The 72,089-nt window shown below is 40.8% G+C and overlaps 2 protein-coding genes and 1 long non-coding RNA gene across 3 annotated transcripts in view; 2 read left to right on the top strand and 1 right to left on the bottom strand.

Moving 5' to 3' along the window:
- Positions 1-17,136, bottom strand: part of nr3c2 (nuclear receptor subfamily 3, group C, member 2) — a 71,843-nt gene extending 54,707 nt beyond the window's left edge. Inside the window, exons 1-2 of the mRNA XM_042066866.1 lie at positions 16,722-17,136; positions 12,820-14,693 (exon numbers count right to left, since the gene is read on the bottom strand). Of these exons, the coding sequence (XP_041922800.1) occupies positions 12,820-14,663 (1,844 nt within the window). The 5' untranslated portion in view covers positions 14,664-14,693; positions 16,722-17,136. The remainder of the gene's footprint in view (positions 1-12,819; positions 14,694-16,721) is intronic.
- A 1,475-nt stretch (positions 17,137-18,611) lies between these two features.
- LOC121687644 (sterile alpha motif domain-containing protein 3-like) lies at positions 18,612-26,738 on the top strand. The gene is made up of 8 exons (XM_042066939.1): positions 18,612-18,673; positions 20,202-20,249; positions 21,176-21,270; positions 22,084-22,159; positions 22,795-23,852; positions 23,950-24,105; positions 24,426-24,512; positions 25,794-26,738. The coding sequence occupies exons 5-8, from the start codon at positions 22,803-22,805 to the stop codon at positions 26,070-26,072; spliced, it is 1,572 nt and encodes a 523-aa protein (XP_041922873.1). The 5' UTR covers positions 18,612-18,673; positions 20,202-20,249; positions 21,176-21,270; positions 22,084-22,159; positions 22,795-22,802; the 3' UTR covers positions 26,073-26,738.
- Positions 26,739-33,982: 7,244 nt separating this feature from the next.
- On the top strand, positions 33,983-56,042 carry LOC121688697. The gene is made up of 3 exons (XR_006024675.1): positions 33,983-33,994; positions 35,629-35,630; positions 55,900-56,042. It is a non-coding gene; the product is annotated as an uncharacterized LOC121688697 (long non-coding RNA).
- Positions 56,043-72,089: the final 16,047 nt, after the last annotated feature.

Genomic DNA, 72,089 nt, shown 5'->3' with positions numbered 1-72,089 from the left:
GATTACTCAGAATGCTGCCAGACCTAAATCTACATAGGAACCATCTTGCTAAAATGACTTGCAAAAATCCAAAATATCAAAAAGTATTCACTATGGTTAAGCAAGTTTGATGTAGATACAACTATTGTTAACACATATAATAATAAATGACTAGCTATTGCTTATCTGTGTCTTATTCATTTCATTTCTGCGTTCATTTTACTTCTGCAAGCAATGTATTCAAGAGGTGGACTATTTGTGCATGGATGTTGTCTGGCTCATGGCATGACCTTGAAGATGAAGAGATGTATAAGATTAACATTGTCTTGCTGGCCAACCACCAGACTAGCATAGACAGAGAGACTCCACAACCATGCTTACATTATGTCTCACAGCGTTACAGCCTCAGGGCAAGCACAACAAATACACACACACACACACACACACACACACACACACACACACACACTGCTCTACATACATTCAAACCGTCCCCCTTCAAGTCTTATTCAGGCGCTGAAGACGACAAGAGATCCAACTTGTGTATTTCTCCACTGTGTCTCTGTTGAGCATTTGTATTGCACCTAATCTCATTATGGTAGATTTAATCAAGACCATGCACAGATGGGAAAGAGAAATGTCTTTGCTATGATTTGCACACATAAGGCATAGATTACTGACTATACCATTCATTTCCTCTCTAAACCTCTTATCACTGCTATAAATAGGTGCAGAGTCTGTCTCCATCGCACAGAGAAGTCAACAAGATGTAGGGGACGATTTAAGTGGTGTGGAGCGCTTTTCTGGGTTTCTGTGGAGATGATGGATAGGAGAGCCTGGCCCCAAATCTCCCATCTCCCATCCCTCTGTCTCTTCTGTGACTCGCCTTCACTGCTCCTGCTTCCTCTCACTCACACGGCTTCTCTGGACTGTTTGTCTTCTCTTCTATTTCTCATTCCTGCCTAACTGACTTCCTGGCACACACACACACACACACACACACACACACACACGCACACACACACACACACATGGACACACACACACACGCACGCACGCACACACACACACACACACACACACACACACACACACACACACACACACACACCTGGACCTTGAATAACCTGGCTACCACTGTAAACCTGATCTGTGTAGCATGATGCTTGAGGACAAAAGATTGACAAATTAAATGACAAGATTGAAAAGAATCTTGATCTGGGCTGAAATACTGCTCCAAGGACAATGTTTGGCACCATAATTTACCTACTGCAACCAATAGTCTGGGAACTAAAGTAAGGGTCTTTGCCAAGTCTTTCTCATAAGTTCAAGTTTTGTGTCAAATGTAATTATCTATCAGCATTTTTGCCCAATGCCGCCTTTCTTGATGCAGTATGGTACCGTGTCTGAACTCTTTGAACTTGCTTGTGGGGCCAGCCTTGTTATGTTAGGCCTATGTATCCACATATTATAAAGCACAGGTCATGTAAAACATAGTCTCTCGTAGTATCAAAAGCAAATATTATTTTGAGGTCTGCACTGTTTCCCATTCTGACTCAACAGAAAAAAATGATGACCTTGTCACAGACCGAAGACCTTATAAACTCTATATGTAATACTACTTAATAATGGTCCATTTTCTTTTCTGTGTGTGCACTTAACCCCAGTCGAGTTGAATCTAGACATGCTTGTGAAAATGAACAGATCTGAGTAATACAAATCACTCCATTGTTCTCTGTGTGAACTGGCATTTGAAATGATTAGTACTGTATGTATCAGCAGCATTTTGTAAATGCATATGAATGATCTTTTTTTAGTGTTCACATGTTGTGTTCTGTGCAGAGGAAGAGTAGAAGTAGTGGTGGAGTCTTTCTTTATTTCTTTCTCTCTCTCTTTGTCTCTTTCTTTCTCTCTCTCTCTCTCTCTTCTTCTACTCTGGTCCGCTATAGGCTTGTGTGTACATTTCTCCATTCAGAGGTTAGCCGGGCAACAAGCTCACCCTCTCTGCTCATATCTGGTTTACCACATGTGAAATCTAAGCACCCACTGGATACAGGCAGTAATAAAATGATTACAGGGTAAACACCCTGTAATAAATGCCTGTCATCCGGTCCAACATAAAGGCCAATTACTCTAATGGGGCATCCACAAGGTCAGCCCACCGGCATCGTCTGGCCACTGCTCCTTCAGGGATCTGATTCAATCTCGCCATACGGCACTGACCTGCCCGTCACACTCACTCTCCACACCTCCCATTAATCACTGCTGCCCTCTAAACACACCACACCACACCACACCACAGCCAGCCAGCTTTTATCTATCTATTTCTGCACCTTACTACCTGACCTTCACCTGAGGCAGGACTCCTCGCCTCTGAGCTCTTCACAGACCAACACTGGGAGGGGATTGAATGTACAAAACAACAAAGCTACAGGTGTGTTTCAGCCAGCCCCTTATGAAACACACACTCATCAAGTGCCCATCCCCCAGCCCATCAACTGCCACGTCAGCCCGCATCCCCATCAAATCCCCTGGCTGCATATCTATAGAAAACCACCAACCAACCAAACCACAGGAAACTGTGGTGAATCACTGCTTTTGTGTAACCAACAGATGTTGGCTAGATACCACGATACAAAGCAGAAGCAGCCGAGAGAAAGGGGAGAGAGAGAGGGAGCACAAACTGGACTTTGTGCCCAAAGCCAACATGAGCTCTCAGGCTGAGAGTGAAGCTACAGTGAATGGCAAACAGAGAGTGGCCGCAGATCTGACTGCAATTTACCCAAACTCCTTTTGTTCCTTTTCCCATTTCCCCAAAAGTGGATTTGTGCATCTAGTGAAAATTAGAGATTGAAGCATCTGGCGAGTGAAAACTCAAGCCCGAGTCGAGTGAGAGGGAGAGTGGGCCCTAACATGCGCAGCATCTGTTGTGTCTAGAGAGCGATGCAGAGCAGAGGAGGGAAAGGAAGGCTTCCCAGGGGAGCCGTCCCATGTGATTTGAGGCTTGTCCTCATTTTTTCACACCATTTTTGTCCTGAGGGGATGATTTGCGACTGGGGCCTCAATATCTCTATACTCCTTTTCCCCTGGAGCAAAACATGACATCCAGGACACATCGGACGACTCAGCATGTTCTCTATCAGCCACTTTTTCCGTGCAGGCTTTGAAGGGCCATCCTCCTCCGGCCTGCTGAGTGACATCCTCGGAGGGATAATGTCATGATTGGTGGTTTGTTTAAGGCCGAGCCCTGGCTGGGATAAGACAGGCCAACCACAGTCATTAAAAGCATCGCCCTCAGGTGCAGCCCTGGCAGTGGACAAAAACAAGAGTTTGTCATTGGCCACAGCCTTTCCTCTCCACTGTCACTCTACGCTGGCTGGAGCAGCAAGCATCAGGCTGATGCCTATCTCCTCTCCTGCTTATCCACACTCAATCAGTAGTGTACAGCAATCAACAAGCCCACTGACACTGACAGTAAAATAGTCCTTTATCTGTTTCTTTTTTTCGTTTGATTTATTTCCTTGTGTTGGTCTCTTGCCCTCTCTGTTTTGCCTCAGTTCAAATGTTGCCCCTCACTTCCTGGCTCAGCTCCAAATGAATCACGTGGGGAAATCAGCATTCTCTCTCTCTCTTCTGCTTCCCTTTCCTTATCTTTTATGAAATAGGGGAGGGAAAATGCCATAAAGGCAGTAGAGTGTGTCTGATGTGACGACAGAAGGGACTACATCATGACTTATAACCCCAGATCCAGTCCACAAATACACACAGGGGAAAGATCCAGCCAGAACTGTACTTTCAGCTCTGTGTACTTTCTGAGATGTGTGCCTTTATACTAACTTCTAACATCTTTGCGAACAATAACATATTTTCTCTCACAATGACTACTTCCATTTCAATACTTCTAAAAGTGACGTGAGACATCATTCTAGAAAGGAGCTATTCTGGAAAATATATTCAGCGAGTAACATTCATTGTTTTACAATAACACAGCTTATGTGTATGGATACTGTAACCACAGTGCCACAAGTTGGCCTGTAGTTTGACTGGTTCACCTGGTATAACAGCCCTACCCCCAGTAATCTCCCCTCTTCTGCATGTTAAACTATCTTAAAAAGACATCACAGGTTATGCCTAAAATAGGCTTACGCTAGGATATGTAGCAACATGCAAAAGGGTTGACAACCTCCACTGTGCTGCCATGTCAGTGTGCTAGCTGGGGGGGGGGGGGTGGAGGTCCGTCTATCATGTGAAGGCTGACTTACATGACCCAGTCTGCATACACTGAATGAGGCTGGGTGGGCGTAGCAACAGGGTGTCAGGTTAGCGTTGCATGGGAGAGTGGCATCGCCTACAACAAGCATATCAGGGTGGGAGTATTAAACCCTTGTCTCTGCACCCACATTCAGGCTGGTACCACACACAAATACAAGCACACACACACACACACACACACACACACACATGTGCCTGAGTGCTCATCCATCTGTCTAATTGTTTGTTCTGCTGTCCTATCATCATACATATCTGTCTGGAACCAGTTTGACCAAATCATCAGTGTCAGTCGGGTCTAGTTTGTGAGATACACACGCAATACTTGGAACGCTGACAGAGCCACCTGAACTTTGAGCCCTGACACAGATTCCAGAAATATGGCAGCATATGCTGCTGGAATCTGAGCGTGTCGGTATGAAGGAAGAACGCGGAGCACGTCATCCGCCTCAACAACTGTGAAACAAACGCCTCGGCTGCGAAATGTTTCTCTGCACATGGGCCGCTGCGATAAGAAATACAGAGAAATGGAATTGTGCGCTGAAATAAAAGGGGAGAGGGGGCGCAAAATGTAGCAAGCAACTGTAACATCAATTAACCGTGCTAATGGGAAAAGTAGGATATGGTTCATTGCCATGGAAACAGTGCTTTCCAACCTTCAGTCAGAATGGCCCATTGAACATTAGAGTGCATGCGACCCAACAGTTAGCCTAGTGGTCAGCTGCCGAACCCCACACGGAAATGGGTCAAAGCACCCATTCAGAACCCACAGAGAGAACATGCTGTCACAAAACCTGGGACAACCTGCTTCACAACAGGCCAGCCTTGCGTCAAAGTGGAATGCACTATTTGGAGTTTTGTACTTTCTGGAGGGGCTGTATTTGTTAATTGAATGTTAACAGCCAAGTGGGAATTCATACCTGACCTCTAATGATGAATTCGCAGCAAGGCCTGTTGGAGCAGTTTGGCATGTGAAGAATTTATACTTGCTGTAAAAATTCTAAATTATCCCTCCAGATGCGAGCCTAAGTTGGGCCTGGAGCAAGGATTAAATGCTCATTTGTATCGCTTGGATTTATGCTGCAATGGTTATTATGTGTAACACATCCTCTATCTTGAAGCATAATAATTTTACTGGGCAAACCCTTTGCAAAGCCTTAGTGTTAAGTTTCCTTGCACCAATTTAAGTGCTACATTTGACATTGTCAAGTTTTTGCAGCCTGTTGACATTCCTAGCTGAAAGGCATCCATATTTCATATTTTAATATGGAATAATTCAAAATTCATAATTATTGCAAGAATGCATTGCGACATCTGCAAACTTTATGTTTAAAAAACCCCCACTGGATCTGCTACTGTCGTGTGACTAGTGGGGTCTCACTCACATGAGTGTGAATAGGCAACAATTTTTTCTAATTTGAGTGACTATGAGATTCCTATGGCGAATACATTCATTCTAAAATATTTGATTATGAAACAATTAATCAAATGTTAAGCTTATTAGCAGCATATAACACAAATGTTTACTTTAAGCGACTTTACTAGATGTGACTTTACTAGATGTGAATAGTGCTGCAATGATCCCAAATGATTGCTGAGCCCCATTCAGGTCAGGCTGAAGGCAATTAGCCATATCAATGGTGCAAACAGGTATTGACACAGGTTAGAAAAGCACTGCACATTTGAACATCTAGGTCAAGGGCTCACCACACCACTATCAAAGCCCTTTCTGTTCATCTTACATCTAGGAATCTCAACATTTTGTTTTTATGTCAGATTTGTAGATACATTGTAATACACAAATAAACATACAGAAATAAAGTACACCGTTCTCTCTACCGCTATATTTCTCTATCTCTCTCTCTCTCTTTCTTCCTCTGAGGCAGCACAATCGTTGCTATGCAACAACCCGTAACTAAAACTGACAACATGTGGTAGTAGGATTGAGCAATAAAATACCTTTTTAGCCAATCAGAGATTTGGAGTTACTGTGTGCATTCTACTGATTCCTTGGCTTTTTTTACAATCCTTTTACATGACACTTTCCATTTGATTTCATTCCCCAATCAAACTGATTATTCTTTTAGAGTTTGATGTGATCAAGCCTGTCAAGCACTACATTGTACACAATGGGATTTTACAGCAGCCATTTCCATGATTGAGTGAGTTGTACTCACACATCTGTGCATAAACATCTGCATGAGTATATTCATGTGCCCTGTCATCTTGCTGGACTGGCTGTTGGTGCATCCGTGTCTGTCCCTGCTCCTCTTGATTTATTCTTTTGACTTTCCTGTAGCCATTGTCACTCGAGTGGAGAATTCATTTTTATGGGTCCACCTCAAGTCTGCACAAAGGCAAGCATTGCCTTGTTTTCCCCACCGACAGCTCTAAAGAAAGAGCCTCTGTGTGCTTTCTAGGTCACATTCGATGCTGCACGCCGGCCATCTTTAAAGATTTATTGGACATATTCAAAAGTGCAGCACACATGTGTTAGAGACAGACAGAACGAAAGAGCTAGAGTGAGAGGGAGGGAGAGGAGGAGAGGAAAGAGAAACATGGGGGAGGAGAGCTGTTAGCGCTACATGAAATGCGGCTGGAAAGTTTGCCTGTCTTCCGGTTGTGTTTTTCCCCCTCGGTCTCCTGCACTTTAATTGAGCCAGCTGAGCTTGACCTACTTTGCCACCCAAGCGGAACAATTAACATTTTTTGAAGTGCTTTCATTAATGGCGTCCATTTCTGTCTGTGCTTTGTGATGATGTAGTATATACTGAAGTCCCCTTCATTGCCTAAAACTGTCTCATTCAGTACCACCACTTGAGCAACTTCCAATTAAACATGAATGATCATGTTATGTTATTGTTTGTTCAGCCATGCATGTTGAGCCAAAGCAAATGATGGCTCTGACATTCAGAGATAAGGATTTTTCCAGTTTTAAGAGGTAACTACATTTAGTACAAAAACATTATATTTTACGTCACAGTCCACTCTGTGCAACACATCCATATCCATGGTTACTATTACACACAGTTTACTAAGCATCATTCTTATCTTTTTTTCTCTTTCCCTCCTTCTCTCTCTGAATCATTTATATACAGAACATGTAGAAATGAAACAAGATTCCAGTCCTATATGCCATTGTAGCTATAGGAGGTGGTTATAGATATAACATATATCAGTTATAAGATTAAACCTTGTGTGATGCGCTCTGACTGGGGTACTGGCAGATGCATTGATTTTACCCGCCTTGTGGAAATTTGGCTTGGGATGTTGAAAACCTGTTTTAGGTAAAAGTTCAAATGAGGACATGCGTCTCTATCCCAGAAAACCCTGCGAACAGCAACCACATTTTTATTACTGTGCCAAGTTCTTTTTTTGTTTGTGTGTATGTGTGTGTGTGTGTGTGTGTGTGTGTGTGTGTGTGTGTGTGTGTGTGTGTGTGAGAGAGAGAGAGAGAGAGAGAGAGAGAGAGTGTGTGTGTGTGAAAGACAAAGCGAGACAGAAAGTGTGTGTGTGTGTCCATAGACAGACAGAGGAAGAAGTATAACGGGAGGGGAAAGAAAGAGAGAGCGAGTTGGGGGCAGGGAGGGATCAAGGATGAGAGAGAGAGAAGGAGAGAAAGTAAGAGAGAGAAGGAGAGAAAGTGAGAGAGAGAAGGAGAGAATTTGACACCTTGTTCTCTATGGCACTCTAACAACTGAGCCATTCCTCAAGTGTGTGAATCTGCAGTTACTGGAGTCTGCCCTCATTTTCAGAGACTGACTGTATTATTCTAGTTTGGAAATGACTTATATTTTCTCTATAATCTATCACTATAACTTTCACTATAAGCTATATATTATAGATTTTATATATATACTGTATGTATATTACAGATTTTCTATATGAATGCTATTTATGATATTCTCTCTCTCTCAGCTTCTCTTTGTGTTCCATCCATTCCATATCTACAGGCACAGGCAAGTATGACACATGGCAATGGCCCCACTACCCACAATGCAACAGAGCAGAGCAAGTGAGTGGGATTTAATTGGATATTAGTACTCTACCACATCTGAATTAATCAAATCAATGCTGCTCATTAATTCTACAAAAGAACATACAATTATGTTCTTATTAGTGCTCTCACAGGAATATGGCCTTTCATCTTTCCAAGGAACATTGGAAGTTGGAAAGGGTCCAGTGCAAGGAGTTCTTCTCTTGTCAAGACCAACAACACATGACATTTAAACTCCCCAGGTTCTTTATAGACATTACAGTATGTTTTTTTTTATATTCCTGTCGATTGAAGTAAACAAAGTGATATTTCTTTTGTAATATATTTCCATTCTAATGCTAAAATAAAGATTTGACTGTGACAATCCTGACCATTTCACAAAATGCATCAGGTCTGAAACAAACTAACATAATCATCTAACATGCATTCTATTTAATAATATACACTTTTTTCAGTATACAGCATCTGTATAACTTCCATGTGCCATCTTGAATTCTGGATAAAGGTCATGTTGTTTCAATAGATAGGTAGCACTCACACTTATTGGAGAAACTGGACAACAATGCACTCACAGCTAAACAAGATTTCAAATAAGCAAAACATAATAGAAAAGTGTAATCCAGCGCATAAAAGTAGGTCATTTTGTAATCGTTCCAGTTTTTCATCTTTATTCTGCAATCTCATTACTGTATATCCATAAGTGTGAACGAACACATAAACCTGAATTCCACCACTGTGTCAAAAGGAGATTTCCTCCAGCAGAGTTTCTTCCAACAGAGACTCAAAAATTATTACATTACATTACATTACATTACATTTAGCAGACACTTCTTGACCAAAGTGACTTACATATGTCAGCTATATTACAAGGGATCACATTGTCCCCGGAGCAACTTGGGGTTAAGTGCCTTGCTCAAGGGCACAACGGTGGAAGCTGGGAATTGAACCGACAACTTTCAGGCTACTGCACGCTAGCCCAGCTCCTTAACCACTACACTACCACCGCCCCCCAGATGATGTGTTTTACATGTTTACATGAAGTCCCCCTGGAGTGCACTTTTATTCAATGCAACTTTACAGTAAAGACACAGAGCACAAGAAAATATCCCCATTGGGTATGTCAATCTCAGGGCAGTAGACGACCATCCTAAATATACATCTTCTGTTTAAAGGCCCAACCATTTAGCTACACGATCAGTCAGAGCACAGGGACTTCCACCCTCTGTCTGCTTCATCTCTGTTCTCCATCCCCTCGTACACACAACTGTTTTGAAATCCAATCCATATCTTCCACATCCATACTCCTCCACTGAACACACATTCACATACAATTTCACATTTATACAGGTAGACAGAGACGAGGGGAAGAGAAGGGAAGAGAATTAAGAAAGAGATCAACTCACTCTGCTTATCAGTATAAGTTAATGTTGATATTTAGGGTGGGTACATACATACATAACTTTTCAAACATTTAAAATGGGATGGGACAATTAACAAACAAAAACAAGTAAAGGGGATAGTGATGAGCAAAGCAAGGGAACATGGATATAAGAGAAAACATGGAAGGACAGAAGGAAAGAGGACAGAGAGAAATAGATGGTCAGAAAGGGGCTGACAGAAAGAATGAAAGAGAGTGAGTGAGAGAGAGAGTGAGAGAGAGACAGAGACAGAGAGAGTGCTGCAGATAAGGTGTTGAGATGTAAGCCGTGTTGCTCGTGCATGGCACTGGGCCACCCTGACTCTGACCGTCATTCAGTGTGACACTCAGCTAAGCTGAATCTCATTAGTCCTGCTGTGGCACTCATCCAGTCAACATCAGCCCTACCCCAGACATATGGGTCGCCTTCAAGGTAACTGCCATATCATTCCCCATTCCCCCGTATGGCTCATTATCCCTCTTTTTCTTCTCTAGCACTCTCCTTCTCTCTTACTCCTTACATACACACACACACACACACACACACACACACATACTCACATTTCCACTACACCGGTTATTGATTTAAACCCTTGGTGAAGTCATGCAAGCATTAAAAGAAAACAATTGAATTTATTGCATGCAATACCCATGGGCTAATTATTTTATTGTTGGGCTTTGAACACAAATAAAATTGATTCCTTTTGATGGCAAGGCAGCATTTTTAGGTAGTGTGGGGGTGTAGCAAAAAAGAGCAAATAAATAAATAAAGGTGATAATAATAAAAAAAAGACGGGGTCAATTAGGGTAAAGTTGTAAGAGAAGTGATTTATAATACAGTAAAGATTTGAATGTATAAGCAGGAGAGATGTGCTGTACCTCTAGCCCATACACAAATTCAGGCCAGCCAGATAACATTAACATTTAAATATACTCTTTCCCATTGGGCTATTTAAATTTTGAATGTAAATAATTTACGCAACACCTCTTGGGAGCCAATGGAAAGGGACCACTAAATTATACACATATACGATGCAAGTATGATGTTGTGATTTTATAAAAAGCAATGCTATAGTTTTGATTATATGTATAGTCAAACTATCACAATTAAGGGTGTATCACAATACCATAATTATTATAATTAAAATGGGGCGGTCAAAATAACTGATTCATTTCGATTAATTAATTTGAGAAAAAATAACTGATTAAAAAAAATAGCGCAGATTAATCGATTCCGTATGACCTTTGACCCCAAGCCGTTCTAGTCAGTAACCATTAGACTGTAAAATGAAGGGGAGAGAAGAAAATGTGCTGCTTAGATCATTGATTGGAACATTTACTTTTAAAAAACGGCCTGATGGTGTTGATAAAAATAAAGTGTTGATTAAAATAAAGTCCTCTGCAATGTCTGCAGCAAGGAATTTGCATATCACCGGAGTTCGTCAACTCTAAAGTCGCACATCAACGCAAAGAAATTGTGTTAACATTGAGGGGAGTGTTAATTTATTTTCATTGTGTCCCCTAGGTTATATCTGTGGCCTGAAATGCCTTGTATGTGGAAAAAAAAAAAACTTCTTTCCGAAGCACTTTTGAATTTATTTCCTCAGCATATTAGGTCATTTCATAGATTAGTATGGCCATTATTTGAACCATGAAAATAATTATAAAAGAGTTTTTGAACTTTAATGTCACTTATGCTAATTATTCAATGATTCATTTGAATTTCAATATTTAAAATACTTTCACAGCAAAAATTATATATGCGATTAATTTAGATTAATTAATCACAGAGTATGTAATTAATTCGATTATTTTTTTTAATCGATTGACAGCCCTAAATTAAAACATAATAAAAAAAAGAATTTTATATATATATACATACATACATATATATATATATATATAATGAGTAGGAGAATATTGGTTATAGTATACAGCCCTGTAACTGCCCAATCTGAGACCTGAAACCTAAGCAAACATCAGGTTTATTCTTATCAGGTTTAGTTCATCAAAAGGGAATCTGGTTTATGGCTTTCTTGAAAACTTCCTGCACTAGCAGATACAAAAATAAAAAGTGATGCAACCAGGAAATGTACAGTCTGTTGTGCATTTATTTATGGCCCTCAGTGACTAGTTGCCATTTTTTAAGGCTACCACACAATGTTCAAAGCAAAACAGGCAGCAACAGGCAGGCAGCAAATAATCTGAATCCAGAGGTAATCCCAACAACCTACAACACTTGGTATATTATCTTTTCAGAAATTGTGAATAAACAACCATTTTCCCTTGTTGGTGATTGTTATGTAAGAGGCTCACATTCTTTCTCTGAAATACCCCAGTTATGGGCTACTTTATAGCCCCGTTGTTTAGTGTTTTCCTCTTGATTTTATTTCATTTTGTTGATTCTCATGCAACTAGGCCATTTCACTGGACTGGCTAGAAAACAACTGTGTCACAGTTAAACATTTTGCCAGCCAATTTTGCCAGCAACAAACAAAATGGAAATTCTGTTTTTGCCTAATGTTTCTTTTTGTTTCACAGTTCCACCCACGTGGCTGTGGATTTGATTGTTTTTTCACCGCAATACATGACGAGGATCATTAGTCTGTTGTGCCACAGAATGGCCATGGCCTCAATGAGGACAAGATATTTGCATTGCACAAGGCCCTCTTGATAAGGACATACTGAATGTTGTTTTAGTACACATAACATTTCTGATAAGATGTCAACTTCACCGCACTGTTACAATAGAGTGAAGGGATGTGTTACATTGTGAGCATAGTCTAATAAACTGTACTTAAACAACAACCTGGAGCCTACCCTTTAGTTCTTGCTGTCTGTGCCAAAGGCAACACCTCCTGTGTGTTACACAACTCCCCTTATCTCCACTGTTGTTATTTATCCATTGTCACAAAACAGCATTTAAATGCTCTTCTGCACTGACTCACTAAAACAGCTTTAAAGCACCATTGGGTTCCAGGTTGTCCTCATTATACATATGCAAACTGTGATCCTGCAGGTCACCTTTGGCTCAGTATATTCTCCATTAAGGATGGGATGCAGCGGACGCACTAATGCCTAAAACACGATCCTCAAATAGAACTCTATTCCACGCTCAACATGCACTGCAGCTTGTTCCATGCACCATCATTCTTACCTGGACATGTCGGTGATGCAGCTCTGCCCTGGATAACCCTCTCCTCTTGAGGACAGGCCCCCCTGTGACATTCCCGGCCGCGATTTCCATGATTCCATCAGCGCCGTGACCGGGGAGATCAGATTCATTAACGGATTCGTCTGGTCCCTCATGTCATGCCGTGCAAACGACATTGTTCCTTGTGCTCCTATCTGGTAGTGAAACGAGTGTCCTCCAGAGTTAACGCCAACGATGGCTGATGTTGGCCCATTGCTGCTGTTCTCAGAGTAGTAGCTGTTATCAGTGGCTTCCTGCTTTATAGCCTTGGTCAGGCTGTTGCTGGGGAACACACCTGGCTCATAGTTACCATTAAGAGAGGAAATGGGTGGTCCCAAAATGCCAGAGAGACTATACTCATCAATATTATCCCTCAAGGACAAGTATGTGGTCTCGGAGGCAGGAAAGAGGCCCAATGAGTGCTGGTGTGGCTCACTGTAATGTGGGTTCATGCAGATATCCTCCTTATTGGGCTCACTTTTGATGTGGGTCACAAACGGGGGGTTTGCAGCACTGCCACTCTTGCTCCCACAACTAGCGAGACACATGCGAAAGTCTGGATCTGGCTCATTCTTGATATACTTCACCATTCCCATCTGGTCCAGGCCTACACTGTACATCTCCCCATCTATGTTTTCCACTTTTGGGAATTCAAAAACTTTGAAGTCACCTCTCTCCTGTCCCTCTGGGCTGTGGGTGTCACTCTGAACCAAGCCTAGTCCACTCGGTGGGCTTGACACAGGAAATCCAGACGAGGGGGCGTTTCTGGGGCTGGCCACAGCCATGGAGACCCCTGAGGGTGGGCTGGACATGGACGGTCGGATAGTACAAGAGCTTCCTGTGGGGCTGGAGACAGATGATCTCATGTTGGCACTGCAGGAGGGAGGCGAGCGCACACTGCCCATACTCTGAGGGCTGGACAGGGGTGAGCGCATTACATTCAGGGGGCTTCCGAGAGGTGATCCCACTGCGCTTGGCTCAATGGGGCTGCAGGTGGCAGAGCTGTGGCGATGGACCTGGGCCCCCAGGCTGGGCATGCCACCCGCTGCAGCAGGGTTGACGGGGCTTCCGATGGAGGAGCAGCCGGTGCTAAAGTATGTTGGGCTGGTGGTGGAGGTCACCATGGTGTTTCCTGTCGGGCTGGAGATGGAGGATGGGGCTGGGGAGGACAGAGCGGTGGCCAGGGCCGAGGAGGCCGCTGCGCTGCCCTCCGCTTGAGTGGTGCTGGGGATCTGGGACCCTGCTGCAAATGACCCTGGAGGAAGACCCTTCATTTTTGGACTCCCTGAGGAGCTGGCCTGGCCGTCCTCCAGCACCCCTCGGCCACAGGACGGGTAGAGTTTCCCAGGGCTACACTGGCCACCCTTGTCACCCTGCTGCACGCCAAACCCAAAATCCGCCTCCCTGGCCGCATTCATGTAGAGGCCCATGGACTCGGCCACAGTCTTGGAGAGCTCCTTTGAGTCTGTCTCTGACTTGCGACCATGGAGGGAGTTGCCGCAATTGCCAAAAGTGGGGAAAGCAAAAGGTTGGTTCTGGTTCTGGTTCTGCGAGACGCGGAGCATGGGCTGTCGCTCCTGCTCGGCTTTCTTCCTGCTGTTCTCCTTGCAGGCAGCAGCTGTGGCAGCGGCAGCGTTAGCGTTGGAGGAAGCAGAGCAGTTGACGTTCGCAATGTCCATGAGGACTTCAGTGCTGCTCAGACAGCCCTCCTCTGCACTGCAGCAAAGCTCCATGGCACTGGGCACCTGAGCCCATCTGTTCTCTGTGTTGCTTCCCTCGAAGAAACTTTGGTATCTTTTGGTCTCCATGACTGGATCATTGATGCACCCAGTGGGTCTCTGGGGACAACAAAGAGGTTGGTAGGAAACAAGGAAAACATTCTAGGCTGAAAACAACACAGTCATTCTGAGAATTATGCTACTGCTGAGTCCTCACTTGTATCTGGTCTGGTAAAAAAGTATGCAGACTGAGAAGTATGTCATATGCAGCCTTCAGACATTACATAGAAGGATTATAATACTGTTATTTGACAAATCTAGATAAAGATACAACTGATAAGAGTTAGATAGTTATTTTATGACATAAATATTACTGACTCCTAAATCAAATTCTAGTATTTTGAATAACATTAGCAAAATAAAATCAATAAAAACGAATGATATGAGGCTGTGTGTGTGTGTGTGTGTGTGTGTGTGTGTGTGATAGGCGGTGCGCAGAGGTCTTGGAAGTCTTGTTTACGGCCTGTGTGTGTGTCAGTGGGAAATACGAAGAGACACGAGAAAGCACGACCGCCGATGAAGGAGGGGATGGGCTGAGACCTGATCCGGCTGACACATGATGATCCGGGTGCCACAAGCCATTCCCTCTACTGTAGCCTGAGTCTGCCTTTGCGCTGAGTAACCAAAAAAACTTGACTGAGAGAACTTCGATAGTTAAGGTCACTACACGACGCAGGCTTTCCACAAAGTCACTGTAAATTCTGTCGCCTACATTCTTGACTGTGTAAGAGCCAGATGAATAAAAAAAACGACGAAAATATTTATCCAACGCTTTTGAAGGGACGTTTGACGGGGGTCGTATTTTTACTATTATAACTGTTGAGTTAAGAGTTGTTTCAGCAGATACGATACAATTTGTATGACATTATATAAATCCCAAAGTCAAAATGACAGTACGGCTTTAAAACACATGACGTATCCTGTACCGTTCTTTGTGCTCTCGACCTCAGGCAAGCGACCATTGGACAAGAGGAGACACACTGTCGCTGGAACTTCATCATGTCAGGCGCGGATTGGTCCGGCTCCTTTGTCACTCTAACATTTATTAGCTTTGCAGCCACAACATTACTGCGACATTACGTGAAATTCTGAATATCAAGAATTGTTCAGCAAAACATCGTATCAAACTTTTTTGAAACAAATCAGAGGGTTGATATTTATTAAAAACTACTGTATTTTAGTGCAGATGTATGCGTAAACACAGTCATGTTTTATTAAACTAATGTTGGCATGTCAACAGAACTTTTTGCATCCTTTCAAGTGAACCTAGTTGGTTGTGCTACGCGACAACATTATGCTTTGCAAACATCCTCGTCATATGTCGTTATGTTAACTAATGCTGACTGCGAGAGACTTTATCCGACAAAAAGCATGCATGACATGCTTATTTTAGTTGCTTTAAAACATTTACAGTGTGTTTCCACTTGGTTTACACCCCCAACATATGCGACAATATCAAAAAGTTAATCAGTGCGTTGACACAGGTAGGCTGTCGCAAGTTACAAATTAGTGAAACCAAGACAGCGCGGACGCCTAGTAATGACAACACCATGGAAGAAGCATACGAAACTCTCAGCATAGGCTATAGCGCGCCAGTGTTTTGACATGAAAACATAATTTTGCTTAAGTACAGTGAAAATAATCATTAACGTGACTTCAGCCTCGTTACTTGTCCAAGGTTATAAACACTGCACATGGATGCTATTTCACAAGACCACTTAGACACACAACTAGTTTTTCATTCGGAAATGGTAGGCTATTTGTGGCCCTAGCATATTATTATCATCAGTAGGCTAGTAGACCTATATATAATTACTACCACTGTCATTAGGCTACCATCATTAATGAAAATCCAGTCATAGGAATGATATTGGTAGTGACTGGATCAGATTTTAAATACCCCCTTGGCTTTGACTAAAAGATTGCTTTCCACATAGGATCTACGAGCCGAATCGCACATCTGATGACATTACAACTTATACGGTTTGGAACTGTTTTACAAAGTAAACTGATGTCGCAGTTAGTAATATTTCGCTAACAGTTTAAAAGTAAACAATTATCCTTGGACCAATATTCTTAAGTCCTTACCTTTATAACGACATGCAGTTTCGTTTGGTGACTGTGTCGCTGGGTAGCAGTAATCCAAGAGAGGTGTATAAATACACAAAACAAGCAAATAAGTATTTGTTCCTCACTATCCACAAGGTTGCGACTGTTATTTACTCTTGACGTGCATCCAGTAGTTTCAGTCTGACAGCTGAGCGCAGAAGTACTCGCAGCTGCCTATATCACTCGCAATCCTCAACAACACAACGCTTTTGACATTTCAGTCGACAATGACAACGCACATGGCTTTATCTGCTAATTCCCGATAGTGAACATTGTCAGAGATTTGCCATTTTTCTAGCTTCCCGAGAGTAGACCGATCAAAAGAGCTAGGCAGTCGGACTGACTTGCAGAGCAACGTCATACTGCTCATGAACCCTCCTACTGCAACGAGTGCAATAGGAACTCGGGAGGGGAATGCGCTCAGTCGTTGGCTGCGCGCTCAGGTAGCCTACAGTGTAGGCCTATGTTGTTACGACCGTGAAGAAGTAGGGCACGGTATTTTAATTACGCAGGTGTTAATCCAGACATATAGGACAGTGCTCCCCATGTCCTTACCTTTGATAAACTACAATAGTGCAGGGAAAGACCTTTTCCCAATCGAATGGGAAAGTTTTGTGTCAGGTGTGATAGTCAAGGCTATTTAAAAACGAAGATTCAATAACAGCAGTTTCAGAATTAGGATGACAAATAAAATCAAATGGCCTACAAATTTGCAAAACATTTGTGGAGCTAATACATTTAGGCTTATCCAATAAAAGCAGTAGCTTCCTTTAATGTTTGATCCAATCAGAAGCCTAGATTTAATTAAGCCTATCTTAATATTTTCATACTTTTATTTTTCAACAAACCACGCCTGATAAACTGGAGTTCACCACAGACAGGCTATAGCCTAATAATCGGTCCACACAGTGAAAGGATTGACTCTTGTCCACGTTTGTCCAGAAAGTGCTATGCATGCCCATTTTAAAAACATGTCCAGTGTACTTTTTGTGGACACAGCGGTGTAATGGATCTGACAATATTTCGCTGAATATTACTGAAAAGCAATGCATTATGTTTAGGTTCACTACACGCCGACCTGTTCAGCTTATGAAAATGAAAAGAAATAACGAATGTCGCATAGGGGGAACCTTTCGCCCACCAGGTGGCGTTATATTTCTATTACCGCCCTGATTATGACCAGACTTTCGACTCTTCTCTCCTTTCGAAGTCTTCCGAAAAACAAGTGCAATCTGTTCTCAGGATTAAGTGTTTGGTAGCATATGAATGCAAGAGTATAGGGTAAAAGCTTGTCTTTATGGTGTATGCCCTCAAAAGAGAGCACTGATAGCGAGAGCACTGACTATAGCATCTGTGAGACCTATAGCAAGACACGAGTTACATTGCAACAACAAGTGAATGACAAGCTCCAGTAGCCTATGTCATGAGATGATGGTTTCTATAAAAGTATCTGTAGGATGTGGGACCTCATAGGCTCTCATAAGTGTTTCCCTCAAAAATGCAAAAGAATGACGACAAATCATATATGGTGGTAAAACATAGATCACCTTAACTGGCAGAGAGGCAAGCACACACTCTAAAAAATGATTCATGAGGTTAGTAGATGAAACTTAAAATAAAGAACATTTTCAACATAAAAAAATAACTTTGTTACATGTACATGTATAGGTGAGTTGACAACTTAATTTAAGGAGTTTGTCAAACTGAAAAAGAAAAAATCTGTCTCAACTTATTAACATATGGATTTTCAACACACAGTCTTTCTTCCACCTAACAATAGATAATTATTAAGTTGGTGAAACTTGTAGATCTCGTGATCAAACTTATAAAGCTGAGTAGCCTACTGGACTGAACGTCAGAACCTTCCAGACCACGCGGTCCACGCCTGAGCAGAAATGATGGAACAGGATCCTGCACATTCGAAATCAAAGGTACGTGCGAAGTAGGCTATCCCATTTATTTTTGTTTTACAAGCATCAGCTATCAAAATACGGCACACAGTGCATATACATTGTTGTCACATGACACTACATATTATTGTAACGTTACAATTTGCCCTTTTGCTAATGTGAACAGTTGAACAACACAAGATGGATTTTAGCTAGCTACTGTATCTAGCTGCCTTCCATGTTAGCTACCTGAACCATTTGAAAATGTGACCTTTAGGTAGTTGGCGTCTTCCAAGTTACCTGCAGCTCGCTCTAATTTGGAGTTAGTAATGTAACTTTTTAGCTATCTGGTGTCTTCACATTTTGTTATGTTTTGTTTCACCGTGGCGGCTGAATTACCGTGCATTTAACATTTTAACATTAACGTTAGCTAGTTCACGTGGTACGCAAGTTTCCACTGTGTATGGAGATGAAAAGGCAGTGTCGGAGAGAGGTGTAACAATTATTATTTTTTTTTTTAATCTGATGCCTATGTTGTTTGTTTTTTTGTGCTTCATAATGTTCTCCAAGGTCATAGACCAGTTGCACATTTTGATTTCGTTATTTGTTATTTATTTATTAGCTCAGGCTAATTTAACATGATGCCTGCCATAGAATGCATTACGTTTTATGTGGGGGGGATGGTGGGGTTGCGCGACGTTTTATGTGGGGGGATGGTGGGGGTGCGCGAGCCGAGTCAGGATGTACAGTAGGTGGTGTAACGCGGGAAAACAAGTTTGGGAACCACTGGGTTAGGCCAGTTTTTTTTTTTACTGTGCATAGGTTTGAGGAATCAATCGGTCAATCCGTGTCTATCCGTGCCTACAAACCACATTTTAGATTTTGTTCATCCTTCATTTGCTTGAGTCATCCATAGCAGTACATAAGGTTATTATTATTTTGTATTTTATTTAACAATGTTCGATAGTTAGGCAACGGACATGTGTCATTGCTTTGTATGTCCACGTGTTACGTGTCCGCCTCATTTTCTTTGAGCTTGCTGGGTTTTTGTTAAATTTGAACAGTATGACATTACAAAAGGCAACATTATGATGGCAAAATAAGTTATATTAGGCTACTGTTTGCTGGGAAAGCTGTGGCAAGCATTAGAGGTCTGAATCACCTATAAATTGAGTAATAGGCCTACATTTTTACTTTAAAAAATGAATTGGATCTGTAAAATTTGCAAATTTGAAACACCAAGAAAGACTGATCTCTTAAAGCATTATAGACTTAGACATGGCCATGGTGGAGAATTTCTCCCTTGCCTTTATTGGGAGTGTTGTTGCTCATTTAAAACATGGGGCAGCCTACGTACACATCTGTCAAGAAATCATTCAACACGTGCATTAGTGACACGATCAGAAATACTGTCTTTTAAATGTCCATGTTGCTCTTTAAACTCCATTTCCACAGAAAGAGGATACTTTGAGCACATTAGCCACCATTTAAAAAAACAGGAAACTGTCCCATGTGTTTTTGAAAATTGTTCTTTCAAAACAAACATTTATGGAACTTATGCCTCTCACAGGAGCCGGAAACACTCACTGGACGTCTTCAAGCCTGAACTGTTGCAGAGGTATGTCAATCCCTTAAATGCAGGGGATGATCCTATTGTTGAGGAAGATACTCAGGAAGCAGTGAGTGATCTTATAGATGAAGAAATTGGAGAATTGCCTGAGTTAATTGAGAAAAATCTAGCCCACCTGCTGCTGAAATTGGAATGTATATTCAATGTACCGCAAATGTGTGTTAATGAGTTGGTGGAAGAATTGCACTTTGTTTCTTCATCAGCTTCAGGTCCTATTTTAAAAGAGATTTTACAGTCATGCATAAAGAAGCATAATTGTGACATTGATGATTTGGTAATCTCAGAGATGGTGACAGACCTATGCGAGTGCAACCCAATTACATTAGCTCTAAGGAGTAATGGACCTTTTTCCACATCCCACAAAAGAAGAGTGTATTTCAAGGAGCATTTTTCCATGGTGGAGCCGATTGAGTATTTGCACAGTGCCAGGGAGCAGAGAAGTTTCCAATATATACCCATTTTGAAGTCATTACTTGAGGTTTTGAAGGTGAAAGAGATCCATGATTTTCTCACACATAATTGTGAAACAGATGGGAGATCTGAAACTCAATACAAGTCATTTCGAGATGGCACAAATTTTAAAAACAATGAATTGCTATCAGAAAATAATCCAGCCATTTCTCTAATTCTGTATGTGGATGACTTTGAGGTATGTAATCCACTCGGCACGTCAAGAAAAAAACACAAAGTTACTGCTGTGTATTGGGTTCTAGCTAATGTGCCACCTTTGCTCAGGTCCTCTCTGACATCAATCTACCTAGCCATCCTCTGCAAGGCTGAGGATTTAAAAAGGTTTGGCTATAGTGCAGTGTTACAACCTCTGCTAAAGGATCTTGCCAGCCTAGAAGAGGAAGGACTGTACATTCCTTCTTTAGGAATAAATGTCAAAGGTACTGTGTACTGTGTTGTTGCAGATAACCTTGGTGCCCACTCAATCGGAGGATTTGTGGAAAGCTTCTCAAGTACACATGTATGCAGGTTCTGTCTTGGAGAAAAATCCCAGTTCCAAGTAAGTGAAGTCAGAACAGGAGCATTTTGTCCTAGGACAATACAAGAGCACAAGGTGCATATTCAGACAGCACAGGGGAATACAAATCAGTCTCATTGTTGTGGAGTAAAAAGACAGTGCCCACTGACTGAAAAACTAAAACATTTTGACGTCTTATGTGGCTACCCACCTGATTTGCTACACGATCTCTTTGAAGGTATTGTACCTTTAGAGTTAGCGCTGTGTCTAAATGCATTCATCAAAGAGAGATACTTCACATTTAATGAGCTAAATCAATTGATTAAAGAGTTCCCATACAGATGGGCAGATAAAACAGATGCACCACAACCAGTTCCATTGAGTTATGCCACAAGAAAAAGTGTGGGTGGGAATGCCCATGAAAATTGGGCTTTGCTTCGCCTCCTTCCTCTGATAGTTGGAGAAAGAATACCAGAGAGTGATCCAAAATGGCTGGTCCTTCTTAACCTAAAGGACATAGTTGAACTTGTTATTGCCTCTGTTCATACAGACTCAACTATTTGTTACCTTGACAGCAAGATTTCTGAGCATCGGCACAGATTCCTGGCAGCTTTCCCACAGCAAACACTAATTCCGAAGCATCATTTTCTAGAGCACTACCCACAGCTGATAAAGGCTTTTGGCCCACTTGTGTCTTTGTGGACTATGCGCTTCGAGGCTAAACATAGCTTTTTTAAGCGTGTGGTCAGGCATACCCACAGCTTCAGAAATATTCTGTTGTCTCTTGCAGTGAAGCATCAGTTAATGCTTGCATACCATCTACATAGCAGTAAAATTGTCCAATCATCTCTACAGGTAACAAAACGGTCAACAGTAAATTTGACTGTGCTGAGGGAAGATCTTAAGAAAGCACTGGAAACAAAACTCCCTGGTGAGTCATTTGTCCAGTTGGCAAACACTGTGTGTTACAGTGGCACCAGTTACTCCACTGGAATGATCTTGGCATATGGTTCAACAGGTGGTCTGCCAGATTTTGCAGAATTGATTCAGATAGTTGTTATAAAAGGGCAAGTCAGCTTCATTGTGAAATGTTTTAATTCATGGTTCATTGAGCATCTAAGAAGCTATGAGCTTGAGAACACAAGAAGTGTTAAAGTTATTGAGCCAAGTGAATTGTCTGACATCTTCCCAATGGCAGCATACATGGTTGCAGGAAAGCGCATGGTGACCTTGAAGCGATACATTCATTTTCCATAGAGGGTGAAGTAGTTGTTACACCTTATTATTTATTTGACATTACCCACAACACCTCATAACACGTCTTTAATAGACTTCTACAGGTTCCATGTATGTATCTGCTTGTTAGTTTGACAAAAATGTTTTTAAGGTAACACTGAAGACTTGGTGTGTAGTTTGTTGATTAAAAAAAAAATATCAGTGTTATGTGAAAGCCAGTTTCTTTCTGGATCAGTGTTTATGTTCTTTTTTTGATATTCAATGTTTAGAGGATTTGACTGGATGTATTCTGCTGTTACTCTAATTGAAGTGATATGGTTTCTCTTACAGATGCCCCAATGTCTCAATTACCCAAACTCCGCATCATTCTTCAGGACCATGACATTCGCAAACTGGACTTGCCTCATGGAATCCCTGGGACTGTGGCTGAACTTGAATCAATTGTGAAAGAGACATTTGAGCTTAACGGGAACTTTACTTTGCATTATAAGGATGCAGGTTTTGGAGATGAATATTTTTCTCTTACCTCAACAAGTGAACTCCAGGACAAGGACACAATAAAGGTGATTCACGTTGTTGAACCTCCCACATATACTCTGACGTTTACTGATCTGGACAGCACCATTGAAAATGAGACTTCCATCCATACCTCTGACCATCCTTCAGTGACCTCCATCAGTCCTAACAGCAGTTGCTCTACTGGATCGGCTGATACAGTCATCCTCTCATCACCTGAACACACAACTCGGCGTTCTCAGTGTTGGCCTACTGAATTTCCAATACCTCGTTTTGCCTATGACACAGAACTTGTGCTAGCGTCAAGAAATGAAGCTTTCAAAAAGGATGGAATTTATCTGGTATTCACCTCAATCCTCCAAGATATCCTTGAGAAAGTGGCTGAAACTGTCTTTCAGTATGTGGCCTACCCAACAAATGCACAATTGTCTGATGTTGCTTTAGCACTAGTTCAAAAGCATCCATCCCTTAAAGAGCCGGGATCATATAATGGATGCTATGGATGGCTACAAAGACTAAAATATAAAATGGGAAATTATAGATCAAAACTGAGAGGGTTAGGATGTCCTGAAGTTGATGTGAACTCTATCAGAAAGAAGAGAGCACATGACCGAGCACCTGCAAAAAATATAAAAAAGCCCAGAAGGGCAGAGGTGAACTATTTACCCCCTCACCCACAAGGAGAAACTGAAGGAAGCTTGGAAAATGAGAGACTGAACCTGTTTGATGAAGTAAACAAGAGGGACAACCATCAGATCATCACGGAAAAGATGGCGAAGACTTTCTCCATTCGTAGGCAAGAAATCGTCAATGAAGCACCAGCAGTCAGTGACTTGATAGGCCGATGGCCTGCTCTTTTTGATGCAGCTCAGGTAAGCATTTTTTCATAAAATGGTTTGCAAGTTATGTGCTATATTGGGGTCAATTTTTTAATATTGTGCCTTTTTTTTGTGCCTTTATTTTATACAGATAAATGAAGAATTCAAACGCATCTCTACCATTAACCTGGAGCCGACATTCATGGCCAAACTGGACCAGTACTCCCCCAAAATAATGGCCTTGGTGTCCTCAAAAGGAGGGGCTGCAAAAATAAATATTCAGCGAATAAAGAACATGTTGCTAGAGGTATGAATGAACATAACAGTTAATTTCAAGTAGAAAACAACTTTTTCTTATAGGTCATGGCAAGGCCTCGTAACTCCCAGCCTATATAATTACTAAAACAGGAAACAAAACAAGTTAGATTCAAAAGCAGAACTTAGATTAAAATGGCTCTTTACAAACATTTGTTGAAATACTAGCAATTGAATTGAGTTATAATATCTATTTATTATTTAATCTTCCAGGGTATCACTAATTGCTATAGTCCAGTCATAAGTCATCCTTCAGCTATTCTCAGTGAGTAGTGGTAATTATTAAAAGCCTGTCTTCAAAATTCTTCTTAGGATGATTCTGTGGAAATGAGAAGAGAGGTTGCTATTCGTGCCCTCATTGTGTTCCTGAAAGAAAAGGAGGAAGACCTCTTCAAAGAGGTAGGTAAATCTGAGTAGTGTATAGTGTTGTGCATAAGTTAAAGCGTATCTTTCGCCAAAATGTATCCTAAGGTGTTTTTGTGAATGTCCCCGAGTCAAACTTTCGGTTTTCGTTTAAAACCATAATTCCGAAGCGCCACTTTTATGCTTGTCTGTGTTGTCATTTTCGGGTCAAATGGCCTTTTGAATGGGAATCGTAGGGGCACTACTATTTTGATACATGATCGTGTCAAAATCGCTATTTTTTTAAATAGCGATTTTTAAAAAAATGTAAAACACTAAGACGGCTCGACACAACATGACACTTTGATCAAAGTATCATCAGTGTCTCTACACATGAGCTTGAGCAATGAGAACATTGTTTGTGTACAGAGTTTACTAAAAGAAAGGTTTTGAACAACTCACTTGGTTTTTCTGCTCGCCGCCATCTTGCCAGCCAAGGAGTGAGTTTTCCAGAACCTTTCTTTTTAGTAAACTATGTGTACACAAACAATGTTCAATGCTCGAGTTAATGTGTAGACACTGATGATGCTTCCATCAAAGTTTCATGTTGTGTCGAGCCTTCTTAGTGTTTTAAAAATAGCGATTTGACGCGATCATGTGTCAAAATAGTAGTGCCCCTATGATTCCCATTCAAAAGGCCATTGATCCCGAAAACGACAATGCGGACAAGCTTAAAAGTGGCGATCGGATGTAATTATGCTTTTAAACTAAAGTTTGACTCGGGTACATTCACAAAAACACCCTAGGATGCATTTTGGCAAAAGTTACTCTTTAAGACTCCCATGCTAAAGTTTATTTTAAAATGCCAGTTATTTCATGGATCCAGGATATTATGCATCCTGATAAAGTCCTCCCTTGGCCTTTGGAATTAAAATATCCCCACATCACACCCTTCACCATACCTAGAGATTGGCGTGGAGTACTTTTTATAAGATCTATCAATGCAAATCAAACCAACTATTATTTCTAACTGAAATAAAACCATGCCAATCTCTGGGTATGGTGAAGGGTGGGGCTATTTTAATTCCAAAGGCCAAGGGAACTTTATCAGGATGCATAGTATCCTGGATCCATGAAATAACTGGCCTTTAAAAATACAAATCTGCCTGCTTCTATGGGAATTTAAGATGGGGGGTTCCTTACTTATGCCCTCTGTATTTTAAGGAATAATATTTATTTAATCTTTTTTTTAAATTTATTGTTATCATGTTTCAACACACTTTAGGTCAATATCACGCTGGAATTCTCCTTTAAAACACTTATTTTGCTTCTGATTAGGATGATGGGGACATTACCAACGACCTGATGAAGATTGTCATAGCAAGAAGTGCCACACCATCTAGCGCAAACATTGTGATTGAGGGAACCGAAGTCCTTGCATACCTGAATGTACCCAGAGCCTGTGCCTTGCTAATGGGGCTGATCTACTCGCTCAACCTAAGCTATCCAAGGGAGTTGAGGCATACTTTTGAGGTATTTCAAAAGATATTCCTTGAGCTGGATGGTCTGAAAGCTAGCCCAAGGGTAATGTCTCTAAAAAATAAGCTGCTGTGCTAAAAATGTGAAGAATTAAACTGCTGTCATTGAGTTCCTCAGAAAATGTATCAATAATATGACAAGTTTTGTTGTTCATACAGAAGTCTTGCACTGTTGGCATGCAATTTAATTTGTTTTAATCCAATTCTGTATTTTTTTTGTATTTGTATTGTTTTTTTAAGAAAAGCAAAAAGGTACAAAGTAAAAGTTCCATTGCCTTACAAGTTCCTTTTCCATACTGTAAGTTGAATGATCGGAAAACTATAGCCCAAAGGTAATGTATCTAAAAAATGTACAGAAGTCTTGCACTGTTGACATGCAATTTAATGTTTTATTAATCAAATTCAAATTGTTACTATTATTATTTTATTTTAAGAAAAGCAAAAAGGTACAAAGTAAAAGTTATATTGCCTTACAAGTTCCTTTTTATATATGCTCCTTAAGTTGAAAGAAAACTTAAGCTCAAAGGTAATGTATCTGAAAAATGTTACTCAGGAAATGTATCAAAGTTTTGTTGCTCATACACATATAAATAACACTGCCTCTTGGAATTGAGTGTTCCAAATCTGATTTATTTTATTATTTTATTTTAAGAAAAGCAAAAAGGTGCTTACATTTTCTGCAAAGGACAATGTGCAAAATGAGGCAATGTTTTGTTTTTTGATGCTTAGTCAGACTAAGAATGTTATTGCCATAAATGTTTTATCATTGCGTTAATAATAAACAAATGAATTGGAATTGCTTTGTGTTTTTATTCAGACATACGTGAAATAAGTTACTAGAACATAAAAAAATTAAGGTAACAATTTGCATGGATCTTTTTAAGTAATTTCAACTACGCTGTTTTTGAGTAGATATTGTGAGACCTTTATAGTTAGAAGAACTCAAATAGTTTATTTGTCCTCTAAAAGCTTAATTAAGTCGAACCAACTTAATTATATTAAGTTGAACCAACTTAATTATATTAATTTGATCACAATATAATTCAGTTGCTTGTGCTAAACAAATTGAGTTGGTCTAACTATATAAGTCTCGCAATATTTACTCAAAAACCGCTAAGTTGAAATTACTTAAAAAGATCCATGCAAATTGTTACCTTAATTTTTTTAAGTTGAGACAGTGTATTATTTTTTAGAGTGCAGAAGAACAGACATAACCTACACGGCCAAATGCTATTCATTCTGTATGCTTGGAAACCTGCTTAAAAGAAGAACAAATTTACTTTCAAGGCAGAGATTACTGCAGATTTCCCTCATCAGCTACATTACTCTATTGCCTATTTGTTACTCTCTGTTATAGGTCTGGGCACACTGAAGGCTTGTCAAAGATGGCCATATATGTTTTCATTTGCTTATTTGAACTATAACAAGAAAAAAACATCTATATTCTCCTTGAAGAATATAGTTTGTCTTGACAAACCTTCGTATAGTCTGTCTTGACAAACCTTCGGCCTTCGTATGAGAGCGGAAATGGCTGGTGAAAACAGCAGCACGTGCACACTGATGAAGAAGTAAAGGTAGGCCTATGGTCAACGGCACTGCAACCACCAGGAGGAGGTTCATTTGTGACAGGCGAAGGCCAACAAGTAACTGTACTGTGCAGTATCTTTCATGCATCTAGATTACAGTGTTAGATTCTAGTCCGTCAGTAGGCCTATCCTCCAGGTCTATTTGTAAGGAATATACCCTGTTGCTTCTATAGCAGGTTTGGGCAAACTGCGACCGCCAAACATTTCATTTGGTTATCAGGCTGCTCGCTATTTTTTCCTGCAAGAGACGACGTTGGTTAGCTTTACTGCAAACTGCTTTTCACTCTTCTTAGAGAACGTTTACAATGTCAATGTCAAAACATCATGTTACATAGATAGGCCTACTCATTGTTATCTCCTTTGCAGCAGACTTGAACATTATGCTCCTCCATTTAATTGGGAATGTGTCTGAGTGCTCACAAGAGGGAGAGAGAGCGGCAGGTTCCAGCTGGCTTGTCATTGTTGATAATTGATATCTCCTTCTTTTAAAAGGAAATCATGAACGCAACAGTAGTTCCCACTACTGACCATTTATAAACTGTGAGAGGGCACAGCCATAGGTAGGCCTACATCACTAGCCATAGGAAGTGGAGCTGGCAGAAGAGTTCTCTGATTGAGAATTGAACGTGAATTGTTCTTAAAGCGACAGTGCACAATTTATAAATTTGTTAAACAGCACCAAATTAGCAGTATGTTTTTAAAGCAATTAATATTTTAAAACAAAATTATTATATTAATTATATATTTGTGTATGTGTGTTTTTCAAAACCCAATGTGGCCCTTGAGCCAAAAAGTTTGCCCACCTCTGTTCTATAGTGTAAAAACCATTGCAACCATTTAATAGAACACATTTACAATTTTGGAGCTACTGAAATGAAAAATGTATAGCTTACGTCTTTGCTTAAATGTTAAATATTTCAGCAGCTATTCTGGCACTCACCGTGGTGAAGCTTGTGGGAGCAGGACAGGTCAGCTCTATTTTCTGTGGAAGTAAAAGAGATGAAACCCAGGTTTTTCTTAGTACTTTCACTCATTTTCTTAGATATATACAGTTTGGTGAGGTGAAAGAATGGTGGAGTGGTCTTGAGTGTTCTGCATATCTGGTTCATCTCAGGTAGCCATGGTACAGTATTGTGAAGGTAATTAGATTGATGGACGTTTATGCTTTCTATGTTTTTTGTCAGTTATTTAATGCTGGTGTTGAATGTAAACCACATGACAGAACAGAACAGGGGAGTGTAAGCCTGTGTATCAGAAGACTGGGTCGTTGGGAAAATGTGCACATTTAAATATCTGTGTGCATTAACTGTATGTGAATACATTCTGACACTTCAGACATTGCTTAGAGTAGTAAAAAGAGTGGGGAATGCATACCATAGGGAGATTGGGAGCTGTTTATGATGAATTTGAATACCTTGTCCAAACTAACTGTAAGGTCATTCTAGCCTAGATAAGAGACCTTTTGTCATTTTGAACATTCCTTCTTCTGCCACAGACTAATTACACTACATTAAAGGAACAGAAATAACAAAAAAAGTCACTATTGTGTATTTGCATCATGGATGCCATTTGTTTACTGTTGACTGCATTACATTGATGTCAAAATAAACAATCTCTTTCCAGGCAGGAGTCTTTTAAAGATGTTTAACCTCTTTCAAGGCCTGCCAAGATGTGTTTTCTTTGGAGATATCTGAGACTGATTAATTGCTTTAACCAACAACACAGGCTTGCTACTGTTCCCTTGAACGCAGAAATATGCACACATAATGAGCACCTCCTCCAATAAAGGTGTGATATTTATTCGTCATATAGATATTCTGTATTATAATTAAGCAGTGATGGTTTGTAATTGGCTCATGCAAATTTCTCCTGTTAGAACATGTCCCTATCCAAAATCCATGGCTCACCTGAATTATTCTTTATTGCCTGAGACAATCTGCCTGGGCGGAAAGATTGAGCAGTAGGCGGTGGTAGCATGGTGGTTAAAAAGCTGGGCTAGCATGCATTATAGCCTGAAAAGTTGTAGGTTTAATTCCCAGCTTCCACCGTTGTGCCCTTGAGCAAGGTACTTACAGTAACCTCAAGTTGCTCCGGATACAATGGCTCTTCTAATATAATTGACATTCACTACCGTTCAAATGTTTGGGGTCACTTTGGGGTCACAATTTCCATTATAGACAGAATATTAATTACAACATTAATGATGAATGTCTAAGTGACCCCAAACTGTTGAAAGGCATGCAGTGTATGTAAGTGACTTTGGATAAAAAGCATTTTACATTTACATTTTACAGGTTTACATTTTTTAAGCTCTGAGCAAAAATGCATGCATGAAAACCCATCTGAAACCAATAATAATTGAAATAAATAAATAACATTCTGGAAATGCACAACTTTATTTGTGAGAGTAGAGCTTTTGGAAAGTAACTGCAAAATGCAATATCAGAAGAACTGAAGCAAATGCGTCCCGATGTCAGAAAACTCATGCTATACCACTGATTGTCGTATGAGCCCTCTGGTCCCCAAAGTGCAAACTTCTGCAACTGTTGTGCTTCCTAAAGGATGACATGTTTTGTACTCACAGGTAAACATTCATTATGCCGTTTGCTTGGACACCATGTCTCTTTTGATGAGCATGTGTTGCCTCTAATGATGAATGCTGCCAGCTTCTCACCGTAAACAATTTCACAGCTAATGAATTAATTTGGCTCGCAGCACCACAAAGCATATCAGATGAGCAACCTGGTTGAGTATAATGAGGCGGAGAAGTCCCTACTGAGTGTTGTGTCAGGACACCTAATCATAGAAGCATCAGTACAGTGTGCTGTATTCCGGAGCGCTGCTGGGGGGTGGGGGGGGGTTAGTACGATTCTAAGGTCCAAGCACTGGGCCCTGGCTGTATTTTGAGAAAATGTGTCAGCAACAATTAACATTTTGATTTTACGTGCATATGAAAGTGTTTAGTTGAATCTTGATTTGTGATTCTGATTAGGCTTAAGTTTAGGCTTTACAACATTTATTCTTCTAGGAACACTTTTTTGTTTTCTAATGGCATAATTATAGCGGGATAGTGAAAGTACACTGCTCAAAATAGCAGTGACAGGGAGCAGCTGCAGAAAGGGTTTTGTGTTGTCTCCATTTCCCTTAAGCCTTCATGGTGGTGATACCAATGTCCTATTGCCTGGGAATTAACATGACGTTGTGTGTTCCCCTGTCTGAACCAATTACTCTAGATTTCACTCTGCATCTGTATCCCATCTTTTATATTGTTTTGTAAATGGACTTTCATGTTCTTCCCTCCAACATTTTCCTTCAATTTCATTTCATTCCATTTCCATAACACATCCTCAAATTCAAAATGAAAGATAGTTTTCCTGTAGCTCAAATGTGGAAAGTTGCATCAAGAGAGATGTGAGTTGAGAGCAAAAGAAAATGGACAACCGGCTTTTGATCACGTTAAGTACAGCAAAGCTCTTTACAGCATATAACCTACCGGTATATATAACCTATAACCTTTTGGTGATGATATAATATCTACATTGTACATACATTATATGGACCAACCTTAGTCTATATGTTAGAATGTATACTCTTAAAGGTTGTATTAGCGATAGTGGGGATACGTCACTTCTCCCAAACAAAACTCGCTACTCCCTCCCCCTCCCTCCCGTGCAATTAAAACTCTCCTAAACGCGCATCTCGTTGGAAACGCTTTATTTTGCCTTTGAGTGGTTGCCAACCCTTGTTGGTAGCAATTGTTTTTGTGTACAGATCTCGGAGCCTAGGCTGCCTACAGAACACATTTTTTGATGGCCTGCTTATGGGGCAGGCAGCTAGCGGATCGTTAAGAAAAGATCAGATGAATGTGATCATTTATGTTTGGGTCTTCTTTGGGCCTGAAATCACTGATAACCTTTAAAACGAATGTATTAGAAATCTGGACATAGAGATGTGTTAAAAAAACACAAGTTGTGTTATTTTCAACACATTCGTTTTAAGAGTGTCTAGCCATTTTATCGCTTTTAAGGAGTTCTGAACAAATATAATAAGAAGTGATTACTCATAAAAAGCTAAGTTTAACTGATTTCAGATTGATTTCAGAAACTGAACATGTTTTCAAGAAGAAACAATATCAAAGATAAGGTATGTAACAGCTGATGGGCTGCCATGGGGAGTTAGGGAACCGCTGCAGTACCTCAAGGTAGAGCAAATAGCAAGGCGCTGAGAATATCAAGGTCACAGTTTTGGTACCTTGCAAATACACACACACAAAAACCATATGAGTATAGTGTTTGCAGCTCTGGAGTTCGTCTGTATGAATAACTATCCATTTCTCAATGTACATAGCCCCCATCATTTATGGACTGTGCTTTTCAGGGAGCTCTCAAATGTTTGCCAGTGTTCTTTGTGTGGTCTCATGTGTATTATATGTGGCTCAGCTGGCACTGATTGAAAACCCACCCACCCAGCCACACACACACACACACACACACACACACACATGCCCTGATTCAACACACATTCACTGTCTGACCTTCACTGCCTCCAAAAGTAAAGTTTAAGCACATTGATTTACTCCACTTATAGCAAGGTCAATGGAAAATCAAAGGAGGACTTTATAAATCAGGCAGCCAGGCACACCACAAAATACCTACCTTTCCCTGGGGAGCATGGGGGAGACTTGACCACCTGTCCACCCTCTCTGCAAAGGTTATCACAAAAAGGAGGTAAGGAGGCAAACCGTTTCATAAAGGCAAATATGGAGGAAAACACACTGCGCTCCCCGGTTTCATCAATGGACAGTTTGTAACCCAGCACACAGCTGGCCATCTTGCTGCTAACTAAAGAACTGGAGGTACACTGGGACTCCAGTATTAAATAATGTGTTTACTCTGATGTGTCTTGCATTCATATTCAGTAGGGAACACTGGGTATTGGTTACAAGCTGACTTGAGATGAGTTTATTACTGCGCTCCGGCTTTATCATTAAATAATGGGGTGTTAGACAAAAATTGTGTCAAGTAGATTACAAATTAATATGCTACGTGTCTCCTTGCACACATTCTCTACAGCCTTGCCAAAGCCAGATGCCAAGGCAGCCATCACCTTCTGCAGGGGGAAATATGGTGCACAGTATTGTCTGTTAATTCTAAACACCAAGGAAATGGATATCGAGAATCGATCATTTATTGGAGGTGTCCTGAATAATTGGGCTGCATGGCTGAGAGTAATAACAAGATTATGTTTTGTTCATTAATGTACGATTAACATGTTTTTCTGCTTTTATGGCTACATGTCAATCAACTACAATTTGATTTGGAACTTTGTCCAGTTACTTGTATCATACTTGATGCTTATTTAGTAGGTAGATTTCTTTCAACCATAACTGTATATTTCCCTATTAGCAATAGCAATTGTACTCTACATGTTATCACACATACGCAGTGTCTTATATAGAAGTATAGACCACTTACACCAGCACATACTTACATTAACAGGAATAAACACATTAACACATGGCATTATACACATGTTACACAGAAATTACAAGGACAGAATTGTATGAGAGAGATAAACACAGAGACTGAGATAGAGACATATATATATATATATATATATATATATATATATATAGAGAGAGAGAGAGAGAGAGAGAGAGAGAGAGAGAGAGAGAGAGAGAGTTGTCTGGGCATCGTGGGCGTCAGCAGAGCCCATTGACCTGGGCTGAACCCATCTGAGAGGAGAGCTGGTGCAGAGGCTGGCAGACAAAGTGGGTCAACCAGACTGTGATGTAATGCTGAAGCAGAATGGAGCGCTCGCTGGGAGGGAGGGGGATTAGTGCACACTCACTTCCCAACTTCCTAATCTGTGTGTGTGTTTGTGTTTGTTTGTGTGTGTGTGTGTGTGTGTGTGTGTGTGTGTGTGTGTTTTATCCAGTCTGAGAAATCCCTGTCTGCAGAGTAAGGAACAAGCATGTCTTGTACATGGAACTGAATTCCTGGCAACAGAACAGAGTAACAACGAGGAGGATTCTTTCCCAGCAGTATCCGACATGTCATAGTAGATATGGGCCTCTGGAGTGGCCAGCCCTCAGTTTCTCATTTGGTTTCACTCTTATGAACAACATTTATATTGAATTAGAGGAAAGCCTCCTTCACCTAGCTCCGTCACCTACATCACCTACCTCCTTTGCATGTAAAATACTTCTCATAGGTTCACCAAAATAATACAACTAAACCAGGTTCATATCAAACATTTTTTCCCTTGTCAACCAGCACACAAATTATGTCATCCAGTTCCAACCTCACTGATAAGTGACACCTACTCTTGTGTACGGATTTAACAGACAATCAGTCTAAGAGCGGGATTAAGAGCAATAGAACCTTCTGGAAGAGCTGGAGCACACCTGGCAGAGGTTGACCCAAAAACAAATCACCATACTGCGTGGGAGAGCCCTCTGGCTCCCAGCGCTGCACAAATCCCACTGTCTCCACCGCCTGAAGCTTTCACTGTATTGACATGAAAGTTAGGGGTGCGTAGAAAGCATACTGTAGCTCAGGTTGAATTTCCATTTGCACACAGAATCTTTTGTGTTAATTTCTCCATAAGTCCACTTGCTGTACCTAGAATTTCATTTATGCAATGTGAAACAGAGAAAAATAAAAAATTTAGGTTTAAAGTGATCCACTGAATCCGTAGAAATCCACTGAATATGTATTTGTGTATTACCATTTTCAGCTTGCTGCTATTTGGAAATGAGTTTATCAGCCCTGTCTGTGATATCTGAAGACTGGGAAGTAGCGGACACTTGGGTGCAATATTAATTATCATTTGTCTGAAAGATCTTATCATGCATTATATTGAAATAATGATTACTCAGACCTTCAATATAAGATACCAACTATAGAGAGAAAGCCTTTAAATGGGTTTTGTTGGTTTAGTAAATAAATACATATACAGGCATCAGAGAGACCATGTAAGTAAAAGGAAACAGCATGCCTTGCTGCAGAGTGTATACTGTATGCTTGTAGTCTGTTCCCTCTAGAGACCCTTCTCTGAAGAAGAGGAATCCCCTTTCATCATATTATGTTTATGTATTAAAAAAGCAAAGCTCCCTTTGAAACCTTTCCAGGATCAAAGTGAATTTCAGACCTTTAAAGACACCGTATTACTCATTGCGTAAACACTGCCAGTTCCCAGTTTTGATGCTGATTAAACAAAGTTGAGTGTCAAAGCAATTAACACATAAAAAGTCTAGCAGCTGAGGCAATCTCACTCCATTCTTAAACAAACTGAACAAGCCGTGCTCCAAAGACCACTGATGTTTTACTTTAGAGAAATTCAAATCTTCACATTAAGCTCTAGCACATCAATACTACAAATGTTACGGTATTTTACTGTTTAATGTTTACTCTCCACTTATGCTTGCTTTTGTCCATGTGTCATAGGATACGGTGTGTTAAACTATTTACAAGGTATTACTAAATGGTTAGTTAGCTATTTGCATCACGTCCACCAATTTTATGTTGTTTGAGCAGTTATTTTGAGTGTCCTACTGTATATATAAGCTGGGTCTTGTCTCAGTTCCTTCATCACAGTCCTTCTTCATCAGTCACCGTGATGTAAGGACTATTGCTGTGACACATTTCAATCACTGTGAAGTAGGGACTATGATTGTGACACATTTTATATTCAGGATACTCACAACAACTGTTCAAAAAGCATGAAATTGATGGACGTGATGTTTCCGGTGACAACGGCATTGATTTGAATATTCAAATATTTAAAGTCGTAAATTAGACATCATGCCAAAAAAAAAAAATATTTCTGTGTAGATCACTTAAAGTTTCTGACATGAGTTACAAGCATGGGGTGAAAACACAGAAAGCTGACGTGGGCTGTGCCATGAATCACTTGTCGGTTAACATTTCTCTCAGATGTCACTGGTAATTAGCTGCAAACATTACATAATACACCATACCATGTGTCAATGGGTCATGCATCACAACTCAAATTAAACCAGTAGTCAAAATACACACAATAAGACAGTTGTTATAACTTCTCTTCTGAACTGTTTTGTTTATGAATAGACAAAGCTGCTACAGACAGACATACAGACAGATTGTTTATTAGCCACATCACAAAGGCCTACGGAGGCCAGCAGACACTCCACATCTCATGGCTGAACAATGCATGAGGCAAACAATGAAAAACATTCAAGCAGAAACATATGACATACAACCACATAGCTGAGTACATGCTAGTAGTATGTAAGGTGGGTACAAAAACCAGTTCAGAGTCCTGGTACAGTATATTGGAATGGGTGTTTGTGAAGTGTAGTGGATAGTGGTCTGTAATGCCTCCTTGATGGTAGGAGCTGGACAAGATGGTGAGCTCGATCTGAGGGGTCACAATATATACAGTACAGGTTACTGCTTAACTGTAGACATGCAGCATATAAATACCAAAACAATAGAATAGTAATGGTTCAAAGTAAATAAAAAAATAAAACTCAAATAAGCATTTGATCTCATTTAATGGGTAGATGCATGAGGGAAGTGTGAGTGTTTGCTGAGAGCAGCTGGGGACTCGCATTCTAGGTCAGATTTAGGAAATCTAGGACACTTTTGTCTCTAGGAGACTCACTACTAGTACTGTCATGTTTTTAGGCCTTTTTGCTTCAGAAAAACACAAACACAAATTATTCTCCTCTGTTTTACGGTCTTGCACATTGTCTGACTCACTTGATATGAAGACATATTTCCCCTGTCAGACTCAAAGCAATGATGAAGTCTACTTTTCTATCGGTCTCTGCTTCTCTCAGTGTGTCTCCTTTGATCTGCTCATATTCTGCGCCACCCCTACATGAAGAAGGTAAACAAAATGAAGTTATGCAAATGTTTTACATGGTTCAGTATTAACAAAACAAGTTTGTGCTCTCTCTCATTACAGATAGCTCATCAGAAGTAAGAACAGCACTGCAGCATGAGCACAGTGGAGAACATTTTTTTCCTGTTATGTAAGAATACCCAGACTGATCAGGTTCTTATTTAATGTTTCAGAGCAGCCACCTCTAGCACAACTTTGTTTTTCGGTCATTATTCATAACTGTACTCTCCATCTGGAAAGTGGCAGACTTGGCCATCTTCCTGGCATTTCTATGAGGCAAATAACTGGGGCTGTGTGAAATTGCAGAAATTGTGATATTTGGCCAAGGTGTAAATTTGTCTGGCAAGGACAATAATTTTTTTCACATTCACACATTTGCCATAAAAAGACTTTTCAAACTTTCTGAGGTAAAATAATAATGCTGACCCCAGTTGGAGTTTAAATGTTGATGAAGGTATCTGTGTGTGCATGTGTGCGTGTGTATGTGTATGTGTGTGTGTGTGTGTGTATGTGAATAGCCTGCAGTGTGAGACAACACCTTCTGTTCATTAGCACAGGCCTGCAAATGGTTACACACTTTTCCATCACACTTTCCCCCTCTTGCCCTCATAGCTGTACATGCCTGAGAGGAGGGAAATATATGGTGAAAACTTCCAAAACCAGAAGAAGCTGTCCTTTTGGGATTTCATATTTTTTCATATTTTCCACCTTTCATTGCTCCTGAGCTACTGTGTTTGCAGTTTCTGAGCTCCTGTGTTGGCAGTTCTTGCTGTATTCTGATTTCAACACAGACTTAAACACACCAGAAATCAAGACTATTCTGCAGAATGGACATTGCGTTCATATTTGGTTAACGTCATTAACATGTTCAGCCAGAACTGACAAAAAAACATTTGTATGAGTTTTACCGTTTTACATGAAAATATGAGCGCATTATGAATCACAACACTGTTTCACAAAACTGGGCATGTGTACAAAGATGGGCATTGATTCTGCATGTCAAATTTAGTATGTACTTTGACACTGTACGTAACGTCACATTGACACGAGCTAATATTGGTTGCTGAATTTTGATTAGCTGTTGGCGGAATCGTACGAAATAACACAAAATTTGGCATGCATCCACAGACTCGTGATTTTGTGAGATGTGCACATTTTCTGTTAACAGATATACTGTTAACAGACATATTCTGATAACAGATGTACAGATATACACCTCGTAGAGATCAATAAACCACAAAAGTTTCATAAACTTGGGCACAATATTGTAATGTTATTCCGTTAAAATGGCATTTTGCCCATTCATCAGCTTAATGGGGCTACAAGCATGCCAAGTTTCATGTGCGTTGGTGTTCCATGTCGTGAATCAGACAATCAATTCCTCAGAGCAAGGTACAATGAACAGAGATAGTATTCTCAGAGTCATCTTTCCTCATTCTTTCTCCTTTCCAAAGCCCTAAAATGCAATAACTCATCTGTAAGCATATTTTGCCCTGTAGTTTAACAGGACATGCCAGATATGGGAAGAAACCATTTTGAACTGATCTCTCAATTGTTACTCCCTACTCACATTTACTTCTTCACTCACTTTCACCACACACACACACACACACACACACACACACACACAAAAGTTTTGCATTGAAAGTCATACTTTCTGTTATGGAGCAATCTTGAACAGGGAAAGCTACACTGGAGGCAGCACAGTGTCAGCTGGAATGTATGCATCCCTTCCAAACAGAATGCAGGAAATTAGCATGGAGGTGATATACAACACTACACAGAACAATTGAATTGCAGTTCAGTCCCAGTCACCTCAATGACCAATGCTGTTAGTTTATTCAGACCAGAAAGAACAAATGGGCACTGACATTCTCACACATTTTTGTTCGTTATTAGTGTTGAGGTATGAATGCGTCTTGACTGATGACCACATTAAAACCTAATCTCGTCCACAAGTTGTAATAATGAAACAAACTAATTTCTAGGCTATTCCTGGCATGAAAATAACACAGAGACTAACAAAATTATCCTCTCCCTATTAGTGCAATCACTAATAGGGAGCTGGGTGTACTGTAACCCATTCTCATACAGCTTCCAGTGACAATGCTGAAAAAATATGATGAGTTTACCTTCATCTGAGGATTCTTTGGAATGATTGTTCTTTATTATATACCACACACAGAGAGACATACTATATACCACACACAGAGAGACATAACAAAGGCCTACATATCAACTAGCCTATTAATAAAAGTCCATGGTCAATAATGGTGACTCGAACGACAGCAGCGCATATGATCTTGAAAAGTCCAACCGCAGGTTACACTGCGCTGTAGCTTGATACTCTTGAAACAGTACTAACTTAATATGAAGCCCTATGCAACAATTTGAGCAAAAATGACCTTAATTATGCAGGTTGAAAGTCGTTCTGATGGTTCTACAACACTTTCTGGGTTGTTTGGTGGGTGCTTCGTCTCCCCCTATCGCTTCTCCGCAGAAAAACCGAATATGCAACTTTCTGAACCCGGCCCGCAGTAGGGGTTAAGTAGGCTTGTTTGAGATCGACTGAGTCTGACTTGGTCTGGCTTTCTACGTAGGAACGTGATCTTCAGAGGATAGCCGGGAGGAGCTACAACAGAGGACAGCTAATCCCGGACAGACAGGCTACAGTCTGCCTGACATGACTCGCGGGAGACATCGCAGAATTTTGTTTGCAATAAATACAGCAGAACTTTCATTCTTATTCATTAAAATGCATGTTGTGAGCATGATGACTGAAGAAATAAATTCTTATGATGTAGTTTAAATAAACCACCGTTGTCATACAGTTAACAGGCCTGCATTGTAGCACATAAATTCAATATCAAGTGTTTTCCCTATATGTGTATCTATCTATTTTTCCCAAGTTCACATTAAAACTGTTGGACATGAAAGGCCACATGGACTACAAACGAACTACAACGTGACGACAAAAGTGATGACGAGCCCCTAACTGGGCAACTCTGTTAGCAAAATCTAGCCCCAGTTTCCGACCTCTGACTCACACATTACATGACGTGAATGACGCGGAATGATGATGTTTTCACTCGGAAAAAGGTTTTTCCGAAGCCCATGAACGCTAGGTAAGACTCCCGTGATATTTTAAGGTCATGTGACATGGTGTCACGGTGGTAAGTCCCTCCCCGGCTGACAGAAGTCGGACAGAATTTCTAACCAGTAAGCATTGCGTCCATCCAGTATGCATTGTGTTCAACCCAGCATGCATCACATCAAGTCAGATCTGCCTCAAGTCGAACAAGCCTATTGACTAAACTCCCTCTCCCGGTCCGGGTAAATCCGGATGTGACTCAGCGGAAGTATCTAATCGTGCCTCGAAAAATGTAGTCATATTGTAGTTTCTAAGAAGACTGCAAAACGGACGCCGATTTGGCTTTGTTGCTGTTGAAATTGTAAGTAACCTACCCTTGGGTGAACTTCATTTTTGTAATGTGATTTGATAGTCTCTTGAACAATGTGTTTGCTCGACCGTTTTATTGTGAGCCCTGTATGTGTTTAGCTTGGTTTCTTGATGGCTAGCTCGCTAGCTAGTGGGTGTTTAGCGTAGCAGTCACTTGCTACCGAAGCTGCAGGGGGAGCTATGTCGTGAAAAATGCAAGCCCAAATCCAACGAAAACCCAGAAACAGCGAAGGAATAACCAGACCTGCATAGGGCTTCTTTCTAAGTCCATGGGTAATGGGCAGTGAGTAACTGATTCTCCTGAGGAGAAAACACATGGTTCTCTTGAACCGGCCAGGTTCCTCCTACATCAGTCCAAAACCCAAACTAAAAGCTTTTGACAAGGCTATCAAAGAGTTAAGCCTTTTTCAAGGTGGGAAATTATTCCTCGAAACAGGTGAGTGTGGCGGCAGATAACCGTCATTGCCCAGCTCTTGCACAATAGGTGTGTAGTCCACTTGGATGCTCACCATGCTCAGGCGGCTCTCTGCTCACTAGACTTCTTTCCCCCACTGTGCCAGGATGGATCCTGAAAACACTGTACTGTCCACGGTGACCGTGATTTCTTCAATGAAGAGTTGTTCCTGCAGTAATGTAGTTCCTGGAACATATCTTTTTAACCGATCACTACCACATTGTCATCAATGTAAGGCTATGCATTTTAAATAATTTATTTTGAAGGGACCCAATAGTTAGTAGAAGTAGCTTTGAAGCTTATTTAGCAATCTTGGTGCTATGCTAATTTGTGCCAATGTTAGCTGCTAGGCTAGGGACCATACATTTAGTCTAACAAATTAGCTTGCTACAAATCTGCCAGTGGCTAGTAGATGTGCACATTTTCAAAATGTCATTTCAATGTCATGAATGTTACCATTAAAACTTACATAAGCTAGCAGGTTAATTTTACAAGGTTGGCTGATAAGCACATAAATCAAAGCAGATGCTATCAATTGTAAAAAATGATGCCATATAGTCAGATAGTAAAGTGGGTTTTTATTTTCTTACTAGATTTTAGAATTTTATGGGGTAAAAAGTCTATTTTAAGTTTATACAATCAGCTGCAGTGTTTTGTGTGCTTTGTTTGTGCCAGAGCCATCACACGGAAGTGGTTCCAGGGCCATTGTCACTCCCCGATGCGAGTCACTACCCAGATAGAGGCTGGCAGACCACTGGCGGGTTGCAGACAAATTGCCCAATATTTTGCCACTATTGGTCTAAAATCTTTTTCATTTGTTCAGTTATACTCCATTTATCCTATATATTAACTTTTCTTAATATTCATGACAAGTTAAATTTAAAGAAATGTGGTCCAATGGCGGACCACAAGTGGCATGCCACCGGCGGCATACCACCAGCGGTCCGCTATCTGCCAATCTGATTTTGCTATCTGGGTACCCGATGTGAGTCACCCATGCTCAGATTTATAGGTTTTACGGCATAACGCCAAGGGATCCGACTGAAATCCATAAAATAATACACTTTTCTGTTTCAAAAACGTTTTAGCTATCTAAGATTGTTTGATTGCTAACATTGGCAACTTCGTTATGTAGGTCCATTTTTATTGTCATTACAGAAGTCTCTCACTAGCAGGCTACTTCAGCCTCTAATCTAGAACTGACATTATAGGTCATTCCGTGAAAATGTGATGCCTTACGCTAAATAATACATTAAACTACTACTATGTAGGCTAATGTACTATGTCATTATTTTGTGGCTAACAACACTGGTAGTCGCAAAGTAGCAAAGTGACACATGCACAATTCACATCCGGTAGCGACTCACATCGGGGAGTGACAGCCATCATACGAAAATTGATCATATGAAAATTATTCCAGGGCCATCATATGGAAGTTGGTCCAGGGCCATCTTATGAATGCTGGTCCAGGGCCATCATACAGCAGTTGATCCAGGGCCATCTTCTGAATGTTGATCCAGAATAATCATACAGAAGTTGGTCCAGGGCCATCTTAGGAATGTTTGTCAAGGGCCATCATACAGAAGTTGGTCCAGGGCCATCATGTGGAAGTTGGTCCAGGCAGCAGTGGGTGGAGCAGAAGGCTCACATTAACGACATGGCAGTGATTGGTTAAAGAGGTGTTGTTCCAGGAACAACATTAGAATGTTAATCCAGGAACAACTCTTACTTGAAGAAATCACGGTCACCGTGAGTCCATGTCGGACAAGTAGCAGGGCTTCGCCTATGACTTGTGCTTCCTCCATGGGCACCACCATAGATATTGGAAAGCTAGATACCGCATTGACTGTCGAGCTCTATTAGGTGGCGTCGTAAACGCGGCCGCCATATTGGTGGGGGCAGCACGTTTACTGTCTATGGGGGAGTGACAGCAACACTTGCCGCAATTAGAGACACCTGTTTCATTTCCAGTCAGTCACGTGTTTCTCCATTGGCCTCCAGTTATTGTTGCCCCCACCAAGATGGCGACGCTATTTACGTACGTTCGGGAGCCCAATGCGGTATCTAGCTTTCTAATATCTATGAGCACCACAATGTGCTGGACTACACCACTGAGATGTGGCAAGTCTCGCACGCAAATTATCCTGTGCATCAGCTTCGCTCCAGTGAGTGTTCTCCTGTGCCAGTGGACTGCCACAGCTGTGGATACCGCGGCTCTGCCACAGCCTGACACTAGTACTTTTCAGTGCAGTAACACTTTCTATCAACCCAGTGGCATTCATAGCAGGCTAATCGTTTGAAGACCTTACAAACTAAGATTACGTCAGATCTGTTTAGATATGTAGGGCTTCTTCTAAGAATTTCGCATAAGATCAACAGACATCAGTGATAATAATACTCAGAAAGCATCAAACTCTCTTCAAATATGATTTTCTTTAACATTATGTGAGCAAATACCAGATTTCAGTCCATGATTTTCTAAGAGGTCTATGCTGTTCTAAACTTGTTTTGGCATGTTACATTTCAGGGCACGAAGTACTTTTAAGGATCGATATACCTCCTTTTTTCAACATAAAGACAAAGAAGAAGGATGCCTTTATCAAGGTTTATTGTCATTAATTAAAGTTTCTGAAAAATGTATTTTTCACCATTCTGGAAAATAAGTCTCATAGGGCCCTATTTTCTGACCTGGCGCATGGTGGAAAGCGGATTATTATCCCAGCACTATGTTTATTCTTATCTTGCACGTCTCTTTTTTTTAGCAACGCGCCAAGGGGTGTGGCAATTAACGACCTAAGAAGGGGTCTGGCGCGGTGTCTAAAAATCGCTACCTAAAACACATTACGCCACTGACAAAGAGATACCTGGTTGGAATCCATGGGAAGGGGTGGGAACGTTACAAACTAGCCCCATGCATTTCTATGGAGGATTTTTTGAGTGCTGTGTCTCCTCATTAGAAAGTCTCTGTTAGAGCGTTCGACTCCCATGCCTGTGTGTGTTGAGGTGGCGGGTTCGAGGGCTGTGAGCGACGGATGAATTACGACCTACTCCTATCTCTGGAGCAAAGCTAGGCTTGTGATTTTTTTTACCCAGAAGTGGGCAGTTTTGTTAATACATATAAACACTGCATGAACAGTATTTCTGTTTGTATTATCTAGCCTGTGTTATAGCCTACCACACAATTATTATACAATTATTTACCCCCAATCCAATTAGAGTGATTGCTTGAAAAAAGAAAACAATTAGCTGCACTGTGCATAGCCTGTGTCTCATCCCTTTGCCACTGTTCCCAGTAGGCTGGGTTGTTTGCCCCTAAGCCACTGTTCGCAGCAGGTTGGATAACATTGTCCGGGTTATACATTTGTTTGTGTTAGCCACTGTTACCATTGTGCTGCGTTGTTGGGCCCTTAGCTACTGTTTGCGGGAAGTTGGGTCATTTTTCCCCTTAGCTACTGTGCGCAGTAGGCGGGTGTTCACCTCCCCTTTTGCGGCTGTGGCGAGAGAGGTAAGTTTTCCCCTCTTTAATACTTTTCCATATTGCCACGACTACAAGTATGGCCTCCCACACTTGTTGTTATTGTGGGATGGGCTTGGACTCACATGATGGCCACCGTGAGTGTACCTCATGTCTGGGCAAAGCACATCTCCTCCAAGACGTGGAAGATCCATGCCCAGCAGCAGTTGACCTGCCACTGGAGGAGAGAGCCCGCAGGGCTGGTTTGGGTGACATTGCACGGCCAGGGGCACAATCCTCCCCGCCTGTGGAAAGGAACAGGCACACAGCACTGAGGGTCAGTCCCTGAAGCAAAAGCAGAAGTCCTCACAAACATGAGAAAAAGAAGGCATCAGATGAGCTCTGTTCCCCTACACATAGCCTTGCCTCTACCCCTAGAGATCTGTCGGGGGTTGAGAATGTACAGATTCAGCTCTTGTCAGCCAGTATCAGACAGTGGTCTGTCGGGCATACTTTCCAATTTGCCTACCAGTGCTCCAGTAAAGCCAGACCGCTCAGCGGCAACCTCCCTTGAGCGTCTCCTATCTTTCCAGCAGCCAGAGTCTGTAGACCCTGATACTACCTCGCTTTATGCACAGGGCTCTCTCTTGGAGGATGAGCCAGACCTGCAGGACACTGACGAGTTGCATACCGCGGCCTCCTCCCATCCAGAAGGTTCAGCATCGGTTGACGAGGGCACAGAGGGAACCTGTGACCTGGTATCCAGGGTCCTATCTGCAGCCAAAATTGTGGGGCTCTCAATGCCAATAGAAGACCCTGGCCTCACTGAGGGTCTTTGGGCCGGCATCACCCAGCCACGTCCCTCAACCTCTGGGGGATATGCCACCTGTGGAGAGGGAAATTCTTGACCCCCTTTGGACCAACCAGGGTTACCGCTGATCCACACTGCCCTAGCAGGGAGTGTGACAAGACTGACCGCCTAGGACCTATAATGCTGCTGTGCGCGCTGCCCGCTCAGGCAATGTCCTAGCAGTCCTTTTAGCAGCCATTAGTAAAACTAGTGCATGTGACCAGGATACCAGAGATCTGGTTGATGCGGCCTTGTCCACTCATGCCCAGTTGACCCGAGACATAGGGGCAGCTATGTCCTCTGCTATTCTGACTCGCAGGCAGATCTGGTTGGCCCAGACATCCCTCCCTGAGAACATCAAAAGGGAACTCACTAATATGCCCGTGGAGCCTGCTAGCGTATTCCACCCTAGCTCGGTCAGTGACATGACATTGTTGACATTATGGTCTCGGAACAGGTGCCAGGATGGCATCATTCACAGTAAGACCGTAGTGACGGTCATCGTTCGGTCTCATAGATCCATAGTTATGGACATAACTTATGTTCCATATGGTCTCGCGTGCAACCAGATTCCTTTAAATGCACTGCTGACTAAAATACCGATGTACTGTTTAAAGTTGCGTTGCTCGCTGTTAAAGGGAATGACAGATGTCATTCTCATTGGTTTAAATGGTGTTATGCCCAAAACACACCTGTGACTGATTAGGAAACCTAGGAACGCCTTGTTGCACCATCTGTCCGACGTTTGATAACGAAAACACTCCCAATGTGGACTACTAAATTTAAATAACCTTTTGACTAGTGACCATGCGCTTTAGACCATGATGATAGGGCCCATACTGATTTTTGACAAGGTCTATCACCGTAGAATTAGAAAAAATGTGATAGTATAGCATTTGGGGTAGCATTTTGTGTTTTAGCAGCCGGTTTATGTCTATTGTATATCTGTAGGGATATAGGGATATCTTACAGGTGAATGGGCTAAAATATTTAACTCATATTCCCACAAAATCAAAAAATCGCCACAACTGATGTACTTTAAGTCAATATTGTTTTGTATTGCAACCTTTCTGAAATGTTATGTATAATTATAATACATTTTATAATTATCATACATTTTAAGTACAGAAACCTTAACACTGGATAAAGTCAGGTTAAAAAATCTTCTTTTTTTATTTTTATTTTAGAGTAAAATGTTATTACAGTGGGTGTTTTGAATTTGGGTATCTTGAATAGATCTAAATACTGCCAATAGCCATTAAAGAAAATGTATTGTCGCTTTTCACTACTCTGAACCAGGAATCTCCACTTCAATTGTACTTACAAAGTTTTCAAATATCTCCTATATGCTGGAGGATTTTATAGAGGAGGTTGTTCATATATAATTTGTGACCTATAGTATGGAAAATAAACAAAAGTATGGAATACTGTACGGTTTTCAGCAGGATTTCTGTACTTGAAATGTATGCAAATGATTGCATATTTCATTAGATAATGGCTCATTTACATATGTATGCATAACATTTCAGAAAACTTCCAATACAAAAAAAACGTATTCCCCTCAGATGGTACCGACCGACCTCTCGGCTCAAGGACTAATTTCCAGAAAAAGATTTCCAGAGATCGAGATTTCAATTCCAGGGAAGGTGAGGCAAAATTATTGACATAGCGTATTTCATACACAGTAGCAATTCAATGTGCTCTACACAAATAAAAAGTAATAGTAAATAAAAGCATAAAAGGACAATAGCTTAGTCAGAGTCAATTCAGGACATTTTGTAAATCAGAATTCATGAAGACTGGTTGGGCAGACTTACATTTACCAGAAGTTTAACCACCTGATGATGTAAACAATGTTGTCCTATGGGTTCAAGAGCGAGAGGAAGTAAGCATGTATGTGGCTGTGTGGTGAACACAACATTATTCTAATAACAACCCCATTACCCACCCCCCTTCCCACTCTCAGTTTAAAGTTGTTATTGGATATAACTGCAGTCTAAATGAGAACGCATTCTGACTGTGACTGAGATCATTAATGGCATGGAGCTGTGTGATTGGGGGATGTGCCGGGCTGGTTGCTGAGCTTATTCTGGCGCAGCAGTCGAGGCTCTGCTTGTGCTCGTTTACCCCATCATCCCTGGCTGCATCACAGACAGCCTCCTGGCACATAGCCAGTTTCTTTGCTTATCAGTTTAAACAATTTAGCAGCTATTTCAGGAACAAGGAACCGCTGCCCACCATCTTATTCACGCCACACCGGAGCTGCCATGGCAACGGCCCACTTTGCCTTAAACAATAACAAGGAGGTTGCACTAGTAGCAGTGGCACAGACAAGACAGACTCGTTACACACTCCAGTCAGTCTCATGGACTTGTTAAGCATGTAACTACAGATGTTTGACAGTCTACAGCAGTGGTCCCCAAACTAAGGCCCGCGGGCCGGATACGGCCCGCCACCTCATTTTGGGTGGCCCCCCAAAACATGTCCGTGGTATATAGCATCTGGCCCGCACAGGAGTACGACATCGTCAAACTATAAACTCCGTAATTTTAAAAGAATCAGCTCTCACCAGCATATCTCTCAACTTTTGACACCTTATAGGCAAAAAGTGGAGGGTTTTGAAAAGATTGGCCGATCTGTGTGTCGTTAGATAGAACATGCCAATATTTTTTGACTATGGACTTAATCTCACCCGAAAGGGGTAAAAAAGTCGTAAGACAACATGATTGTCTGAAGTGGCTTCTTTTTTCCTAAAAAGTGATTCTCATTCTGTACCCTATCCAAACATAAATCCAAATTAGTGTTATCATGGTCTTTGGCGAGGAAACGGTCATATAGAATTTTGGCCTGATCTTCAAACTCTTCGTCAGTACTACAAATCCTCCTCATACGTAGACTGACTACAGTATATGGGAGACTCTTTTTTATAGAGGGAGGGTGGTAGCTTTTTGAGTGTAAAAGGTTATTCCTATCCGTGGGTTTACAAAACACTAATGTTTGTAAGACCTGTCCATAGACCTAAAGACCTTAACATCAAGGAAGGCTATGGAAGACATCTTGTATTCCAATGTAAATCGTATACAGTAAAATCAAGTCTGGAGTTCAAGAATTCACACATCATCAATGTACCTAAACCAACATTTCAGACAGTGGTGGAAGATATTATTTGAAGAAATTTGAGCAAATTTGCCCATGAATAAGTTTGCATAGTTTGGGGCAAATGGAGATCCCATTGCCGTACCTTTCACCTGGTGGTAAAATATTTTTTCGAATTTGAAATAGTTCATAGTCAGCACTATGTGTGCCGGTCCCATGATTTAGCTGGAGGTTAAATAGTGCTCTAGCTCTAGATTTTAAATAGTGTTCTTGAGTTAAGTGTCCCTTAGATATGAGGGCAATGTCCATACAATTGGCTTTACAGTATATACCAATCTACATATTGTGAGATGGATTCAGTTAAGGATTGGCAGCCGGCTACGATTGGACGTCCAGGGATGGTACCTTCACATTTTTTTTGGATTTTCGGCAAGGTGTAAAATACAGGTCGTACTGGATGGGCTTGTAATAGAAAATCCAATTCATTCTTTGTGATGTATTTTTCTGATTTGCCACTATTCAGAGTTCTTTTAATCATATTGAAGAAACGACTAGTTGGATCGCATGTAAGGGAGGAGTAGAATTCCTGATCTCCAAGTTGATTCAGAATTTCATTACGGTATGAGTCTTTGTCTTGTATTACAACTGTGCCACCCTTGTCGGCAGGCTTTATCACAATGGAATCATCTTCGCTAAGTGCCCACAAGGCTTCGCGTTCTCTGATAGAAAGGTTTGGGTAAAAATGTCGATCTCTTGTGAATCGGTTAGAGACATCCTGATCCACCAACCGGCAGAAAGTCTGGACCGAGGGATTGAATACAGGGGGCATAAATGTAGTTTTCGGCCGAAAGCGGCTCTTCTCCGAATTTTCCCTAGAATTAGTAGTGGCTCTGGGTTGAGTTAAGGGTAGGCCTAAGGGGCTCGTTATAAAGAAAGACTTCAATTTAATTGATCTGAAGATTTTGAAAAGTTCAATCTTTGTAATAAAGGGATCAGTGTGCTTCGATGGAACAAAAGAAAGGCCCTTTAAAAGAATGTCAGTCTCTTCCACACTGAGTGATCTTTTAGGCAGATTTACTATATTTGATACCTCTGTCCCCGACCACTTCGTCCTGCGTAATCTGTGTTTCTTGCCACCTCGCCGTGTCGGTCCCAGCGATGAGCAAGTTGTTAGAGAAGTTTTTTTTCTCTCCATGAACTGGAAGTTACCCGCTCAACTGCTACTGGCTAACCCAGTAAAACCCAAAAAATGCAGTTTTTCCTAAATAACTAACTGAACCGTGGCACCGAGGATGAAGAAATTTTTATGGTATGTTGGTCTCAAGGGCCCACATCAACCTAGCCCAAAATCACTCATTTGTGATTTGCACCCCCCCGGTAAAAAATTAAGACGTTCAGAACTGCACCAAATTGTATGTGTTTGATTAACCTGACATTCTCTGGGGTTATGCCAAGTTTCGTAGAATTTCATCCATGAGGGGGTCTAAAGAAATTAAGTTATGTGTACATTTAGTGACTGTACACTCATTGGCCTGTAGATGGTGGTGCACACATATACACACGTACACACACACATACAGGCACGCACATACTATCGGTATCGGCAATTAGAACGGCCGATACATAATTACAAATTCAGTAGGATTAAAGGAAAACCAAATATTCATCATCATTTGGCTGCATTTCCAGTATTGGCGTTACGTAGTTGCTTGTTCACCAGATGGCGCATCGTTGCAGTGAGACGTCATTTTGTTGGAAGTTAATCTAAAGTGGGTTGGAAAGACAATAGACGCTTCCTACAAGGACAACACCGTAGTTTACCGCAGAGAACGTCTAATAAGGGTAGGATGATTTCCACATGAAATGTAATTTCCATTTCTTCTTGAAGCCGAAATAAATCTGAGAATGTTTATCGGACATGCTTGGTTTTTACTGCAGGTAGGCTATGTTAATCTTATACAAGTTATATCAATAGCCTAGGACGTAGGTAAAATACACCAGTAATTGGGCAGCCGTGGCCTACTGGTTAGCACTCTGGACTCTGGACTTCGAGCCCCGACCAGTGGGCCGCGGCTGAAGTGCCCTTGAGCAAGGCACCTAACCCCTCACTGCTCCCCGAGCGCCACCGTTGTAGCAGGCAGCTCACTGTGCCGGGATTAGTGTGTGCTTCACCTCACTGTGTGTTCACTGTGTGCTGTTTGTGTTTCACTAATTCACCGATTGGGTTAAATGCAGAGACCAAATTTCCCTTACGGGATCAAAAAAGTATATATACTTATCAGGGCTTGAAAACGAAATTATTTTTCAAACGTTCCGTTCCGATCGGTTCAGGTAGGCCTATGTTTAACGTTTTCGTTCTTGCATGTGTTCCGCCACCAACATATCAGTCCTGAACCGGTTCGGAACACAAAATATTGTTCGTTCTTAAAGTTCCAGCAGTGTTTGGCGGGCCTATCAAGTCTATTTTTGTGGACTTTACCTTAGAATAGACGTACTCATTATTTCCCCTTGATTTAGCCTATACCGTAGCTATGCCCAAAAATAATAAATCACAGGCGGCATCCAAAAACATTCAGATGGGCTATCCATCCCATAGTCTACAGACTTACTGTAGGCCTAACCTATGCCTATAAATAATTTCTTATCAAAAATATTTCTGGATACGTGCTAAACTCCTTACCTGGTTGTAGCCTAAGTTTTATCCATATGGAGATCTTCAAAGGCTTGCGCTATAATTCCAACCCTGTTTATAAACGAACCTGTCTGTTGCTGACAAGGCCTATCTCAAATTTCCCGTTTAACTCTTCTACATAGAATAGGCTATAATTGCGCAAACATTTCAAATCCCGACTTTAAAACGACAAGGCGTGGACAGGCAAAATAGGCTATTACGCATAGGCTACAAACAATTTCCAAATCAGTTTCAGTAGCCTACGCTATGAGCTGGCCTAAGATCCGAAGTGGCAGACGGATAGGTTACATTACAACAGCAAGACAAAATATACACATTTGGACCAAAGGTCCATTTATTCGTTTTTTTCTTCTTCTTTTTTTTCAAACTGCAGAAATCAAATTATTAGGCTGTTCGCCTACAATCAAACGAGTAGAACACTTAGGATATGCTTTTGTGAAATTTGATAAAATATATAGAGAACGAAAAAAAACGTTATTAACCGGTTTTGTGGATTTCAGAATAACGTTTCTGTTCCGGAACAGTTGAAGACCATTTTGTTTTTGTTTCCGTTTCTCGTAAAATTCCGTAAAATTCAGTTCGTTTTCGGTTTTCGTTTTCGTTCCTTGAACCGGTTCGGAGCCCTGATACTTATATACTGATACTGATACTAAGTGAGTTAGCCACAACACGTTCGCTAATGTGATGGTTTTCTAAAGCATCTGAGTTAACGTTCATTCACAAACACCCACTAGGCTACTTCAATCCTCTATTTTCAAAAGTGATTCAAGTAAGGAAGAGCATGGCTCAAAGTAAAGTAACTAGGACTGAAACTACATAAATTCGTCAAAGTGAATAATTTGAATAAACTCGCCGCAATTGTAGATTTATTAACGCACCCGTGATGATCTACATCTGCATTTAAAGCAAATGTTTTAGAGCGCACTTTGAGAGATGTATCCAGGGCAGGGCTGTACCTACACATGTTGCACGTCCTACAAAAATCATTCTGTGCGATTGATGATTTACCAACAGTTTTGCCTATGGCTATAGGCTACCGTCAAAGATGGTTGATTACGAAGATACTTCCAGAGAGGCCATTTCCTGTCCCTGTCCCAGGCTTACCTAAAATACTCAACGTCGTTTGTTATCGTTAATGGGCGGCGAAGCGGAGGTCGAAGATGACAGTGTGTCCACAAGACTGACAGGCTAGTAAAAAAGAAAAATAAATGTTCAACATAATAAGATATTCCAATGTCTGATTGAGACATACAGTTGGCTACTAAAAAAAGTGGCTATAGGTGTGGCTAAGGTATGGTAAATGCAAATGTAATGCAGACATCCCAAGTCTCCCGGAAGTTCCGGGAGTCTCCCGCATATTGATAACGGCTCCCTGATGCCCGCAAATTAGATAAAATCTCCCGGAATCTAGAGAGAGCGAGCAAGAGCGCGCACACAAGACCGAAACTTCAAATCGTGTGTGCATCTGAGTGTAGTGCGCACACGACGGGGATGGAGAGAGAGGTAGTGCTAACCTGACTCCGCCAGATGGATTGCTTCGCATTTGCTCCGCATATCCATCTTGGAACTTTCCGTTGGAGAACGTTTGGGAAAGGGGCGAAAATACTGCTGATTGGATAAACCATCTGTCTATCACCACCTATGTTGGTCGGTCCAAATCAACCAATCAGATAAACGAAGCGTTCTTCTAATGCCATCTTTTAACATACAAGTTAAATAAGTAGCTAACGTTAACGTTTTTAAACTTACTATTTGTACAGTATGTGACATGAACCTCATCAACGACAATCCCCCACCAAGTTTTCATGGTAGGCTACACGTCTGAAGAAAGCATATTCCTTCTCGTTAAGTAACTAAGATTCAGTGCTACCAAACACTAACTTGATTTGGCCGTGGAGGATGTCTGTGACCTTCATTCCTCCCAGCTACATTGCAGAGACTCCTATAGCTTCCCCAGGAATACTAAAATATATTTGGATAAAACTTCAGCGATAGCTACCCAGATAGCAAGAGGCTGGCGCACCACTGTCGGTCCATTGGGGGCATAGCTGGCGGTCCGCTGGCATTTTGCTCATCGGTTCTCTGGCGGTCCGCTGGCGGTTTGCAGACAAATTGCCCAATATTTTGCCACTATTGGTCTAAAATCTTTTTCATTTGTTCAGTTATACTCCATATATCATTTTATTAACTTTTCTTAATATTCATGACAAGTTAAATTTAAAGAGATGGTGGTCCAACGGCGGACCACAAGTGGCATGCCACCAGCGGTCCGCTATCTGCCAATCTGATTTTGCTATCTGGGTATGCTTATGTCATCCGCCATGTTGTTTAGATTGAGCAGTAGCTTCTCGTTGCGTCACACCTAAACCCGCCTCGATTGAAATTGAATTGTTGTTTGCCTGATACAATTAAATTATGGGTAACAGAGAGATGGTGGTCCAACGGCGGACCACAAGTGGCATGCCACTGGCGGCATAGCTACCACCAGCGGTCCGCTATCTGCCAATCTGATTTTGCTTGTCTCATTTGAAAAGTCTCATTTGAAATGCAAAGGCATGTAGCTAGTGTTAAATAAAGCCTATTTAACTTCATATCGGAGTGCCTCAATTATTTTCTTTTTTCATTAGTTATGGTGTTGTTTGACACTTAAAACAACTTGAAACGTTTTTAGAGGGAATTTAATATGGTTTAATTGAATTGTTGTTTGCCTAATACAATTAAATTATGGGTAACAGAGAGATGGTGGTCCAACGGCGGACGACAAGTGGCATGCCACCGGCGGCATACCACCAGCGGTCCGCTATCTGCCAATCTGATTTTGCTATCTGGGTATGCTCATGTCATCCGTGGAAGTCGCCATGTTGTTTAGATTGAACAGTAGCTTCTCGTTGCGTCACACCTAAACCCGCCTCAAAACCAATGCTGATTGGATGTTCGTTTGGCGAACTGCTCCACATTTTCTTTATCAGAGAGATGCCAGACTGATCTGCGAGTGAAAATCTGAAACTCGCAAGATCAGGATGGTCTCACGAGGCTAAGGTAGTGCGTGTGTGTGCCTGTTCAAGACAGAGAGCATCCTGATTGGCCTGTTTCAGATCAGTTCAGTAGGAACAGGAGCGTCATGGCAGAGGCAGAGTGCCCCCATTTCACATCAGACTACACGAAAGTGTACCCTTGTCTCATCTAAATAACAATAGTCTTGCATGCTGCACTGTTTGTAACAGTGACTTTAGCATTGCCCATGGCGGGTTAAAGGGGAACTTGGCAACTATTTCAACGTAATAAACCCGTTTAGAAATCATTTGGATGGTTAAATGACCTGTTCCGGTGAAAATGGTGACTTTCCCCGCTGCGCCTAGCGTCCCCAGGCGGAAAACCAACCTTGCAACATTGAGACTACCGTCCCGGAAAGAGAAGTGAGAAACAAGAAACTCGTTTTAAATCGTGTTTCTTACCTTGTAACATCCACATAGTTCTGCCAAACTTAGGCTAACCGTTCGCTAGCTTGTAAACAAATCCATGTGCTTTATCGTTACCTTTTCCCACAGTTTGAAATAGCATAATGCACAATTTCTCCAGCAGAGGGGGAAATCCTGCCAAGTTTCCCTTTAAATGATTGCAAAAGATATGTTGAGGTGAGTTTAACCAGTGTAATTTCATGTGCACATTATTCAGGACTACTAGATGGCTATTTGCCAAGGCTACATAAAGACCAAACTACCAAAATGTACATATTTAAGTGTCACACTTATTGCTCTTCTTAAGTTTTATTAAGCACTTGGTCCGAACGCCACGAAACTCGACGTACATTATCCTTGGACCAAGCCTCACAAAAGTTACCAGAAGGATTTTTGATTTTTCGAAAGCGTTTGCCCGTCACAGCCAAACGAAATCGGCGGCGAAGATCCGAAACAGGAAGTCGTCCATATCTCAGGAACACTATCACATATCGATACCAAATATTTGAACTCGGGACTCCAATGTGAGGGTGCATAAGAAAAAAAAAAAAGAAAACATTCCAAATGTTTCCAGCATTTGGCAAACCACCCACCCATATTTGGTAACTATCACCTTCCACATTTGCAGTTGTACTGGTACATCTATCACAATGCCTTCCAAGTATGCACAATGTCTCTGGGCAGCCGCAATGTCTCCAGGCAACCTTGCCCAATCATGTAATCCTTGCTCTGCCATGGGATAGTATGGACTTACGAACTGAAATGGTAAGGAGAACATTAGCTATTTATTGCTGACGTAGTACAGTTATTTTCACATTGACGGTATTCAATGTTTCATTATTGTTAAATATCATGATGGGAAAGTATTATTAAAAATGTTACAAGTATGCAAATGCATATGTTTACGGGCATTTAGGTTTTACTGTGTTGTTTTGTTATAAAGACATGCAAGGCATTCTGGGCCGTAATGAACAGTGGTCGGCAGCACTCCATAGGCTACGTATTAATATGAATAGGTGTTTCTGTAAACCTAGGGACAATAAACAGCTATCTCTGTTACAAAAACAAGCTGGTAATCGATCATTGAAGAGGGAACTATGATAAAAAGATTGTTTTCCTAAAAGCATGGAGTTGACGAAAAAATAAGCAGGAAATGCCACGTTAATCTTAAATAGCCTACTGAACGCTAGGTGGCAACGTTGTATTACATTTCACTAAATGCGGTGGAATTAGTGTGAGCTTCACAAGGAAGGAAGGTGCAAATATTATGTAATTTATCATGGTAAATTATTGGAAATGTTATTTCTTGTTTATTCTAATTGCAAACCACACACATCCATTCGTAATCACACGTACACGTTTAATACTGGAAGACTCTCATTTTGTTTATTTGATGTTGCCTAGCAACGGGAACAGACTTCAGAGCAAAGATTCTAGAACAGAACTTCAGAGAGACACGTTTTGAGTTTGTGGCCAAGAACCTAAAATATCGGTTTCCATGTGTATGTGCTGGATGGTGTGCGTCCTTTATGAAAGTAAGTGTTTTATAGAGTTACAGACATAATGAGTGTCATGTTGTAGTGGTCCACATAAATGTGCCCCTTCTGTTATTAGAATGTTAAGCGGAAATTTAACATCATTCATTTCTTGTGTAGCTAGAAGCTAGCTAGCTATGTCATAGGGAGGAGATGTTGCTGTAACGTTATGGTATTTATGTTGCTTAGCATAATACCATGGTCATTTGATATGAGATGCTTGTACTCGTAACTTCGTCACTCGTAACTTTAGGACTCCTATTTTCTTTTCTAAGAGTAATTCAGGAAGCATTTTAGCCCTAAAAGTAGCGCCTGAGTCTGTGACAGCTTGAGCGAGGACTCCTAATAAGACCGATTCACAAACAATGTTTTGTGGTGGCATTTGTTTTGTGGTGGCTTTGCCATGCTGTGGGCTTGCGGAGCAAAGCTAAGCTAAGCCATCTGGCAATGTCTAATGGGCTGGGCTGGGCTGTCTGTGTATATGAAGGTGTGTGCATGTAACTTTTGACCCGTATGTCCGATTTTCATAAATGAGGTACCGTTGGAATCCTTGGATGAGGCCGAGTTCCATGCCCCTGATCAAACCCACTCTTGCAGTTCCTCGGAACCGCAATTCTAGTTATTCCTGTTCACCCACTTTTTGGACGAACTACTGCTCCTAAACCGTTTGAGCTATCGACGCAGTTCGAACTCCAAAAATTCAGGCCCGAACCGGTGTAACTTGCTTGTTACTTTCGTGTCGCTGGCCCTTGTCGTTTTCGCGGTATTCCCGTTTTTCTGCGTTTTTGGGCCCCATTGAAATGAATGGCGGAATGTTCAAGGATTCTAATTCCGATTGTGACATCACAGCTCTAATTGTTTAAGCTTGCACCTGGCAGAGTTCTAAGCCATCTGGCAATGTCTAATGGGCTGGGCTGGGCTGTCTGTGTATATGAAGGTGTGTGCATGTAACTTTTGACCCGTATGTCCGATTTTCATAAATGAGGTACCGTTGGAATCCTTGGATGAGGCCGAGTTCCATGCCCCTGATCAAACCCACTCTTGCAGTTCCTCGGAACCGCAATTCTAGTTCATTTATTATTCCTGTTCACCTACTTTTTGTACGAACTACTGCTCCTAGAACGTTTGAGCTATCGACGCGGTTCCAACTCCAAAAATTCAGGCCCAAACCCGGTGTAGGGAGCTTGTTACTTTCGTGTCGCTCACCCTTGTCGTTTTCGCGTTATTCCCGTTTTTCTGCGTTTTTCAGCCCCACTGAAATGAATGGCGGAATGTTCAGAATTCAAATTTCGATTGTGACATCACAGCTCTAATTTCTTAAAGATGCGATTTGTAGGATTGTTACCGAACGTTCTGTAGGCCAAAATCAAAAAACTGGTGAACGTTCTCAAGACCACCAGACGCGAGCCTCTTCTGGGTTGCCAGATGTAATGAAGACTTAGCTAACGTTAGTTGACCTGCAGCTGCTTTAACGTTTCTCCAACCATGACCCAGCTACACATTACGGAAACAGTGAAAACAAAAAATACCTCTCTAACCAACGTAACATATTTAGCTGAAGTTAGCGATGCAGATGAAGTTTAGCCTAGGCTAACTGTCGTGGAGAAATATGGCCAGCTCTGCGTCAGAATTGATATTCTTCGTTTGACGAAGACGTCACCATCTCAGGAAGCTCCTCCGATGTCCACTTAATTTGTTTATTGTTTTAATTTTGGAAATTTGCCTGCCTCTCGTAGGCGTTCATGACTACAACTGACAGCTGTTGACAGTTGGCCTTTGCTAATTTGGCAACACAAATAGGAGGACGCGCTAGCCCATTATTAATACGCTATTCTAGAATTAATCGTTCAAAACATAAACGAAAATTCCAAGAGATTCCGCCCCGTAACTCATTTTTTTCATGGGTTTTACGGGTTAGAGTAATGTTGTCACATAAGCTATTACTTCAATTCATCGTGTTTCCTTACTCTCTGACAACATATGGTGATAATTTTTGGAATGGTTACAGTTTATTTTCCATTATTTCCTACATACTGGACCTTTAAGCTTGCACCTGGCAGAGTTCTAAGCCATCTGGCAATGTCTAATGGGCTGGGCTAGGCTGTCTGTGTATATGAAGGTGTGTGCATGTAACTTTTGACCCGTATGTCCGATTTTCATAAATGAGGTACCGTTGGAATCCTTGGATGAGGCCGAGTTCCATGCCCCTGATCAAACCCACTCTTGCAGTTCCTTGGAACCGCAATTCTAGTTATTATATCTTCTTTTTCACCCACTTTTTGTACGAACTACTGCTCCTAGACCGTTTGAGCTATCGACGCGGTTCGAACTCAGGCCCGAACCGGTGTAGGGAGCTTGTTACTTTCGTGACGCTGGTCCTTGTCCTTTTCGCGTTATACCCGTTTTTCGGCGTTTTTCGCCCCCATTGAAATGAATGGCGGAATGTTCAGGATTTGAATTTGGATTATGACATCACAGCTCTAACGGCTTCAGCTTGCACCTGGCAGAGTTCTAAGCCATCTGGCAATGTCTAATGGGCTGGGCTGGGCTGTCTGTGTATATGAAGGTGTGTGCATGTAACCTTTGACCTGTATGTCCGATTTTCGTGAATGAGGTACCGTTGGAATCCTCGAATGAAGCCCAGTTCAATGCCTTGCCAGCACCAAGTGTAAAGGTCATGTAAAAAACAAAAAGTGGGTGAACAGGAATAATAAATAATAATAAGAAAACTTAAAGAAGAACAATAGTGGGCTTGCTGGATCAAACCCATTAATAATTGTGATATCATTACAATTTGATGGGGGGGTGGGAGGAGGGGGTGGGTTCATGTAGGTGGGCCCTATGACCCCAAAGTATGCCTTGACTGGGCCTCAGGTCAAAGATGTTTGAGAAAGGCTGATGTAGACGACAAAGCAGCAAGGAGGCGTCGTGTGATCATTTAAACAAGTTTTATGACAAGGTCGATGAGGGTGGGAAAAATCGTACATTTCTGTGCAAACTTTGCCCGCACTTCAGTCACATTGTCTTTTAAGAAAATGCAGTCCATTTTTCGGTTCCAGCAGCCAACAACCTCAGAACTGACCCGTCAGGCCTCTCAGGAGGCGCTGGCCTTCTAACCTAGTGACCACCATAGCAACCAGCATGATTGCCCTAGCAACCAGCATAGCAACCCCAATATTTATGCGTTTTAGCTTATTGGATGTTGCGTTAATGCAACACTGCTCCAACACTGAAAGGCACTGTTAGAATGCTTGGATCAAGCCAGGTTCAGCATAGCGTATGTCACTGTCTGCTCACATTGGTGACCGGACCAGGGCAAGCACACTTTCGCAGTTCCCGCTGGAAATGCAGTCTAGTTTATTATCACAATTTCTAACTATAGGCCTTCCTTATTTGGTGTGCTGCTGAGTAGAGAAAATTAATTAACAAACATAGGCTATGCATCATTATTTCAGTATCTAAGAAGGCTAAAATATTTATTTTTTTATTTTTTTATTATTATTTTTTTTTTGGAGGGGGGTACCTCCCTGAAATGGCTTTTTGCAAGTTGGGATGTCTGCTAATGTCATCCCTCTATTTATTTCTTTAGTAAAGAGGGAGCAAAAGCAAGCACAAGCACTAGTATCTAAGCAATCAGGTCAGCTACGATTAGTTAAGTAAGATAAGTTTCCTCTTATGAGAATACTTGAGATGTTCAAAATTATGCAATGTTCAAATTAGGGCTATGCACAATCTTACTGCACAAAGGCCAATTATGTCGTGTGGATCTAATGTCTAATGGACATTTTGACTTGTGAGCAAAGCGGTTGGTTGGGTCATTGATATGTCCAGGTTTTTTATCAGACATAGGTGGCAACCCTAGTAGTGAGTGACCCTTCTCTCTCTTTCGCAGTCCTCAAAATAGTTTTCTATGTGATGTGTATTTTTAGATGAGTCCCTGTTTTGTACATCTGGAGGGGTGGGGCTTAGGTTATGTGACTACTCTTACCTCTATGAAATGTTCACATTTGTGTTTGTTTGGCATACCCTGATGAAGTCTCATTTGAAATGCAAAGGCATGTAGCCAGTGTTAAATAAAGCCTATTTAACTTCATATCGGAGTGCCTCAATTATTTTCTTTTTTCATTAGTTATGGTGTTGTTTGACACTTAAAACAACTTGAAAAGTTTTTAGAGGGAATTTAATATGGTTCTCAACCAATTGCCTAAAATAATGGAACCGGTTTCTTTAATTGAATTGTTGTTTGCCTGATACAATTAAATTATGGGTAACAGAGAGAAGGTAGGCTTGCATAAATCTAATTATGAAAGATTCAATCCAATAATAGCTTATCTTTCAAACTTTTCCTATTTGCAGGCCTTCTTTAATTAATGTTTAATTCGTCTGTCGGAAAACAATGTGAGGAGTCCATTGTGGAGGGGAAACACAGGGAGATAGTACAGTAGTGAATGAACGCTGAGAGTTTATCAGTCTGTGCAGACTGTAAAAATAAATCAGTCATTTAAAGAGCAGCTGAAGCCAGGCCATGTTTTTATCACACCATTTCATTTCCCATGGCTAATACACAAATGCAATTATTTCACACTTCCTTAACTACTGCCAGCCCGGGATTTACACAGAAACAGGTAAATTAATTATATTTAGAACATTTGTCAGTCTACACAATTCAATGATATTCTATCTTGGCAAGAGGTAGCACACCGTCACAATATCTTGTCTGGATATTTTGGGAGCTGCCAGAGAAAGTAAAGACAGAGCCAATGTAATCATGATTATGACTTGCAAAAGAAAAGTTTGACTTTTTGAAACAAATAAAAACAAATGATTTACTCAGTTTTGGGTTATAGCTTAAACATTTCAAACTAATTAATACCTGACCTTATTGTATGTGCCTGTTTCAGATCTACCCCAATAGAGGCCAGCAGGTGGGTTCCCATGACATTTCTCAGATGTGTTTACACATCCACTTGGTCCTAAACACAGATGCTCTTCTCAATGGCATTAAGTTCAAATGTAAATCATGCTCTTTATTGCCTTTACTTACTGGACTCTCTTTTGTTCACAGCTGGTCTAATATATAGGTCAATTGGTCCACAGATTCCATGCTGACTACATAAAGAACATCTTCATGGCAAATGTTTCTTCCAAGGTCACAGGGTTGAGACAAAATAGAGTTAGTGAATTTGTGCCTGTTGATTTTAATGAGTGTTGTACTGAAGGAGATTAGCTGTGGCCACATAAGACATACATGTATAACAAAACACACCATGCCAGACATGAGGCTATTAAGGGTTTGCACGGACGTCACATTCTGGGTGGTAACCCAGCTGCATGTTGGAGGCACCTGGTGTAAAGAACTGAATAAAGTGCAATGGAGTATCATGCACGCTGGATACCTTAAGTGATTATAACCATGTCTAAACAACAGAAAAGCTCATCAAAACGCATCCAAGATGCAAAGGCATATAGGGCAGGACTTGGACCACAAGAAAAGGCACGATATTTCGAGAAATTACGGTTTATTGGCAGCGAAGATCCATATGAGTTGGGTGAGAGAGACGCAGTACCAAGTCCAACCACAAGCGCCTCCTCTTCCTCTGATAACTTCTGGCATTATTCTCCTTTCTCCCTGTTTTTTTTAATAACTTTTGGAAGTCGATACCTACTCCAGATGTTTTTCTCGGTCTGACCTATTGGTACAACCTAAAACAAGGCAATAATTAACCATTTTCCTTGACAACGTTATAGGGATTTACTTCAGTGCCTAATGCTTTCTTAAGATGCGAATATCTCCAATATGGCGACATCCCAATCTGATGACACACCGTGCTAATCCATACTCAACAAGAGTTTTTGCTCCCATTTTTGATGAGGTGCAGTGAACAATCTAAGATGACCAATCCACATGAGAAAAATTTTCACTCAAATGTTGTTCACAAACTTGGTAAGATCTATATTAGTGACCACTGCACCTTTACACTCTAGCCTCTCTATTGTTCACTGTTGTTTTAGGCAGCATTCCAGATTTAGCTTGACCTTTGGTAGGTTTACTTTTCCTGGTGGGAACTACTATTTCCTTCCTGTTCTGGACACCTAACATGGAAATTAAGGACAGGGGTCACTACAATACAGCAAGGCTGGAAACAACAGTTCCTACTCCCATTCTTGTTAATGGAGAAATGTGTTTGTACACTGGTTCCTTTAGGTGGGGCATGTTTATGTAATGTTCAAATTTCATGTTGGCTACTGGAAATGAATCTCTTTGAAAGCTTTAGGTCTATTCTCTTATTCACTTCAAAATCAGTCACATGGGGAAAGTTATTTAGTTTTAATGACAAATGGTTAAACAAACCTAATGATACATATCAATGATGTTGAACAACATTGAGATAAGGGCATTCAAGGCACTCTGTCCAAAAAGTCCAAACCTTTTTATACCCTTTCTTCACACTTACAAAATAAAAAATATTTGTGCGATGAAATAAGGCCTTTTTATTTTATGGGGTTGGACTATTCTGCATGGAACAGTAGCATTTTGACCAACATTACATTAGCGATTGAAAATTTGTAAAAAACAAATTCAAGTGCATAGATGTATTAAAGCATTTGCTGTTTTTTCGAAGCAATGAGAATTGCACTTATGACAAGATCTGAGAAATGCACCAAAACGACTGAGAAAAACTGTATTTTTGGTCCCCAATGAAATGTGCACTCTTTATCCATCATGTTATTTCTAGGCCAGTGTTTTTCTTTCACTTGATACCTGGATAGCCTATGTCTTTAAGTGGACCATATACAGCAAAGCTAATATGTTTATTAGGCTATCATTAAGCTGTGTTTTGGTCAGCTGGCAACATGAGCAGCATAGGTTTAATGAACACATGCAATAAGTTAACATTAGCTGGAATATTTCAATGTCTCCCATCGTAGCCGATGGCTAACTGGATAGCCTACATCTTGAAATTAGTAAAAAGAAAGAATTTGCAGAGGCACTCTGAGGTTGAAAAAGTATAAAAAAGCCTTTAATGTATCATGGCAAGAAGTGTGGCCCTGATGAAGGCCAATATGGCCGTAAGGCGTAGGCCCATGTGCTTTTAACCAGTTCTTGCCATGATAAATTAAAGGCTTTTTAAACACTTTTTCAACCTCAGAGTGCCTCTGCAAATTCTTTCTTTTGGAATTCTCACTTCACCCATCGCAGAAGAGCACTTGAGCAAGGAATTAAGTCTCCTGAGCACCCTAAGCCCTTTTGTATATTCTCCTGAAATTAATCTCTGGCTCTCCTGTTAATGAATTATTTGATTTTTGGCTATCATCCTTTAGCAGCAACTTTGTTGCCACAGTTTGACCTCCATTCTAAACATCATGTATGGAAGAAACCATTAATCATTTAGGCTACCAAATAGCATCCCAATGGTAAAGTATGGTGGTGGCAGCATTATGCAGTAGGGGGTTGGGGGTCAGTGGAAAGGACTAGGGAGTTGGTCAAGATGGAAGGAAAGCTGAACGGAGCAAAATGCAGAGATATCCTTGAAGAAAAACCCAGTCCAGTGTGTTCAGGACCTCAGACTGGCCATAAGTTCCCAACAGGATCATGGACCTAGCAACAGCCAGAACAACACAGGAGTGGCTCAGGGTCAACTCTTCTCTCGGTTCTTGAGTGGCCCAGTCAAAGCCCTTATTTGAGCTTAGTCTGACATCTTATGAGAGGCCTGAAAATGGTTGTTCACCTGTGGTCCTCATCCAACCTGACAGAGTTTCAGACGATCTGAAGAGAAGAACGGAAGAAAATCTCCAAATCTGGGTGTACAAAGCTTGTCACAGGTATGCAACACTTGTTGTGTCATACCCAAGAAGACTCAAGGTTGTAATCACTGCCAAAAGTACTTTGAAATGAGTAAAGGGCCTGAATGCTTTTTCAGATTCAGATAGATTTATTCGTCACATACACAGTTATAACAGTGTACAGCAGGTAGTGAAATGCCTGTAGTGAAATGCCTGGTTGTTATCAGAGGCGGACAGAGTACACAGCTTCATTACTTGAGTAAAAGTACAGATACCCTTTGCTAAATTTTACAAGTAAAAGTACAACAGTCAGATGTCTACTTAAGTAAAAGTACTGAAGTACTTGTTTTTAAAAGTACTTGAGTATCAAGAGTACAAGAGTAGCCTACATTTTCTAAATATTGCATTACTACTGCCACAGTGCTTAAATTTATGTACAGAAACGTCCTACATGGAGTTATGAAAAATGTTAATGTTAATACCTTGTAGAATGTAAAATGAATTGGAAGTAAAATCAAGTCATTTTCATCTTTTCACCATGTTGCCAGGGATGGGCAGTAATTCTAATACATGTATTTAAAATACGTATTTCAAATACAAAATTCTATTTTGTAATTGAAACACTTGAAGCGAAAATTATCATTAACTTGTTCAGAAAATTGAAATAGTCTGGCGAGGTGGGACCACAGGTTGGCACATTCCCGGGATGGACCTGCTGTGTCTTCATCCATTGTTTCGTCCATGGTTTTGTCTCTTATCTAAATCTGACCATGGAGTTGACTTTGGCGGAAAGCTGAAGGTGATTGCTGATAGGCTGTCCCAATCAGTGGCGCCTGCACAATCCAATCATGTTTGAGAGGGAAACAACAAATTGAGGGTTTCCGAGATTTTTCTTTTTTCCTTTTTTTTTAGAAGAAGTAACGGGTACTCACGGTTATGGATAGAAATGTAGTGGAGTAAAGAGTACAATATTTGCCTCTCAAATGTACTTGAGTAAAGTCATGAGTACTCCCCAAAAATGATACTCGAGTAAAGTACAGATCCCTCAAAATTGTACTCAAGTAAATGTACTCCGTTACTGTCCGGCTTTGGTTGTTATTAGCTTATAAAAGCTAATAACAATAAAAATATATAATATCAAAATGGCATAGTGTACAAAATAAAGGCTACTGATTGCAAATGACAGAACCGCTCCATCAATTAAGTCCAATGTATTCATAAGAGTTGAAGGCATATTCATATTGAGGAGTCGAATGGCCTGAGGGAAATAGCTCTTTCTTAATCTCTCAGTTTTTGCCATCAAACTACAGAAACACTTGCCCGATTTCAACAAGCTGAACATGCAGTTACTGGGATGGGTAGAGTCCTATATAATTTGATGACTCTATTTTTGCATCTGCATCATGCAGGGAGGGGAGAGGAGTCCTAGAGATGTGCTCAGCTGTGTGCACCACTCTCTGCAAGGCTTTGCGGTCCTTCTCTGAGCTGTTGGCATACCACACTGTGATGCACTAGGTCAGTATGCTCTCTATAACCCAGTGCAAAAGGTTTTTAGAATCACTGGGGGGAACCTGAATTTCCAGAGTTGTCTTAGGTGGTACATTCATTGTCTGGCCTTTTTAACCTGAGCTTGGATGTGAGTGGTCCAGGTTAGGTCCTCAGAGATGTGTACTCCCAGATATTTAAAACCACTAGCTTATGTTATATTTCAGTTTTTGCCTGATTTTATGCCTGCTTGTTGTCATTATAGGGCAATGAGTGTAGATTGATAAGAGGGGAAATTAAGTTAAATGACTTCAGCGTAAGGCTGCAACATAACAAAAAGTAAAAAAAGTGAAGGAGTCTTAATACACTATATACATTTCCATCAGTATGTGTCCCCCTGGGTTTCAAACCCATGATCCTGGTGTTGTAAGCACCTCACATACAGCAACAGAACAACCAACAAACCCTGAAAATGTGTATTGCATAAGCTAGGCTGACTTTTTGTACATGTACATGTAGGCTACATGTGAAACTATTTGTTTCACGTGTACATTCTTTGCTAAAACAAGAGCAAGTTCAAGAAATCCCTTTCCCACATATATTCTCACGACAAGGCATAAACTCTGTTATGTGTCTTGGAATGAAATGGACGATAATTTGCATTTAATGATGCATTGAACAATTTACTATAGGGATTGCATGTGTATGTTCTTAGTCCATACTCTCTTATCACTATTTAATGTTAACTGTTGAGGAATTTGACTAATACATGACGGTACTTTGGGAAGCATGACTAAACATATGTAATCTGTATTTATACAGTACCAGTTTCATTATTCTTGTGTTCTATAGAATATTGGACCTTGACCAGTTTCAGTAAAATATGTAAATGGTTGTGTTGGAAGATATCGTGTAACTGTGCAGGATTTGCACGATTTTCTTTCATGTGATTGTCATTGTCGTTTTTGTGCACTTCAGGTGACACAGTAAATCTGGTGGTCTTTCTAGACAGACTGACAAGCAAGGCCAGGCAGAGATAGAGAAGCCCTCCCACTCATATAACCAGCTCCTGTGATTCACCATCAGCTCTGTGCACAGAACAGCAAGATAGGCATGAATCCAGGCCCAAGGGGCATTACAACAGTAATATACAACCCAGCCAATAAATCTAAGCCTTCCCAGAGTATCAGAATCAATCTATGCCATGCTTGCCTGTTTACTCAGTGTGTCGGGGGACTGCCTTATTATCAAGCCCACCACACACATTCACTGCCCTGTATGCTATCCTGAGAGCACTGAGCAGGCCAAGGGGCAAATAAATGGGCAGTGCAGTCACAACACCAATCATCTCACTTGAAGCCCAGAGCCATTCAACATCTCCCCTCACTGGAGCCCCAGACAGCGCCAATACAGACATTTGAACTCCACTCTAAGAGCAGTGGACAGCACCAGAGTAAACCAGATTCCTGATTTTAACCCAGAAAGATGGAAGGGCTCCTAATACTGCCACCTGGGAATGGTGTTCCCACCTTCAGAGCCCTTCAATCTAGGGTACAATTCTTTAGCATCATGTATGAAAATTATGAAAATATTACCTGTAATTTTAAAAGTGTTGTGTTTCATGGGGCACATAATAGGGAAACGTTTCAACAATGTGATACAAATTTGTCCGATACTCAAGCTAATTATGTTGGGCATGTTTCAACCGATACAGGGGGAAAACATGCCTCTACACTCAATCTGATAGACCTAACCAATCAGAGCAATGAAATAGCCTACTGAATCCTGTAGGGTAGGGGCGCAGGAGGCACGGGGGACGTGGGGGATATGTCCCACGCAGTGCTGAACAGACAGCACGGGGGACGTGGGGGATATGTCCCACACAGTGCTGAAGAGACGGCACGGGGGACGTGGAGGATATGTCCCACGCAGTGCTGAAGAGACGGCACGGGGGACGTGGAGGATATGTCCCACGCAGTGCTGAAGAGACAGCCGTTGTCCCTCTCACTTTTGATAAGGAAAAAAAGCCTTATACTGTAGGTACACTAAATAAATAATAACATATAGGATTTGCGCTAACTGTAAAACTCCCCATTAACAGCATCACATCACTAACCACAGCCATCTACAGTACTGTAAGACTGCACAATCTCATATTCACTCTGTTGGATATCTGAAGCCAGTTTGTCTACTAACAATCATAAAATAATCCAGGCTACTTGCTTAGCATAAATCATTTATCATCATCTTTATTTGAGGCAGGCTGGTATTCGAGGCAGGCTTTAAACATGAATTTCGTTTGGAGCGGCATGCATAGGCCTACCCTAAGGCTATCAAAAGCATTTTCGGTTTGGTTTGGGATTTAGGCCTAATGTACTTTTGGACTGTTTGATTATATTGCTAAATGTTGGGACTGATGGGCACTGAAATCTGGAAGATATTTGATGGTTCACTGTTAAGTTTCATGCAGTTGAAAAAGTGTCGGGATTTCCACTGCTGTTTATTGCGAGACAAGGCAGCCCTTCATTGAATAGGGGTTGTGCTGTAATGGAAACCTTTTTGCGTAGCCAAGTAGCCTAAATTTAATTATTGTTTAATTATGCATGATTTAGTATTTAAAAAAAAAATAAAATTCGTAGGCTGGAATGCCTTGAGTCGCAACAATTGTGTTTAAATGTAGTAGGCTTCAGCCTCTGGCACTTAGCTCGAAAGGGGCGGCAAGAGAATGAGCTTGAGAACGTGTGTTGGAGACCCATGGTAGGAAAACGACTTTTCTTTGCCAACCGTAGGCTATTAATCCAACTAACATAATACAATACAATACAATACAACATCTAATAAAATATTAAGAAGAGGTTATTTCATTGAATTAAATCGAACAATGTCTTCTAGTGGACTGATGGCAATTGTTGGTATGGTAAGCAATTGTATATAATTGTATATGGGAACCTGCCTTTATTTGTCCTGCTATAAATAGAATCAATCCCGGGCATAATTTGAGGATTTATGGTAGCCTAGTGCTCAACTCCTCCTGCTCAACATGACGTTAGCTGTTATGTTTATGATAACAAACTCAACTAGCCTACTTATCAACTCGTTTTCACTAGCCTAACTATAAAATACAAGTCTATCAACGTTTTTGTTCTAAGACATTTATTTCAAACATAATTTCAAGACACAAATTGGATACTTCAGTTACCTTGGTGCATAAATCCCATAGAGTATGCTACCACACCCCAGAGTGATGGGCCTAGCGTTCTTATGCGTTCAGTGTGGGGTATAAACAACCTGAGAATTTAGCGGTGTCACGTCTGCCTGTCACAGACGTGGGGAGCTCTTTGAAGCTTGGGATAATGTGTCACTACAGTAACAGTATTTTATTTTACTTCTCATGTAATTTTTTTTTTTTTTCAATTTTATAAATGCTTTGTTTAAATGCTGTTGGAACAAATAGTTGATTATAAAGGCAACTTTCTGTTGCAATTTTCTGTGTGTTCTGGACTGGTAACTTGTTAAGCCAACACTTGTTAAGTTCTAACGTTGCATAAATATTAACTGCAAACACACAGTGGAGAGTTGATTTGGTTTATAGCAGACAATTTAAGTAGGCCTAACTAGGCTATTTGATCATGTAGTCTATGTTTGGAGGCATGATGATTCATTCATGGCTTCATAAAATATCAACATGGTGCTTTTTTCTACCATTAGCCCAAGTAGTGACCAGTATTCTACCATTGGCGCAAGTAGTGAAAACAATTGTTTGAAAACAATCAATGGTATTATCTTAATATTCTGGCAAGTTTAAAATATGATGGTCGAAAGTGGGCCAGAGGTGGCAATCCGATATCTGGAAATCTGATCTCAGTATGGGTTTGTGTTCACAATTTGGCCTTACTTATTATGACTTAGTATATATAGTGATGTCAAATCATATAATAGTCAAAAATGCATCGTCATAATCACCATTAGTCTCTACTCTAACCTCCCAATGTCATTTCCCCCCCTCCATTGCTCTGAAAATCTGTGAGCAGGATCAAACACAGGCTCACACAGAGGCTATCCTGAGCCAGAGCTCAAATGAGATCTGTGGCCAGACTCGACTGCAATCCAACTGCCAGAGTTTAATCACAATATAACACAGCACTCCATGCCCACCGTTTATTAAAGCTATTAAATGATTTTACAAGGATAGCTGTGATGTCAGTGGGCAGAGGTTTGCTTGCTCAAGGTGTCCTGACCCAACAACCAAAACTCTCAAAGAGTCCTGACTCCAAACAAACTCAAAAGTACAGTGAACACTACTCAGTGTACAACACTACAAATTCAAAAATGGAATAAGAATCATTTTCCAAATCAGTAAATAAGGTCATTATAATTGTATTTAAAATTTACCATTGCTAGGGTTAGGTTTCATATTTACCAGTAATAACAAACTGATTTTTTGTATACACTACTGGTCAAAAGTTTGGGGTCACTAGAAATTTCCATTCCACTCCATTATAGACAGAATACCAGCTAAGATCAGTTGCATTGTGTTTTTTTAATCAGGGCAGAAGTTTTCAGATTACATTATGTGCTTACATAATTGCAAAAGGGTTCTCCAATGTTTTCTCAGTTAGCCTTTTAAAATGATATCAGATTAGTAAACAGAATGTGCCTTTGGAACGTTGGATGAATGGTTGCTGATAATGGACAATAAAGATACAGTATGGCATTAAAGATCAGCCATTTCTTTCTACAACAGTCGAGAACCCTTTTCAAGTCAAGAATAATTCAGTTTGTCTGCAGAGACCCTCATGGATGTGTAATTATTTTTTGAGCCTAGCTACTGGCTTAAAAGAGTGAATCACTTTGATGTATGAAGTTGCCCCAAAAACCTATGTGATATGCTTATTTAGTGTTTACTGATTGACATCATTTTGGTCCCAACCAAAAGTTTATACTTATTAACATCTCAAAATAGACCCTAGGTTGTTGTTAGAGTGGAGGTTCCCTTTAACCAAGCAAATTCTGGCAGAGAATGGAGGTGAAAAGCATATGGGAGAAAGAAAGAAAAAAGAAAAGGATGTGTTGGTGTAGCCTAAATTTATCATTTGAATTATTGGGCTATACAATGAGTATTCGTCAATATCCTTCAATATCATTTCAGTTTCTTCTCTGTTCTCTTTTAAGATTCAGAATATGTGAACAAATCATGTGTTATTGGGCTAAATGTTTTTCTTTAGAACACCTCTACTATTGTTTTATATGACTTATGCCCCCTGCTTGGGAAAACATATTCCACCTTATAGAAATCTGTGTTACTGTCTTAGGGAAGAGGGGAACTGGAACACACAATTGAAAGGAAGGTTTCCTAGCAACTACTACTAATGGATATATTTACAGGTAGCTATAAAAAACATAGGAACCACCCAGGCATATGTGAACCAAGACTAAATTGAAAAGATACGCAATTGAGTGAGAAAGCCCATAATATAAAGTTCGAGAAGTCTCCTTCATTAATGCAGAAAAAGTAGTGTAAATCTGGGCTTCTATTGTGTATTTGATGTGAACATGGTTTGCCTCTTCACACATCATATTTAACAACAGCGCATCTATAGGGTAATTGCTGCTCAATATATTTTTTTTTCCAATGGATGTTGAGAGTTGGACCTTTCAATGATGGAATCAAATCGCAAATAGACTTCAGGGCAACTGGAAGTTTTTTTGCGTACCTCTTTTAATTCTGTTATTCATTCTGTCGAATGTTGCTATAGAAACAGCACATTTCCCTGAAATGTTGGCTTTATATTAACAGCTCGTCATCAGAATTGAGCTTTAGGTAGAGCTTTACCATTTCCAGGTTTATCGATAATCTGCTTCACATGACTTAAACCTTTCACATTTGTTCCATTTTTGGTACTAAAGAGATTAAGCTTATTAAGCAGATGAGTGAACCAGTAATGGAGGCACAGTCAGTATGAGGTGAGCCTGAGGCAGAAGAAACTGCCATGTAGAGAATGTTGGGGTCATATGTAGCCTATCATACATACTGAGAGAGAGAGGGGAGAAAGATGACATTTGATTGGCAGAAATCCCACTTCATAACAGATGCAGTATATGTCACTAAGCATTACATTTAATAGCCCACAGTGAGTAACTGAACATGCATGTTTTCATTCAGTTGCATTTTAGTTTGGCCATTTAAGACCTATAGGCTTTTACTTTGCAATGATTATTCTTTTTTAAAACACTGTTGTAACATGTAAGGTATAATCTTAAGAATATCAAGCTGTGTTGACTCCATTAGTACGCCTGTGTGTACAATATACTGTAGAAAACAGATGAAAAATACAAAAAGACATGTAACTGGACATTGCATACTTCCAGTCATAAGCTATTGCTCAGGATAATGTTTGAGATGGCACCTTACTACAGTAGCATGGCTATGTCATCTCTTGATAAACTATTGTAATTCAGCACTATATGAATGCTATGAACATAAGCACATATGTGTGGATTCATCATGACAAGTAAGCATACTGTACGTCCAAGTTGTAGTTAAATAACTACCAACTTTTTACTCAAACTGACTATTTCAACTAATTCTTCACTTTGAAAGCAAACTAGGAGATCTTTAACTGCACTGGGTCTGTTGAGCAGATCTGACACATGGCCATTGACGTGTGGAGAGAGGTGTGGGAGGCTGTGGGCTGACCACACGCAGATGTCATCCGCCAGGCACTTGATATTCACAGTGAAAGCAGTTGTCAATGAGAGAGCTGCAATGAAGTGGCAATAATCTTCTTACTGTGATATTATTTCACCTACAGAGAAAAGAAGTCATTTACACTTTTTTTCCATTCCCTGCCACATTTCCTGAAACACTCCACACAATCTGTATAAACTGCAACCCAAAATGGGTTATCTGCAACCAATCCATATTCACTTTAGTTCAATCATGTTAATAAGTATGTAGTTTTCATATTAGTCCCACATTTTATTGTCCATCTCTATGTTTATATCATGTTCATTTCAATTATTTTTTTAAGCAGTTGCAGAGGACTTTGATAGAGGGATGCATAAGATCTTTTGAAATTGGACACCCACAATTACAACTAGTTTGGAAATACATGTGAACTCCTTATGTAATGGTATTATGACCATTGCTCATAGACTTTTCACCTGCATTCAGAAAATACCTGCTCTATTTGGAATAGAATAGAATGTGGATTAGCAAATAATTAAATTAAGCATTTACTTGTTTCTTACAAACTGTTATGGTTTAGATCTGGTGGCCCCACTAACTCATCACTGCATTGTCTGGTCTACCCTGCCGTAACTGACCTGGAGACACTGTGAAGAGAAGAAAC

This window comes from Alosa sapidissima, chromosome 1 (assembly GCF_018492685.1).
Source record: "Alosa sapidissima isolate fAloSap1 chromosome 1, fAloSap1.pri, whole genome shotgun sequence".
Taxonomy (NCBI): Eukaryota; Metazoa; Chordata; class Actinopteri; order Clupeiformes; family Clupeidae; genus Alosa; species Alosa sapidissima.
The sequence above is the reverse complement of the archived record's forward strand: the minus strand, read 5'-3'. Positions and strand labels throughout refer to the sequence as shown.

What these genes read in the sequence shown, in the direction of transcription:
- LOC121687644 (XM_042066939.1), top strand. Translation starts at nt 22,803, where the DNA reads ATGTCTCAATTACCCAAACTCCGCATCATTCTTCAGGACCATGACATT. An exon ending in TAAAGAACATGTTGCTAGAG is followed by an intron (nt 24,106 to 24,425) that starts GTATGAATGAAC and finishes AATTCTTCTTAG; the next exon opens with GATGATTCTGTGGAAATGAG. An exon ending in AGGAAGACCTCTTCAAAGAG is followed by an intron (nt 24,513 to 25,793) that starts GTAGGTAAATCT and finishes GCTTCTGATTAG; the next exon opens with GATGATGGGGACATTACCAA.